At 45.5% G+C, this 58,966-nt stretch overlaps 3 protein-coding genes across 3 annotated transcripts; all 3 read right to left on the bottom strand.

Moving 5' to 3' along the window:
• Positions 1-12,868: 12,868 nt before the first annotated feature.
• On the bottom strand, positions 12,869-14,888 carry LOC105727339 (bifunctional purine biosynthesis protein ATIC-like). The gene has a single exon (XM_064380892.1). The coding sequence runs from the start codon at positions 14,791-14,793 to the stop codon at positions 13,015-13,017; it is 1,779 nt and encodes a 592-aa protein (XP_064236962.1). The 5' UTR covers positions 14,794-14,888; the 3' UTR covers positions 12,869-13,014.
• A 338-nt stretch (positions 14,889-15,226) lies between these two features.
• On the bottom strand, positions 15,227-42,259 carry LOC135276707 (zinc finger protein 888-like). The gene is made up of 4 exons (XM_064380893.1): positions 42,173-42,259; positions 25,671-25,752; positions 23,315-23,441; positions 15,227-16,658 (listed from the first exon to the last, which is right to left on the bottom strand). The coding sequence occupies exons 2-4, from the start codon at positions 25,683-25,685 to the stop codon at positions 15,235-15,237; spliced, it is 1,566 nt and encodes a 521-aa protein (XP_064236963.1). The 5' UTR covers positions 25,686-25,752; positions 42,173-42,259; the 3' UTR covers positions 15,227-15,234.
• Positions 35,140-53,221, bottom strand: LOC105734250 (zinc finger protein 347). Its single transcript, XM_012477031.3, is given in 6 exon segments — positions 35,140-36,842; positions 36,845-38,952; positions 42,173-42,301; positions 42,733-42,859; positions 47,948-48,002; positions 53,069-53,221. Coding segments are annotated over 5 exon segments (2,649 nt in total). The 5' UTR covers positions 47,963-48,002; positions 53,069-53,221; the 3' UTR covers positions 35,140-36,572.
• Between the last annotated feature and the right edge of the window lie 5,745 nt (positions 53,222-58,966).

Here is a 58,966-nt window from a genome sequence, read left to right as displayed (position 1 = left end):
CGGCCAGGAAGGCTTGAAATGCAAGGCCCTAGGTGGGCGGAACGTACGATTTCAGGCTGGCGGCCCACAGAGCAGAATAGAAATTCTCTCCCTTTCTATTTTCCGTTCACTCGGGAGGGAGTGTTCACCCTGTGCTCAGCTTCAGAGACTGTCTTAGGGTCAAGGCCTGGGATGCGGGGCGGAGTGCTCAGGCCCGGGAGGAGGTCACCACCTGCTGCTTAAACACTGCAGGGCGGGAGCCTCAGGTTCCAGCTACTCGGGAAGCAGCCGGGGGAGGATCACTGAGCCTCTGGGTCCGGCCAGTCTGGGCTCCCTTCCTCATCTCTCTCTTTTTTTTTTTAAACTTTTTTAAATAAAATTTTTAATGTTATTCTTTTCCATGTCGATATCCAGTTAGTTGTCTCAGCACATTTGTGGAAGAGATCTATTACTTTATCTTATTTACTTTTTACTTTTTTTCTCTTTCTGAGACGGAGTCTTGCTCTGTCCCCAAGGCTAGAGTAAGGTGGCGCGATCTCGGCTCACTGCAACCGCGGCCTTCCGGATTGAAGCCACTCTCCTGCCTCAGCCTCCGAATAGCTGGGATTTAGAAGAGATGTCTACAAAATATGAACACCAATAGGTTTCCAATTAGGTAGACATGGTAAATAATCCTGAAATGTGTAAATATGACACAAAAAACAATACTTATTTTAAACTTCCCAAACACGATCTTCAAAGTTTAGAAACACACAAAAAAGTAAGATTCTTTAATAAATAAAGGGCAATAGCAAGTACTTCAAATCATGTCTCTACGGAAGCCCATTTCCAGTATCATGAGAAAACACTGACAGGGCACCGGCGTGTGTGAGGCTAAAGCACAGAATATTTTTCCACTGTGACCATAAAGTGTGTAACAGTTTGCAAAAACATATCACTGTCACATCAGTGAAAAGAAAAATAAATATTCTTCCTATTGACAGCATGTTTACCGTATACAAATAAATGCTAATGGACCACACAATATACTACATTGGTAAATAATCCACAACGAGCTCATGTAAGCTCAACCAAATCAATGGACATTCTGTATTGTCACACAATCATAGCACTGAGAAGATTACAAAATGTAACTGTGTGGTGGCGCACACCTGTAATCCCAGCTACTCAGGAGGCTGAGGCAGGAGAATTGCTTCAACCCAAGAGTCAGAGGTTTCAATGAGCTGAGATTTCACCACTGCACTCCAGCCTGGGCGACAAAGTGAGATTCCGTCACAAAAAAACAAAAAAAGTTAATAAATGTTTTTTCTGAATAAAATTACCTATATCCATGCAGAAAAGGCACATTGTGATTTTTTTTAAAAATTGTATTTTTATTTTTTTGTCACTCTGTTACATCAGCCTAGAGTGCAATGGCACAACCTCCCATGCAAGCAATTCTCCTGCCTCAGCCTCCTGAGTAGCTGTGATTACAGGCATGCACCACCATGCCTGGATTATTTTTTGCATGTTTTTTTAATTTTTTTTTTTTCTGACCTCGCCTCTCCCAAGTTTTTGCATTTTTAGTAGAGATAGGGTTTCACCTTGTTGGCCAGACTTGTGTCAAATTTCGGACCTCAAGTGATTCACCTACCTTGGCCTCCCAAAATCCAAAAATTACACGTGTGACCCACAGCACCCAGTGGCACTTTGTGACATTACTGTGTAGAGTGTGTCAGTTATACTGCATACCAGATACCAAAAAGCCATATGTAAAATCATGTAAATTAATTAGCAAAATATTCTAACCCATGATAAAACCAGCAAGCAAGGCCGGGCATGGTGGCTCACGCCTGTAATCCCAGCACTTTGGGAGGCCAAGGCGGGTGGATCACAAGGTCAAGAGATGGAGACCATCCTGGTCAACAAGGTGAAACACCGTCTCTACTAAAAATACAAAAAATTAGCTGGGCATGGTGGTGCGCGCCTGTAGTCCCAGCTACTCTGGAGTTTGAGGCAGGAGAATTGCCTGAACCCAGGAGGCTGAGGTTGCGATGAGCCAAGATCACGGCATTGCGCTACAGTCTACGTAACAAGAGTGAAATTCCGTCTCAAAAAAAAAAAAAACCAGCAAGCACGTAATAAGTCCATTTATACAGCCTGCAGAATTCTAAACAATTTCCTCTTAAGAAAAAAGCCATAACTTCTACTTGCCACCAGCACACAATATAAGAAATGAAATACGTTAAGATCACTACCTTCTGATGTCTGAGGTCAAGAAAATACACAGCATTATAAGGAATAAGAATTGACTGACAGCCAAGCACAGTGGCTCAGGCCTGTAATCCCAACACTTTGGGAGGCAGAGGCGGGCAGATAACAAGGTCGGGAGTTTGAGTCCAGCCTGGCCAACACAGTGAAACCCCATCTCTACTAAAAATACAAAAAATTAACCAGGCATGGTGGCAGGCACCTGTAATCCCAGCTACTTGGGAGGCTGAGGCAGGAGAATCATTTGAACCGGGGAGGCAGAGGTTGCAGTGAGCCAAGATCATGCCATTGCACTCCAGCCTGGGTGACAGAGTGAGATTCCATCTCAAAAAAAAAAAAAAAAAAACGGGCGTGGTGGCTCACGCCTGTAATCCCAGCACTTTGGGAGGCCGAGGCGGGTGGATCACAAGGTCAAGAGATGGAGACCATCCTGGTCAACATGGTGAAACCCCGTCTCTACTAAAAATACAAAAAATTAGCTGGACATGGTGGCACGTGACTGTAATCCCAGCTACTCAGGAGGCTGAGGCAGGAGAATTGCCTGAACCCAGGAGGCGGAGGTTGCGGTGAGCCGAGATCGCGCCATTGCACTCCAGCCTGGTAACAAGAGCGAAACTCTGTCTCAGAAAAAAAAAAAAAAAAAACTGGCCTGGCGTGGTGGCTCACGCCTGTAATCCTAGCACTTTGGGAGGCTGAGGTGGGTGGATCACCTGAGGTCAGGAGTTCAAGACCAGCCTGGCCATCATGATGAAACCCCATCTTTTTTTTAAAAAAAAAAAAAACAACTCATTAACACAGTGTCAAAGGGTGTAATTATGATGTCACAACAACGGTTGTGTAATAGCCAGGCAATACAGCATTCTACACGTATGCATGGCCCTGCGTTATCTAGTTAACTATGCAGAAAATATAAATCATAGAATATGTACTGGGAAATTGTATAAACTGAGATTACGGGAATGTATTCTCTTCCCAGGTCCACAAGAGAGAGTATTTTCAAAGGCAAGAACTTCCCAGCGCCATACCTCCATCCACATCTCCATCCGGGAGCTTAGAGGTCTTAGTTTAACTTTCACGCATGGGAAGACAGACTGCCCAGAAATCAAAGGTCAATCACTCCAGCAGAAGTTTAAAGGAACTCCTTTCATAGGACAGAAAACTTGAATAGGGCGGGAGTATCTCCCAAGGTTAAAAGTCCCCTTCTCCCACATCCGGGCGAACTCCATCTCTGGATCCTCCTTCCACAACATTGTGGGAGCTGATTTTCTTTCTCCTTTTTCTCTCTTTCTCTGCCTAAATAAATCACTTTCTGCAAAACTCTTTGGGGTCTGATATTTCTTAAAACGAGCTCACCACGCCTAGTGGGGTCCCCTCTCCCATTCTTGGGTAAGTGAGGGACCGAGGGCCTGGAAGAACACATCCTATCAGAGAGCTGAGCCTCCCCCATGCCCCGCAACCCGGTCTTAAGATCAGAGAAAACACTGTATAAAACAAATTGCACTAATATAAGGACACATGCACACCGAACGTTCATTGCAGCACCGTTTACAATAGCAAAGACTTGGAACCAACCCAAATACCCACTGATGATAGCCCAGACAGGGAAAATATGGCACATATACACCATGGAATACTATGCAGCCATAAAAAACGGTGAGTTCGTGTCCTTTGTAAGGACATGGATGAACCTGGAAACCATCATTCTCAGCAAACTGACACAAGAACAGAAAATCAAACACCGCATGTTCTCACTCATAGGCAGGTGTTGAACAATGAGAACACATGGACACAGGGAGGGAAGCATCACACACTGAGGTCTGTGAGAGGGAACTAGGGGAAGGACAGCAGGGGATGGGGAGTTGGGGAGGGATAACATGGGGAGAAATGCCAGATAAAGGTGAAGGAGAGGAAGGCAGCAAACCACATTGCCGTGTATGTACCTATGCAACAATCGTGCATGTTCTTCACATGTACCCCAAAACCTAAAACACAATAAAATATTTTTTTTTAATTGCACAATAAAAACACAAGAAATATGATGCGGGCTCCCTGGTCTGAATGTTCGTATTGGCCAAAACCCACGTTCAGAGTTATTCTCCAATAGGATGTTCCTGCACATGGAGCCTTTGAGAGAATTTGGTCATGGCTGTTGACTACTCGTGAATAGGATCAGTGCTTTTATAAAAAGAGACAGTCAAGAGCTCATTGCCTGTTCCTCTTTCCACCACGTCAGGACACAGCAGGAAGGTGGCTGGGCTGAACCCCGATGGAAGCTCTCACCAGGAACCAATGTGGCTGCACCTTGCTCCTGGAGTTCCCACTTTCCAGATTCATGAGAGATATATTGCTGTGTCTTAAGCCTTCCAGCTTAAGCTATTTCTTTTTTGTTTGTTTGTTTGTTTTTGAGAGCGAGTCATGCTCTATCACCCAGGCTGCAGTGTAGTGGCATGATTTTCCTGCCTCAAGAGATTCTCCCGCCTAAGCCCAGAGTCTCAGTCTGTGGTTCAGGCTGGAGTGCAGTGGCACAATCTTGGCTCACTGAAACTTCCACCTCCCAGGTTCAAGTGATTCTCCTGTATGCCTGGGATAACCACCACCGCATCCAGCTAATTTTTGTATTTTTAGTAGATGGGGTTTCACCATGTTAGCTAACCTGGTCTTGAACTCCTGATCACAGGTTATCTGCCTGTCTCAGCCTCTCAAAGTGCTGGGATTACAGGTGTGAGCCACAGCGCCTGGCCGATTTTTTGTATTCAGTAGATTCAAGGTTTTACCACGTTGGCGAGACTGATCCTCAAACTCCTGACCGCCAAGTGATCCACCCGCCATGGCCTCCCAAAGTGCTGGGATCAGAGGCGTGAGCCACCACAGCCGGCCAGTCTAAGCTATTTCTGACAGGAGAGTGAAATGACTGAGACAGGAAAATAATCTTCTCATCATCAACATCACTGAAGGCTCACAGACCTTATGAAACAAAGGAAGTTTAGCGTCTGCACTACAAAACTTGCAATACTTGAAGCCATCTAATAGGACTAACATGTTTTAATAACTTTGAGGCAGGCCGGGGCACGGTGGCTCATCCGTGTAATCCCAACACTTTGGGAGGCTGAGGCAGGAGGATCATGAGGTCAGGAGATCAGGACCATCCTGACTAACACAGTGAAACCATATCTCTACTAAAAGAATACAAAAAATTAGCCAGGCATTGTGGCATGCCTGTAGTCCCAGCTTCTTGGGAGGCTGAGGCAGGAGAATCGCTTGAGCCCAGAAGGTGGAGGTTGCAGTGAGCTGAGATCGTGCCACTGAATTCCAGTCTGAGCGACAGACCAAGACTCTGTCTCAAAAGAAAAACAAAACGAAAGAAGGTTAAAGAGTAACTTTTACGTTGCAACAACTTGAAAAAAAAAAAAACAGGGCCAGACGTTGTGGCTCACGCCTGTAATCAAAGCACTTTGGAGGCCAAGGCGGGCGGATCACCTGAGGTCGCGAGTTCAAGACCAGCCTCACTAACATGGTGAAATCCCGTCTATAAAAAATATAAAATAAAAATTAAAAAAAGAGTAACTTCAACCCACAAATATATATAAAGTTCTTCAATAAACATAAATCAAAGGCCAGATAGGCCGGGCGCGGTAGTTCATGCCCGTAACACCAGCACTTTAGGATGCCAAGGCAGGGGGGAATCACATGAGGTTTGGTGTTCGAAACCAGCCTGACCAACAAGGAGACACCCTGTCTCTATTAAAAAAACAAAATTGGGGCCGGGCGTGGTGGCTCACGCCTGTAATCCAAGCACTTTGGAGGCCAAGGTGGGTGGATCACCTGAAGTCGGGAGTTCAAGACCAGCCTGACCAACATGGTGAAACCCCATCTTTAAAAAAAAAAAAAAAAATGCAAAACTAGCTGGGCTTGGTGGCACATGCCTGTAATCCCAGCTACTCGGGAAACTGAGGCAGGAGAATTGCTTAAACCTGGAAGACATAGGTTGCAGTGAGTCAAGATCTTACCACCGCACTCCAGCCTTGACAACAAGAGCAAACCTCTGTGAGATAAATAAATAAATAAGTAGACAGATACAGAAATTGACATGTGTACCTTTTCCTCATAATTCAATTATTTTCACATTTTTTGGAAGAAAACAACTTGAAAAGAACACTGCATATCTATGTTAATGAAAATGCAACACACACAGAAATAATTTTGACATAAATAACAAAAGCTTCTACCGGAGAAAGAGTCGTTTTTGCAGGTTATAAAGTTTTGTGTCTTTTTTCTTCTGAGACAGATTCTCGTTCTGCCACCCAGGCTGGAGTGCAAGGCTGTGATGTTGGCTCACTGCAACCTCCGCCTTCCAGGTTTAAGCGACTCTCTTGCCTCAGCCTCTTGAGTAGCTAGGATTACAGGAGCCTACCGCCACCCCTGGATGATTTTTGTATTTTTAGTAGAGACAGAGTTTTGCCATGTTAGCCGGGCTGCTTTTGAACTCCTGACCTCAGGTGATCTGCCAGCCTCGGCCTCCCAAAGTGGGTGTGAGCACCCGGCCAGGTTATGCAAATTTTACATTTTATTATTATGCTATAACTTTAAGATGTTTAACATACCAGCAACAATAACCTTCTCCCAAATATCTACACGACACACTTCAGTTCTTCATACTGAAAAGAATGGACACTAACGGGATTGTTATATTCACAATGTAATCATGCTTAAACCACTTACATGTTTACTAAAAACTAAAAGCCAAAACTATTTAAAATAATAACAATGGCTGGGCATGGCGGCTCACGCCTGTAATCCCAGCACTTTGGGAAGCTGAGGCAGGTGGATCACTTGAGATCAGGAGTTCAAGACCAGTCTGGCCAACATGGGGAAACCTCATCTCTACTAAAACCACATAAATTGTTACTGGATGGTAAGAAGCAAGTAAAAGAAAAAAAAAAAAAGAAAAAAAACCCACATAAATTAGCCGGCCGTGGCGGTGGGCACCAGCATCCCAGCTACGCGGGAAGCTGGGGCACAAATCGTTTGAGCCCAGGAGATGGAGTCTGCAGTTAGACAAGATCACACCACTGCACTGTAGCCTGGGTGACAGACTGAGACTCCATCACAAATAAATAAATAGATAGGCCGGGTGCAGTGTCTCACGCCTGTAATCCCAGCACTTTGGGAGTCCAAGGCAGGTGGATCACAAGGTCAGGAGATCGAGACCATGATGGCCAACATGGTGAAACCCCGTCTCTACTAAAATACAAGAAACTAGCCAGGTGTGGTGGTATGCACCTGTAGTCCCAGCTACTCAGAAAGCTGAGGCAGGGGAATCACTTCAACTTGGGAGGCAGAGGTTGCAGTGAGCCGAGATCGTGCCACTGCACTCTAGCCTGGTAACAGAGCAAGACTCTGTCTCAAAGATAAATAAATAAATGATTTTTAAAAATTGAATTAAATTAAAAACCAATAATTAGGTATGGGGGTTGGGGCCTGTTATCTCAGCTCCTTGAGAGACCGAGGAGGATCTCTTGAGCCCAGAGATCAAGACCAATTTCAACAACACAGCAAGACCCTTGTCTCTAAAAGAAAAAAAACTAAAAAATTAGCCCGGCCTGATGGCATGCACCTGTACCAGCTACCATCGGAAGCTGGAGTGGGACAATCACTTGAGCCCAGGAATTCAAGGTTGCAGTGAGCCATGATGACACCACTGCACTCCACTCTGGGTGACAGAAAAAGACACTGTATTTTTTAAAAATTGTTTCAATACAAAATAACACAAAAGATACCTAATGATATTCCAAGCAAATGTCATCCGAGGAAAGCAGAGCCGGCAACAGTTAAATATGTTTTAACACAAAATTATTTTATAGGAGACAAGGAAGGACCTTATATCACGATAATAGGGTCAATTCACCATTAATATACAAGAACCAGCCAGGCGTGGTGGCTCACGCCTGTAATCCCAGCACTTTGGGAGGCCGAGGCGGGTGGATCACAAGGTCAAGAGATGGAGACCATCCTGGTCAACATGGTGAAACCCTGTTTCTACTAAAAATACGAAAAATTAGCTGGGCATGGTGGTACGTGCCTGTAGTCCCAGCTACTCAGGAGGCTGAGGCAAGAGAATTGCCTGAACCCAGGCGGCAGAGGTTGCGGCGAGCCGAGATCCCGCCATTGCACTCCAGTCTGGGTAACAACAGCAAAACTTCGTCTCAAAAAACAAAAACAAAAACAACAACAAAAAAAAAAAAGAGTGTCAGAGATGGGGTCTCACTATGCTGCCCAGGCTGGTCTGGAACTCCTGCACTCCATCAATCCCCTTGCCTCAGTCTCCTATAGTGCAGGGATTACAGGCGGGAGCCACTGCGCCCACCCCTCTTTCTTCATTACTCGGCATCCCTCCCCAGTTCTGCACATCTCTCTCATTCTCCCCTTCTCTCTCTAGCTCTTGTGGTTGTTGTTGTTGTTGTTGGTTTGTTTTTTCCTGCAACCTCCACCTCCCAGGTTCAAGCAATTTTCCTGCCTCAGCCCCTGTAGTAGCTGGGATTACAGACATGAGCCACCACGCCCAGCTAATGTTGTATTTTTAGTAGAGATGAGATTTCTCCATGTTGGTCAGGCTGGGCTCGAACTCTGAACCTCAGGTGATCCACCCGCCTTGGCCTCCCAAAGTGCTGGGATGACAGGTGTGAGCCACCACGCCCAGCCTCTAGCTCTTTTCTTTTTCCCTGGGATTCTGCTCCTCACTTTGTACCCCTCTCCTCTCCTGCTGTTTATCCCCTTCTCCCCTCTATTCCTTCTCTTCCACCTTTTCTGCTCCATCCTCCCATCTTATTTAACCTCTTGTTGCTCCTTCTCCCCAGTCGTCCTCAATCTCTCTATATTTCTGCCTCTTCTCCCCTCTCTGCCCCTCCTCTGCTCTCCCTGTTAAATTCTCTCTTCCCTGCTATACCCCCGTACCCAACTCTCTGGCACCCCACGTCCCCAGGTGTCCTCCCTGCTGTGGTTCCCTCTGTTCTCCTTGCCACCAGCACCCTCTGCTCTGTCTGCCCCGGCTCCAAATCCCTCCTCGTCTCCCTCACTCTCATGAGCCTCCCTCTTTGCTGCCCCATCCCTACCTTGCTGTCCTTCATCTCTCTGTGCATCTCGCTTTTCTCTACATTTCTCCAGTTGCTTTTCTCCTCCTTTTTTTTGTTTTTCCACTTTTGCTATCTCTTGGCAAATCCCTCAACCATCCTCTACTTTGCCATCTGTTATGGGTGTTTCTCATTCCTCTTTTCTCAGACTCAGGTTTCCTATTGCTCTCTATCTCCTGATGTCTTTGGCCCACACAATCACAGGAGGGTTTGGAGCAAGACGCCTGCATACCGGAGAAGCACATTTTTACAGAGGCCGGAGCTGGGCGGGCAAGAACATCCCGTGTCCAGGCCCCGGGAACCTCCCCAGTGCGGACGCAGGAAAAGCGGTGACTGCGGAGGGGAGATCTGAGGAGCCGCAGGCCCCTCACGAGGAGGGAAGTGTGGGGCGATGGCGCCTTAGGACAAGAGTGGGGGTCTGCGGTATCCCAGGACCAGGCAGAGGACGCGGCCTCCCCGGGACTGGGACCGCGGCGCTGCACTCCAGGGACCCATGAGGGTTTAGGGCGCCCAGGGCGGGAATCCACCTCTCGGGTGAGGACTTCAAAAAGCGAGGGGCGGGAGGAGTCAGAAGAAGGTTTTGAGCAGGAAAACTATGCGACAGAACGTGTATATATTGCTCCATAGCAAAAAAACCGGGTGGGGACCAGCCTCGGGCGACTTTCAGCCCAAAAGGAAGCGACCCCCGGACTCTCAGGGAGTCTCAATTTGCTCTGCGTGAAGGAAGATGCGAGAGAATTTCCAGGTCTATGGGTCCCCACGACCCAGATACAGATCAGCTTGGGACCTGGGAAGCGCAGAGTTAATACGAAAGAGTAAAACTCACGGGCCGCGGTGGGAGCTTCACTCTACGCCATCCGTTTCCGGGTTTGCGCGAATCTGCGCAGGACCGAAGCCACGCCTGAGCGGCCCGTGGGCAGGTGGGCGGGGCCTGGGCGACGTAGGGGCGGGGCGAGAGGCGGAGAGACCTTGCCCCTCAGAACCAGCAGAGGGTGGGGCCGGGCCGGACGTGTGCATCTCTCGGCCTTGCTCCCACCGCCTCTGCTTTCTGAGTTTAGAGTTCCATCTGGGGCAGTGTTATTAGGGATGAAAGTACAACATTGAGCTTCAATCATGACGCAAACTCCACCTTTCTCTGCTAATATCATGTCTAATGCTATTGTTTTCCCAGGTGGATCCTAACTTCTCAGCTATTCCTTTAATTGCATCTCTTGTATAATTAACAAATTGTTGCTGGTTGTAATAAATATAATTCATCCAGTCTACATTTTTAGTAACACTTTCTATCCCAAATAATGACTCAAAACGTTCAGCTAATTGACTCCGAGCTTTAAATTTATGTGTTACTCCCCATGGCACCTCAATGGCATCTATATAAACACTAGGATCAAAAGACACAAGGAACACTCCTTGTGCAGCCATGCTTAGCTGTAATTTTCTTTGGTGGATGAAATGCCAGGGTGAAAGGGATAGCCAATTGAATTAGAGTGCAAGTACCATTTCGGTCATTTGGCAGTGTCTGATCAAAGTCCAACACATTAGCACCAGACATCCGATCCAGGATGGATAAGGGCAGACTGAGGGGTAAACTCTTGGAAAGACTTGATCTCACTGCATCCTGTGGACTTTCCAAGGAATGCCAAGTTCTCTTCCTGTCATGACAGACACGAGGCAAAACTGGTCTTGGAAGCTGGAAGCTGGACGGCCCTCGGGGGCTGCCCCACAGGGTGCTGAACTTCAGAAGATAGCAGAGAGAGTTTGGCACTATTCATTACTCCGGGTTGTGGAGTCTTGAAAAAGAGCTACCGTACAGTTTATGTCTGGTTGACTAGAGGACCATCCAAGTGGAAAAGGGACTATTTGGGCCTCTGGTCTACCAAGCGCACAAGCCAACAATCACTTTTGTTTAAAGTGCAAATGGAATGTTTAATCCATTCCGGCCAGGCGATTGCAACTTGGTACCGTCTCAATGGTTAAACCTTGCTTTAAATCTTTTACCTCTACTATGTCTACTTTGGTCTTGGCACTAGGTATGTGGGGGCACAGTATGAGGAGGATGGGATAGAGGTGGTGAAGGAGCAACAAAACGTATTTCAACGCCGCCCCTAGGGTCCTTTCCTGAGGTGTTGGCCCCTCTACCATAAATACAACCTAATGAGAGACAGGTATTTTGAAATGCTGCCATAGTGTTAGTAAGCTGTACAGGACTACATTGGTTGTATCAACAATTGGGAAAAGCGACCCCTTTGGTGAAATGAATAAATGGTCTTAAGGACTGGCAAAGGCTTGTGGGAACAGTTCCGCCAAGACCTTTAGTGCTCCATAGGACACTGGACCAAGTAGAACAGAGGGAATCTGTTCGGGAACGACAAGAATCCCATTCCCACCAGCTAACACAACTGCTTCTCTCGGGATTACGATCTGTGCAAGAATCCAATATATCCTTCCAATGTCAGGAGGTCCAGGAAGGGCAGAGATACTTCTCAGAAGCAGTAAGCTGTCTTTGGTTCTGTAAATTACTGCAGGGCATGACTAAACCAGCATCAAAAGTCATAATTCAGGTTGAGCTTGATCTGGTTACATTAATGATGAAATAGCTAACTACTGGCTAGGAAAAAGTAACAGAACAGTAAATACAGGAAGGTTAGATTTTTCTTAGCTTCATTTTGGTAGAATTACTTCCTGAAACGGTAGCCCATGATTCTGGAACCATGGATGCTTTCTTGACTCGGGTATGGACTGCAGTCGCAGTGGTTAGAGACACAAGGTAGGGTCCCTCCCAAGCTGGCTCAAGCTTCTTTTCTTTCCACCTTTTCATGAAAACGTGGTCTCAGCCAGGCGTGGTGGCTCACACCTGTAATCCCAGCAGGTTGGGAGGCTGAGGCAGGTGGATCATGAGGTCAGGAGTTTGATACCATCCTGGCTAACACAGTGAAACCTAGTTGCTACTAAAAATTAAACAAATTAGCCTGGCGTTGTGGCGTGCACCAGTAGTCCCAGCTACTCAGGAGGCTGAGGCAGGAGAATCACTTGAACCCAAGAGGAAGAGGTTGCAGTGAGTAGATATCCCGCCAGTACACTCTAGCCTGGGTAACAGAGTGAGACTCTGTCTCAGGGGAAAAAAGAAAAAGAAAACATGGTCTCCAGGTTGCTGCTGGTGTACTGGGAATTCCAGGGGTGGTGCCTGTGCTAGAAGACCTCTGGTTTTAGGAGAAGAAAAGATAGAGGAGAGACCAAATATGTAATTTATGAGAAACTGATCTTTATTTTTCAAATGTAGGAAGCACAGTGTCGAAATGTAAGTAGGGCAACTCGTACATTACACAAGGCGATAGGTCAATGTCATTCCAAGGGGCAGTTCTCATTTCTTAACAGTGCAATGGGAAGGTATTTAGTTTGGGGTAACCAGATTTCTAGGACTAATTTAGGTGACTTTTGAGAGTTTGGTTCATCCTCTCTACTCTTCCTGAGGAAGATGGACATCAAGGAATATGATATTCCCACTTTATGTCTAATACTTGAGTCTTGAGTCAACTTTTTTTTTTTTTTTTTAGTGATGAAGATGTACTGTTTTATTTTTTTAAAAAGTTATTCTCCAAGTTTCACGTGTGACTCTTCACCTACATATAAGCAAACCATAAAACAGGGTGTGATAAAATCAGTGGTGGAAGAGCCGAAGGTTCGTCTGAGCGAGGATGATTCCCAGTTCATCGCAGGCCTCAATCACAACTTTGTCAGCAGCAGAGCCGGAGGGAGCCGCGATGGACGCCACACCACTCCTTTTAGCTCTGTCTACATTATCTCTGAAAGGGAAGAAGACATCAGAGCTGACAGAAACTTCACTCAGTTTGTCAAACCATTCCTTCTTCTCTGCCTCAGTGAGTAATTCAGGGACTTCCTCAAACAGGGCCTTCCGCTTTATCAAATCTTCATCCTCGCCAATGGTTCCAGTCACGTATTGATCGATGGCATTGGAGATTTCTGCTCTCTTCACTCCCGTTTTAAACTTCATCGAGAGCACTCGTGGATGGTGTCTAAGCCACCAGTAGTTTGCCTTATCTCCTGCAAGGCGGGTGCAGCGTATACGAGACTGCTGTCCGGCTCCAACGCCGATAACCTGCCCGTTCTTGGCGTAACACACGGAGTTGGACTGAGTGTACTTGACAGCAATGGTGGCTACGATGAGGTCTCGGAGGGCGGACTCTGGCAGATCTTTATTCTTGGTGACAACATTGCTAAATAATGACTTGTCGACGACACCATTATTTCTCTTCTGGCTTAAATGAAGACCGAAGAGAGTTCGAACTTCATTTTCATCTGGTTTGTAAGACTGGTCCATCTGAAGAACACAGTAGTTTCCATTTTTCTTTTTGGAAAGTATTGTCAAGGCTTCTTCTTCATATCCTGGGGCAATTATACCATCAGAGACTTCTCTGGAAATAATTTTTGCAGTTGGTACATCACAAACGTCAGACAATGCCACAAAATCGCCAAATGACGACATCCTATCAGCCCCTCTTGCTCGTGCGTATGCCGTTGAAATGGGTGTAAGGGTTTTATAGAGATCAAAGACCATGCAGACTCTGGCCTCATCTTCACTGAGTGGAATTCCAACAGCAGCGCCTGCTGGGCTGACGTGTTTGAAAGAGGCAGCGGCTGGAATACCTAACGCCTCTCTGAGTTCCTTCACCAGCTGCCAGGCATTCAAAGCGTCGCACAGGTTTATAAATCCAGGGGCTCCATTTAGAACTGTGATGGGAAGCTTGGGCTTCGCTGTGTACAGCTGGGCAGGGGTCTGATGAGGGTTCATTCCATACCGCAAGGGCATCTGAGATATGCCTTTGCTGTACTGTTTCCTGAAATAATCTGAAATTGCTTCATCGTATTGTGCCGTATGACTGAATGCCTTCAAGGCTAACTGGCGTCTAGTCTCCAAGGAGGTGTCCTTGCTCTCGGAGCTCTGCATCTCTGTGGACACTGCCACATAGTCCTCAGGTTCACACACCACTGTCACTCGAGCGTGGTTTTTGGCTGCAGCTCTCAGTAAGGTTACTCCACCAATGTCAATTTGCTCCACAGCCTCCTCAACAGTTACACCTGGAGAAGCCACTGTCTTCACAAAGGGATAGAGATTGCAGGCAACAACTCTTCTAAGATTGAAATCAAGTCTGGCCATGTCAGCTTTATCTTCTGGGATATTGCGAGCCAGGATTCCAGCATGCACTGCAGGATGCAAAGTTTTCACACGTCCCCCCAACATTTCAGGAAATCCTGTCAACTCAGAGACATCTCTGACTGCCAGACCAGCATCCCTGAGAGCTTTTGCAGTCCCTCCGGAAGCGACCAGATTCAAACCGAGAGAGGTCAGGTTTCTTGCAAATTCCACAAGGCCAGTTTTGTCAGAGACACTGAACAAGGCGAGCTGGCCAGGAGCCATGACGGCAGGCGCCGGGTCTGGGACGAGCGGGAGGCAGCACCGGCGACACCACGTGTGCCTTGAGTCAACGTTTTAATCACAAGTGCAGTAAAATAGGTTCCCTTGTCTGAATCAATACTTTCTTCTTCTTTTTTGTTTTTCTTTTTTTTGAGACGGAGTTTCGCTCGTTACCCAGGCTGGAGTGCAATGGCGCGATCTCGGCTCACCGCAACCTCCGCCGCCTGGGTTCAGGCAATTCTCCTGCCTCAGCCTCCCGAGTAGCCGGGATTACAGGCACGCGCCACCGTGCCCAGCTAATTTTTTGTATTTTTAGTAGAGACGGGGTTTCACGATGTCGACCAGGATGGTCTCGATCTCTTGATCTCGTGATCCACCCGCCTCGGCCTCCCAAAGTGCTGGGATTACAGGCGTGAGCCACCGCGCCCGGCCTTCATTACACTTCTAAGGTTTCTCTCTAGTGTGAACTCTCATATGGCGTGTCAGGTGCGAATCACGCCTGAAAGCCTTGTCACAAACCTTACATTGGTATGGTTTCTCTCCAGTATGAATTCTTTTATGAATTCCAAGGTCTTGTTTCCACCTGAAAATTTTGTCACATCCTTCACATTGGTAAGGTTTCTCTCCAGTATGAACTCTATGATGACATGCAAGGGTTGATTTTTGACTAAAACACTTGCCACATTCATTACACTGGTAAGGTTTCTCTCCAGTATGAACTCTACGATGACATGCAAGGGTTGATTTTTGACTGAAAAACTTGCCACATTCATTACACCTGTAAGGTTTCTCTCCAGTGTGAGTTCTAGTATGTTGTGTCAGGTGTGAAGGAACCCTGAAAGCCTTGTCACAGACCTTACATTGGCATCGTTTCTCTCCATGAATTTCCCTATGTCTTTTAAGTTCTAATTTCCGACTGAAACCTTTGTCACATTTTTCACATGGGTAAGGTTTCTCTCCAGTATGAAATCTACGATGAAATGCAAGGATTGATGGGTATTTAAAAACCTTGCCACATTCATTACACTTGTAAGATTTCATTCCGGTATGAATTGCCTTATGAAATACAAGGGCTGAATTTTGACCAAAGGTCCTGCCACACTCATCACACTTGGAAGGTTTCTCTACAGTATGAAGTCTACGATGGCGTGCAAGGATTGACGGCCGACCGAAGTTCATGCCACACTCATTACACTTGTAAGGTTTCTCACCAGTGTGACATCTACGATGGCGTTCAAGGTATCGCTTCTGATTAAAGACTTTTCCACATGTATCACATTCATATTGTTTCTCTCCTAAATGGATTATCTGATGTTCCCTTAAGAGTGAGCTACAATGAAATGCTTTACCACTCTCACTATATTGGAAAAAATTTTCCGTCATGCGTACGTCCTGTCGATGTGTAAGTAATGAAGAATGGAGGAAATTATTTTCATAGTTAATAGAAATATGGCTTTGGGGCCTACAAGAAATCCTTTGGGATGCTGAAACTGAGGAAGCATCGTTGGTAGACTTCTCTACTTGATTACCAATTTTCCCTTCGGTCTCAAATATGCGCAGTTCAGGCAGATGTGAATGAAAGCTTAATCCAAGCTCATCTTCAATAGGCTTGTTTCCAGCATGCCTTTGATCGGATCGCTCTGAACTACTAGTCAACTTTTTCATTTTTGTCATGGGAGTTTCTCGGCTATTTCTTTCCTCTTCTTCCCTCTGAAACTCAAAGTCATGAATATCTTCCTCAATTTCCTGGAAGCAAAAGTCTCCAATGTGATGACTTGCATGCGTTTCCAATGTCCCTGTGTGGAACATTTCTGTATTGCCCTGTGCTGTTGAGAACTTCTTCTTCATCATGCATTTGGAAGAGATATCTACAAAATAGAAACACCAACAGGTTTGCAATTGAGTACAGACGGTAAATAATACTGAAATGTGTAAATATTACACAGAAAAGTTTCCCAAACATGATCTTCAAAGTTTAGGAACACAAAAGGAGTGAGATTCTTTAATAAATAAAGGTCGATGACATGTACTTCAAGTCATTTCCACAGAAGCCTATTCCAGTATCATGACCACACAGTGACAGGGCACAAACATCTGTAAGCCTCAAGGAAGGAGCATTTTTCCACTATGACCCTAAAGTGTATGACAACTGGCAAAAAACGTATCACTGTCACCTCAATAAATTGAAAAATTTATATTCTTCATATTTACAGCATATTTACTGTATACAAATAAATGCTCAAGAACCATATAGTACACTGTATTGATAAATAATCCACAACAAGCTCATGTAAGCATAACCAAAATCAATGGAAATTTTCTACTGTGAAACAAGAATAGCCCTGAGAAGCGATGAAATGATTACAAAAATTGGCCAGGCCTGGTGGCCCACACCCATAGTCACAGCTATTCGAGGGGTTGACGCAAAAGAATCACTTGAACCCGGAAGGCAGAAGTTTCAGTGAATCGAGATTGCACCACTGCACTTCATCCTGGGTGACAGAGTGAGACTCCATTTCTATTATTTATTTATTTATTTATTATGAGAAGGAGTCTCACTCTGTCGCCCAGGCTGGAGCGCAATGGTGCGATCTCGGCCACTGCAACCTCTGCCTCCCGGTTTCAAGCGATTCTCCTGCCTCAGCCTCCCGAATAGCTGGGATTACAGGCACCAGCCACCGCACCCAGGTAATTTTTGTATTTTTAGTAGAGACAAAGTTTCAGTATCTTGGCCAGGCTGGTCTCGAATGCCTGACCTCGTGATTCCCCGGCATCGGCCTCCCAAAGTGCTGGGATTACAGGCATGAGACACCACACCCAGCCGAGACTTCATCTCAAAAAAAAAAAAAGAAAAAAGAAAAAGAAAAGGAAAATATTAATATAATATTTTACTAAATAAATGTCATAAAATTACATATATCCAGAGAGAACAGGTATTTTGTGACTTTTTTTAAAGAAAACATTTATATTTTTATTTTTTTTGAGACAGTCTTGCTCTGTCCCCCAGGCTGGAGTGCAATGGCGACACCTCTGCTCACCGCAACCTCCATCTCCTGGGTTCAAACGATTCTTCTGCCTCAGCCTCCTGAATAGCTGGAATTACAGGCAGGCATCACCATGCCCGGTTAATTTTTGTATTATTAGAGGTAAGATTTCACAACGTTGGCAAGGCTGGTCTCAAACTCCTGACCTCAAGGGATCCACCTGCCTCAGCCTCCCAAAGTCTTGGGATTACAGTCATAAGCCCCTGTGCCCAGCGGCACTTTCTGACATTACCAAGTGGAGTGTGTCAGTTATATTGCAGACCACATACCAAAAAGCCGTATGTAAAATCATAAAAAGTAGTCAGTCAGGTGTGGTGGCTCACGCCTGTTATTTCAGCACTTTGGGAGGCCAAGGCAGATGGATCATGATGTCAGGAGTTCAAGATCGGCTTGGCCAACTAAGCAAAACCCCGTCTCTATTAAAAATACAAAATTTAGCTGGGTGTGGTGGCACACGCCTTCAGACCCAGCTACTCAGGAGTCTGAGCTGGGAGAACTGCTTGAACCCAGAAGACAAACGTGGCAGTGTGCCAAGACCATGCCATTGCAATCCAGTGTTAGTGACAGAGTGAGACTCTGTCTCAAAAAAAAAACAAAAACTGATTTTGGGCCAGGTGCGGTGGATCACGCCTGTAATCCCAGCACTTTGGGAGGCTGAGGTGGGTGGATCACAAGGTCAGAGTTCAAGACTAGACTGGCCAAGATGGTGAAACCCTGTCTCTACTAACAATACAAAAAGCAGCCAGTGTGGTAGGGGGCGCCTATAATCCCAGTGACTCCGGAGGCTGAGACAGAGAACTGCTTGAATCCAGGAGAAACAGGCTGCGGCGAGCTGAGATCGTGCCACTGTACTCCATCGTGGGTGACAGAGCAAGACTCTGTCTCAAAAATAATAAATAATTAATATTGTAACCAATGACGAAACCAGCAAGCAAACAGTAGTACATTTATACAGCCTACAGAATTCTAAACAAGTCCCTCTTAAGAAAAAAGCCACGACTTCTACTTACCACCAGCTCACAATATAAAAAGTGAAATAAATGGTAAGATCACTACTTTCTGAATCAACCCCAGCACACCATTCAAGAGACACATTATAAACAAACTATCGAAAATCAAAAACTCAACATTATTTTGAAATAAAAACACTCAATACACACAGAATACAAAAAACCTACCTCAACATAATAAAGACCATTTAGGAGAAGCCCACGGTTACCATCACAGTGGATGGCGAAAGCCTGAAATCTCTTCCTCTAAGATCAGGAAAGAGACTAAGAAGCCTGCTTTTGTTATCTCTAGTCAGCATGTTACTGGAATCCTGACTGAAGAAATCAGACACAAGAAAAAGAAAGAAATGCCAAGCAGTGAGAAAAAAAGTAAAATGCTCTGTGTTCACAGAAGACATCATCTGATATGAGGAAATCACCAAAGACTCCATGGAAGACTGGGCACGGTGACTCATGCCTGTAATCCCAGCATTGTGGGGGGCTGAGGTGGGCAAATCACAACGTTAGCAGTTCGAGGCCAGCCTGACCAATATGGTAAAACCCTGTCTCTACTGAAAATACAATAATTAGGAGGACATAATCCCAGCTACTCGGAAGGCTGAGGCAGGAGAATCACTTGAACCTGGGAGGCGGAGTTTGCAGTGACTCAAGGTCGCGCCACTGGACTCCATCCTGGGCGACAGAGCTACACTCCGTCTCAAAAAGAAAAAAAAAAAGAAAGATTCCATGAGAAAACCGTGGACATTATATATCTCATCGGGGATTAATATTTAGAAAATACAAGGAATGTTTACAAGTTGGCAACAAAAATCAAAAAACACAATTAGAAAATGAGTCTAGGAACTGCATACACATTTCTGGACAGACAAATCACCAATAAGCATAGAATAAATAAGCACCAAAAAAAACAAACAAACAAACAAAAAAAAACGTAGCATGTAGGAAAAAACAATAACTACAATGAAACATCATCTCAAGTGCATTAAAAGATTTAGCATCCATAGGAATAGACAAGAAGTGTTGGTAAAAATGCAGACACGGCCAGGAGCAGAGACTCACTTTGGGAGGCTGAGACGGGTGGATCATCTCAGGTCAGGAGTTCGAGACCAGCCTGACCAACATGGAGAAGCCCCATCTCTACTAAAAACACAAAATTAGCCAGACGTGGTGGCACAAGCCTGTAATCCCAGGTACCCGGGAGGCTGAGGCAGGAGAATCACTTGAATACAGGAGGCGGAGGTTGCGGTGAGCAGAGATCACACCATTGCACTCCAACCTGGGCATCAAGAGTGAAACTCTGTCTCAGAAAATAATCAATCAATTTTTTTTTAAATGCTAAGGTGAAAAAGCCTTTTGCACTGTTGCTGTGAATGTATAATGGGATAGTCCCTTTTAAAAAATCATATAACAGTTCCTCCAATCATTCATAATTGAATAACCCCATGACCCAAGAAATTGGAAACAGGATCTTCAAGAATATCTCTAGTAATATATAGATAGATAGATAGATATAGATACAGATATAGATACAGATTTTTTGTTTTGTTTTGTTTTTGAGACGGAGTCTGGAAACAAAACCAGTCTACTCCACCTGGACTGGAGCACAAGGGCCTGATCTCGGCTCACTGCAGCCTCCCCTCCCGGTTCAAGAGATTCTCCTACCTCAGCCTCCTGAGTAGCTGGGATTAAAACTGTACATCACCATGCCCAGCTAAGCTTTTTTTTTTTTTCTTTGTATTTTTAGTAAAGATGGGGTTTCACCACGTCGGCCAGGCTGCTCTCCAACTCTTGACCTCAGTTGATCTGCCCCCTGGAACTTCCAAAGTGCTGGGATTACAGGCTTCAGCCACCACGCCTGGCCTAGCAGTATTATTTATAATAGTAAAGAGAAGGAACCAACCCACATGTCCGTCGACAGATAACGATATCAACAAAATGTGGTATACACATACAATGGAATACTATTCAGCCTGAAAAGCAAACTTGCACAGGGCCAGGGGCAGTGGCTCATGCCCATAATCCCAGCACTCTGGGACTCTGAGGCAGGTAAATCACATCAGGCCAGGCATTCGAAGCCATCCTGGCCAACGTGGTGAAACAGCCATCTGGAATAGAACTACCTAAAATGAATCACGCGTGGTGACACACGTCTGTAATCCCAGCAACTCAGAAAGCTGAGGTAACGGGATCACTTGATCCCAGAAGGCAGGTGGCAGTCAGCCAGTATCACACTACTGCACTACACCCTGGGTGACAGAGTAAGAGACTGTCTCAAAAAAATAAAAATAAAGGAAATGAGAAGCCATTCCCTGACACAACAGTACTCACAATGCAGATATATATAAAAAAAAATGAAGACTATCACTGAAAATAAGGAACTGAGGATTACATAAAATAAAAATGCATTTAGAATACATAGAAACTGGCCAGGCACAGTGGCTCACGCCTGTACTCCCAACACTTCGAGAGGCCGAAGCAGGCAGATCACCTGAGGTCAGGACTTCAAGAACAGTCTGGGCCGGGCACGGTGGCTCACGCCTGTAATCCCAGCACTTTGGGAGGCCGAGGCAGGTGGATCACCTGAGGTCAGGAGTTCGAGACCAGCGTGACCAACATGAAGAAACCCCGTATCTAAAAACAAAAAAGGCCAACATGGAGAAACCATGTCTCTACTAAAAATACAAAACTAGCCAGGCATGGTGGTGGGTACCTGTGATCCCAGCTATTCGGCAGGATGAGGCAGAAGAATCACTTGAACCCGGAAGTTGGAGGATGCAGTAAGCCAAGATCACATCACTGCACTCAAGTTTGGGCAATAAAGCAAGACTCCAACTCAAAATAAACAAACAAGTTAAAAGCCACTGTGTCTTAAACAAATGACAGAACTAAAATATGGGGACCTCATTCAACCTCACAAGCCCTCCCTCAATAAGACTGATGAAAACATATCTGTTACAGGGCCGATCCTACGCCAAATTGAGCAAAAGTTTTCTTGTTAAAAATGAACGATAACACATATTGGTGTGAATACAGTGAAATGAACAAGAGTTCAATCAAAAGCCTCATACATATGAGGCCGTGAGCCACAATGATGGCCTCCTTTGGAGGAATTTCAAGAACACTGACCACTGCTTAGAGATGATTATTAGTTTATGAGATAAACATTGTCACAATGCCACTGGCAGAGGCTACTCTGATGCTCCTCAAAACCTAGAATAGGCCGGGCATGGTGGCTCAGGCCTGTAATCCCAGCACTTCGGGAGGTCAAAGTACGTGGATCACCTGAGGTCAGGGGTACGAGCCCAGCTTGGGCAACAAGGTGTATCTCTACTGAAATACAAAAACTGGCCAGGCGTGGTGGCCCACTCTTGTAATCCCAGCTACAAGGGAGGCTCAGGCAGGAGAACTGCTTGAACCCAGGAGGTGGAGGTTGCAGTGAGCTGAGATTGTGTCACTGCACTCCAGCGTGGGCGACAGAGGGAGACTGCTGTCTCAAAAAGCAAAACGAAAACCAAAACGAAAAAAAAAAACACAAGCACTACGGTGATAACACCTCACAGTCAATGTCATGCTCTCTACCTCGTATCCTGGTAGAATATGAGCATTGAATACGACCATTACGGTGATAACACCTCACAGTCAGCGTCATGCTCTCTACCTCGTATCCTGCTAGAATACGGGCATTACGGTGATAACACCTCACGGTCAGCGTCATGCTCTCTACCTCGTATCCTGGTAGAATGCGAGCATTACGGTGATAACACCTCACGGTCAGCGTCATCCTCTCTACCTCGTATCCTGGTAGAATACGAGCATTACGGTGATAACACTTCACAGTCAGTGTCATGCTTTCTACCTCGTATCCTGGGCTATGCTGACAGTTGTGCTCAGGGATTCCAGGGGTGTCTCTGCCTAGAGCAGGATGGTTCAATTATATTAGTGAAAGCGTTCTTCATGAATTTCCTGTTTTTATGTAAACCCACTTCACAGGAGAGTCCCTAACAAGTTATCCATGACCGATAGGAGGGTCATCACTGCAGAAAATAACGACATATACACGTAAAGCATATACAGAGGCCAGGCGCGGTGGATCTCACTTGTAATCCCACCACTTTGGGAGACCAAGTCAGGTGGATCTCTTGAGGTCAGGAGTTCGAGACCAGCCTGACCAACATGGAAAAACCTCGTCTCTACTGAAAATACAAAATTAGTTGGGCATGGCGGCACAGGCTTGTAATCCCAGCTACTTGGGAGGCTGAGGCAGGAGAACAGCTTGAACCTGGGAGGCAAAGGTTGTGGTGAGGCGAGATCCCACCACTGCACTCCAGCCTGGACAAGAGTGACACTCTGTCTCAAAAACAAACAAACAAAAAAGCATAATGTACGGGGCAAAATCACAAAAAGAAATAGAAAAGCAGGAAGAGCCAAGATAGACAAGGGCAGATTCCTCGTGTCTGGAATTTTCCTCACCCACAAACTGCAGGTTCCTGTAGTTCTCCGACATCACTTCCCTGTATAAAGCCCTCTGCGCAGGGGTCAGGCATTTCCACTCCTCCAATGAGAATTCTACAGCCACATCCTTGAAAGTCAAGTGTCCCTAAAATGGAAAACACATTTCAACAAAACATGGAGGAGTGAGTTGCCACCTTCACATGAAATGAGAAAAGAGAAATTAAGCATCCACTTCATCACAGACTGTTCTGACAAACCCACCTTAAGGTATTTTTGAACATTTCTTCTCTATTGCTGCATTTTATTGTACTTTCCCACGAAAGATTTTAAGATCCCCAAAGTCAGTGTAGAAGTCCTGGTTTTATGGACAATATAAAAAATACACAAACAAAAAGGAAACACAAGGCCAGGCGGGGTGGCTCGCGCCTATAATCCCAACTCTTTGGGAGGCCAAGGCGGGCAGATCACTTGAGGTCAAGAGTCTGAGACCAGCCTGGCACAGTGGCTCCTGCCTGTAATCCCAGCACTTTGGGAGGCTAAGCCCGGAAGATCACAAGGTCAGAAGACCGAGACCAGCCTTGCCAACATGGTGAAAGCCTGACTGTACTAAAAATACAAAAATTAGTGGGGCGTGGTGGCAAGTGCCTATAATCCCTGCTACTCAGAAGGATGAAGCAGAATTGCTTGAACCCAGGAGGTGGAGACTGCAGTGAGCTGACATCGCACCACTGCACTGCAGACTGGGTGACAGAGCAACACTGTTTTAAAAAATCAATAAATAAAAGATTAATTAGCTGCTGCGTGTGCTGACACGTGCCTCATCATTCTAGCTCTTTGGGAGGGTAAAGTGTGGATGACTTGAGCCCAGGAGTTCAAGGCTGCTGTAAGCCAGCATTGTGCCATTGTACTCCAGTCCTGGGCCACAGAATGACACATTTTCTCCTTTGTCTTTTTTTTGTTTTTTTGAGATGGAGTCTAGCACTGTTGCCCAGTCTGTATTGCAATGGTACGATCTGGGCTCCCTGCCACATCTGCCTCCCAGGCTCAAGCGATTCTCCTGTCTCAGCCTCCCGAGTACCTGGGACTATAGGCAGGTGCCACCATGCCCAGCTAATTTTTTTTATTTTTAGAAGAGATAGGGTTTCACCACGTTAGCCAGGATGGTTTCAAACACCTGACATCGTGATCTACCAGCGTCAACCTCCCAAAGCGCTGGGAATACAGGTGTGAGCCACCATTGTGCTCGCTTTTTGTTTTCTCAGACAGAGTCTCTGTCTATCACCCAGGCTGGAGTGCAGCACAGTCTTGGCTTGTTGCAACCTCCACTTTCTGGGCTCAAGTGATTCTCCTGCCTCAGCCTCCTGAGTAGCAGAGATTACAGGCATGCACCATGACACCCAGCTAATTTTTGAATTTTTAGTAGAGACGAGGTTTCAGCATGTTGGCAAGGCTGCTTTCGAACTCCTGACCTTTAGTGATCCATCTGCCTCGGCCTCCCAAAGTGCTGGGACTATAGGCATGAGCTGCTGCACCCAGACCAACAACATGTCTCTTAAGAAAAAAAAAACTTTGGAGTCAGAGATGTGTTGATCTACTAGTGTGGCTTCCACTGCATTACCAAATCAGTTACAAAATATCTCCCCTGCCGGGCCCAGTGGCTCACGCCTGTAATCCCAGCACTTTGGGAGGCCAAGGCAGGCGAATCACAACGTCAAGAGATCGAGACCATTCTGGCCAACATGGTGAAACCCCGTCTCTACTAAAAATACAAAAAAATTAGCTGGGCGTGGTGGTGCACGCCTGTAGTCCCAGCTACTCGGGAGGCTGAGGCAGGAGAATTGCTTGAGCCCGGGAGGTGGAGGTTGCAATGAGCCGAGATCGCGCCACTGCACTCCCGCCTGACGCCTGGTCATGGAGTAAGACTCTATCTAAACAAACAAACAAACAAACAAAATATCTCCCCTTACTGGTCTCCTTTTCCAGAATTCACCAGACATTTGTGCACATTAACCTATGTGTTTCATATGTAGTTTCTCTGATCTGGTCACAAAGGTCTTACATCCAGATGTGGCCCAGAATAATCCAGGCTGCCCAGCAGCACTGACACCACAAGGCCCACACCCCGTGTCCATCCAGGTCTGAGTGTCAGCCCTTCCCATCACCATGCCCAGTGGAGCCTCTTCCCAGGTTCATGTCACTGGGTCACAGGAGATGGAATCTCAGAGCAGATGACAGGAACTGAGGGAAGGCATGGGTGAGTGCGAGCCAACGTGTCAGGCAGGACGCTTCAGACCCAGAACAGACTGGCTACTACAATACCTGGCATTTCAGAGAGGAAAGAGACAGATGAATCCACCAAGGAGTATCACTTTACCTGAGGAAGAGCCATGCCTGGCTCCTTTTCTTTGCTCTTCTGAGCTGCTTCCTCACTTAATCTGAGCCTTTAGAAATCAACCCTGTATGTGAAAAAAATTTAAGACTTAACGTTGGAAAAACCTGACTCCCTTCCTATGAAAACACACACAAAGCGGGGAGACCTCACCCTGTAGAAAGGCGGGCCTCTGCTGCCCACCGCACCAGAGATCATGCAGAGAGAAGAAAGTCCCTGGCCACATGTGGTGGCTCACACCTGTAATCCCAGCATTTTGGGAGGTGGAGGTGGGTGGATCACAAGGTCAGGATCTTTGGTAGAGATGAGGTCCCACTATGTTGCCCAGGCTGGGCTGAAACCCCTGGACTCAAGCATCCCCTTGCCTCAGTTTCCTAAAAACTGCTGGATTACAGGCGGGAGCCCCTGCGCCCAGCTCCTCTTTCTCTATTACTTTTCATCACGTTGATTGCTTCCCTCCCTAATTCTGCACATCTCTCTCATTCTCCCCTTCTCTCTCTCTAGCTCTTCCTTTCTTTTCTTTTTCCCTGGGATTCTGCTCCTCACTTTGTACCCCTCTCCTCTCCTGCTGTTTATCCCCTTCTTCCCTCTATTCCTTCTCTTCCGCCTCTTCTGCTTCATCCTCACAACTTACTTAACCTCTTGTTGCTCGTTCTCCCCAATCTTTCGATCATCCTCAATCTCCATATATTTTGAACTCTTATTCCATCTCAGCCCCTCCTCTGCTCTCCCTGTTAAATTCTCTCTTCTCTGCTATACTCCCGTCCCCACTATCTGGCACCCCACGTCCCCAGGTGTCCTCCCTGCTGTGGTTCCCTCTGTTCTCTTTGCCACCAGCAGCACTCTGCTCTGTCTGCCCCGTTTCCAAATCCCTCCTCGTCTCTCTCACTCTCATGAGCCTCCCTGTTTGCTGCCCCATCCCTACCTTGCTGTCCTTCATCTCTCTCTACATCTCGCTTTTCTCTACATTTCTGCAGTTGCTTTTTCCCTCCTGCTTTTTTTTTTTTTTTTTTTTTTACTTTTGCTGTCTCTTGGCAAATCCCTCACCCATCCTCGACTTTGCCATCTGTTATGGGTCTTTCTCACTCTTCTTTTCTGTCTCAGGTTTTCTCCTGCTCGGAGCGAATTTTCCAGATGCTGGAGCTGGACAGGCAAGACCACCCCGTGGCACACGACAGGTCCCGGGCACCTCCCCAATGCGGGCTCAGCGGAATCGGTAACTGAGGAGGGGAGACCTGGGGAGCGGCAGGGCCCCTCACAAGGAGGGAGGCGTGGGGGCGACGGCGCCTTAGCACAACGGTGGGGTCTGCAGGATCCGACGACCAGGCAGAGGACGCGTCTTCCCAGGGACTGAGGCGGCGGCGCTGCACTCAGTGGGCCGGCGAGAGTGAGGGTGGGAGGCGCCCGGGGCGGGAATCCCCCTGTCCGGTGAGGACTTTAAAAAGCGAGGGGCGGGGCCGGGAGTGGTGGCTCACACCGGGAATCCAAGCACTTTGGAAGCCAAAGCGGGCGGATCACCTGAGGTCGGGAGTTCAAGACCAGCCTGACTAACATGGTGAAACCCCGTCTTTTTTAAAAAAAGAAAAAAAAATAAAAGGGAGGAGCGGGAGGAGTTAGAAAAAGGTCTTGAGCAGGAAAAGGAAGTGTATACAGTGCCCTATAGCAGAAAAACCAGGGACGGGACAAACCTGAGAGCGACTTTACACCCAAAAGGGAGCGACCCTCGGACTCTCACGGGGACGTCTCAATTTGCTCTGGGTGAAGAAAAACGGGTGAGAATTTCCAGTTCTGTGGGCCCACGTCCCAGATACAGAAGCGCTGGGGACATGGGAAGCAGACACTGAATTCAGCACAGCGAAACTCGCGCGTCACAAACGAACCTTCGCTCGACGCGAGCCGCTTCCCGCTTTGCGCGAGTGCGCGTGCGCGGGACGGAAGGCCGTCCTGGGCGGGGCCTGCAGGGAGGTGGGCGGGGCCTGGCAAGGTAGGGGCGGGGCGCAAGGCGGAGAGACCTGGCCCTTCAGAACCCGCAGAGGCGTCGGGGGCAGCACGTGTGTGGCTCTCAGCCTCGATCCCAGCGCCTCTGTTTCTCGGGTTTTGGAGGTGAGACCGGCCAGGAAGGTTGAGGCCTGATTCAAAACCCTGGAATTGTCTGGAACGGGGATGCAAACCAGAATGTGAAATGCAAAGCTCTGTCTTGGCGGAACGTACGATTTCATGCTGACGGCCCACACAGCAGAATAGAAATCCTCTCCCTTTCCATTCTCCATTCACTCGGGAAGGAGAGTCCAGCCTGTGCTCAGCTTCAGAGACATTCCTAACGCCACTGCCTGGGAGGCGGAACGGAGTGCTCAGGCCGGGAAGGAGTGAGGTCACCACCTGCTGCTTACACACAGCCGGGATGCGGGCGCAGGGGCGGGAGCCTTAGGTCCCAGCTACTCTGGAAGCAGCGGCGGGAGGACTGATACACTTAAAGGAAGATTACTTTATCATCCACAACAAGGGACAATAGGCCAGGGGCGATCGCTCACGCCTGTAATCCCAGCACTTTAAGAGGTTGAGGTGGGTGGATCACCTGAGGTTAGGCTTTCGAGACCAGCCTGACCAACAAGGTGAAACCCCATCTCTACGAAAAATACAAAAATTAGCTGGGTGTGGTGGCAGGCACCTGCAGTCCCAGCTACTCAGAAGGCTGAGACAGGAAAATTGCTTGAACCCGGGAGGCGAAGGCTACACAGAACCGAGATTGTGCCCCTGCACTCCAGCCTGGGCGAGGGAGTGAGCCTCCGTCTCATAAAACAACCGAAGGGACAATGCTCGCAAAAGCTCTTATCCCTGGGGCTGCTTATCTTACTAATTATTAACGGAAAAACTGTTTTTGTTTGCTTGCTTGCTTGTTTGTTTTGAGACGGATTCTTTCTCAGTTATATCAGCTCACTGCAACCTCCAACTCTGGGGTTCAAGCAGTTCTCCTACCTTAGCCTCCCAAGCATCTGGGATTACAGGCACACGCTACCATGCCCGCCTAATTGTTTTCTATTTGCAGTTGAGACGGGGTTTCACCATGTTGGCCAAGCTGGTTTCAAATTCCTGACCTCAAGTGATCCACCCACCTCGGCCTCCCACCGTGCTATGATTACAGGTGTGAGCCACCCCTCTGGGTCCTGACTTTATTTTCATGATGTATGAAATTGTTCTTCACCTCCTGCGTGTAGTAGACAGTTTTGCATGTCACCTTTCAGTTTCCATTATCCACTCAGAAAAACCCAGGACCACAATCAGAACCCAGAGGATCCAGTCCTGCAGGGCAAGACAAAGACAGCAGGCGACATCTGGGGTCCAGCAGAGGAGCAAGCCCGGACTCGCCCCCTCCAGGCTCGCCCTTTAAAAAAAAAAAATCGGGCCGGGCGAGGTGGCTCACGCCTGTAATCCCAGCACTTTGGGAGGCCGAGGCGGGCGGATCACGAGGTCAAGTGATTGAGACCATCCTGGTCAACATGGTGAAAACCCGTCTCTACTAAAAATACAAAAAATTAGCTGGGCACGGTGGTGCGTGCCTGTAATTCCAGCTACTCAGGAGGCTGAGGCAGGAGAATTGCCTGAACCCGGGAGGCGGAGGTTGCGGTGAGCCGAGATCGCGCCATTGCACTCCAGCCTGGGTAATAAGAGTGAAACTCCGTCTCAAAAAAAAAAAAAAAAAAGAAAGAAAGAAAAAAAGAATCAAGAGCTTGTTCAAAAATTCGTAGCCATGGCATCAAAAGCATGATTCATTAAAGAAAAATAATAATAATAATAAATTAAACAAACAAAATAAATAAAAGAAAAAATCAATCAACTGGTATTTACCAAATTAAAAACTTTTGGTCTGTGAAAGACCTTAAGACAATGAAAGAAAAGGTATTTGCTACCGTTTGGCTCAGCGTCCTCACCAAATCTCTTCTTGAGTATAATCCTCTAGTGTCGAGGGAGGGACCCGGTGGGAGGTGATTGGACCATGGGGTGGTTTTTTTCCGTGCCATTCTCATGACAGTGAGTTCTCAGGACATCTGATGGTTTAAACATCTGTGATGGTTCCTCCTTCGATCGCTCTCTCTCCTGCTGCATGCAAGACGTGCCTGCTTCCCCTTTGCCTTCCTCCATGCTTGTAAGTTTCCTCCCTAGCCGTGTGGAACTGTGAGTCAATTAAACCTCTTTTGTTTATAAATTACCCAGTCTCGGGTAATATCTTTATGGCAGTGTGAAAATGGGCTAATACTGTACTGAATAATAGAAAATATTTGCCTACCATAATATCTGACATAAAACTGTTATGTGGAGTGTATAAAGAATTCTAGAATGACTTAAAAAACAAAAAAGCAAATAAAATTTAAAAAAGCAAAATACTCAAATTAGAAAATGGATAGAACTATGAGGAGACATTTCACTGAAGCAGATATACTGAGATAAATAGGCATATAAAAAGATTTCCAACATCACCACCCATCAAATGTCAGACCTCAGCATATTCTGCTTTCTCCATGTGAACCCCTGGATGCCATCAAAGAGTACGGGAAACACAAGAGCTTCTACTCAAGAGTCCAGAATGTTTGGTGTTGTGTTTTAGCAACCTGTAATTGTTTTTGGAAACTAATAATGGGAACACAGATATAAAAATATTCTCAGCTCAACAAATACGCACTGTCATTGTCACTATTAGTGAATTTTTTTTCTTTTTTGAGACAGAGTCTTGTTCTGTCACCCAGGCTGGAGTGCAGTGGCATAATCTTGGCTCACTGAAACCTCTGCCTCCCAGGCTCAAGAGGTTCTCCTGCCTCAACCTCCCGAGTAGCTGGGACCACAGGTGCATGCCACCACGCCCAGCTATTTTTTGTATTTTTAGTGGAGACAGGGTTTCACCATGTTGGCCAGGCTGGTCTCCAATTCCTGACCTCAGGTGATCCACCCGCCTCCGTCTCCCAAAGTGCTGGGATTATAGGGGCGAGCCATCGCACCTGGCCACTATTAGTGGATTCTTAAACTCATACCTTAGGTACTGGTTACCTCCCTCGAAAGGTAAATGTTTCTTTCTTTCTTTTCTTTCCTTTCTCTTTCTTTCTCTCCTTCCTTCCTTCTTTCATTCCTTCCTTCCCTCCTCTTCCCAAGTTCAAGTGATTCTCCTGCCTCAGTCTTCTGAGTAGCTGGGATTACAGGTGCGGGCCACCACACCAGACTAATTTTTGTATTTTTAGTAGAGACAGAGTTTCGCCGTGTTGGTCAGGCTTGTCTCGAACTCCTGACCTCATGATTCGCCCACCTAGGCCTCCCAAAGTGCTGGGATTACAGGTATGAGCAACCTTGCCCGGCCTAGATAATCTTTCTCACAGGATTTTGTGGTAATGAGTGTCTCTGTCATTCATTTAGGTAAGATTCATAGGCAATAGTAATCTGTAAAAATATAGACTTAATTGATCTATAAAAATACAGATTTAATACAAAGTTACCACAATCACAAAGATATATGAAGATAAACCATTTAAAAATTACAAGAGATACTAACAAAACAGGTATAGACAGCGAGTAAAGGACAAAAATAACTAGCATTGTTACTGTAGCATCATCGTTAAAAGCTTTGTCCTTGCAACCAGACAACATGGATTCAAATCTTGATTCAGCCTCTTACTGAAATGTGACTAGATGAGTCTTTTAAAGCAGAATATGCTGAGGTCTGACATTTGATGGATGGTAATGCTGGAATAAATAGGCCCTTTTTATGGGCCTATTTATCTCAGTATATCTGCTTCAGTGAAATGCCTCTTCATAGTTCTATCAATTTTCTGAAAAAAAAAAAAAATACACACACACACACACATATAGAGAGAGAGAGAGAGGGAGAGAGAAAGAGAGAGAGATGGAGTCCACGGGCTGCAGTGCAATGGCACATCTCAGCTCACTGCAACATCCATTTCTGAGGTTCAAGCGATTCTCCTGCCTCAGCCTCCCAAATAGCTGGAATTATAAGCGCTCGCCACCACACCCAGCTGATTTTTATATTTTTAGTAGAGATGGGGTTTCACCATGTTGGTCAGGCTGGTCTTGAACTCCTGACCTCAGGTGATCCATCTGCCTCAGCTTCTCAAAGTATTGGGATTACAGGTGTGAGCCACTGTGTCCAGCCTAATTTGATTATTTTCCCTATCTGTTCTAGGCTGCCTCACCTCTGAAATGAAAATATCATCAATATTTATTTCAGGCAGCTGACAATTTAGTTGTTACACATAAAGCATTAACAACTGTGATTCTTACTCTAAATGTGATTGATACAAAAGAAAATAGATATGCAAAGGTAAATCACTTATGAAAGAATATGTATCGGTTTTTTAAAATGGAAACAAATCTAAGAGGAGTATATTAAATGGCAGGTGTCATGGCAAAAGTTGCACAAATGTCATGTTTTGCTGTAAGATCCTCTGGCTCAGAACAGAAATACCAGCCACAGTGGGAAGTTGGACTGCCTCCAGGGATTCACCAAAAGAAATGAGCTCCTTTGCATAAATTATAACTAGTATCTTGTGGACGCTCTTATTAATTGTATTTTCATTTAGTTCTCCAGGTGCTGGTTAACCTCCACACTCTTGATTTTCAAGCAGCTGATCTTTGATAACTTCCATATTAAGAGACTTCATTTCACCATTTTGTATCCCAGTACTTTAATTGAACTAGAGACTTACAAGGACATTCCGTTTTCCTATTTACTGAGAACCTAGTCAGTACCTGCCATCATCTTACACACATTTCATGTCACAAAATTTTATTTCCAAACACCACCCTCCTTTATGTATTCTCTAAGTTTTCCACCAGAGTAACACAGAGAATAAATGCAGTAAACATATAATTTGGATTAAAATGTATGGAAGGAAAAAATCTTTACAGTAAAAATCACATACAAAAACAAAAAGCCATTTTACTACTATTGAAAATAAGCTATGGGTGGGCACGGTGGCTCATGGCTGTAATCCCAGCACTTTGGGAGGCTGAGGCCAGAGGATTGCTTGAGGCCAAGAGTTCAAGACCAACCTGTCCAACACAGCAAGACCCCACCTCTAAAACGAAAAAAAATCTATGAAATATATTACACAATACCATAAACTGAAGATGACATTAACATGACACAGCCTTTGAAAAATAACCTTTAGCTAAAATTGCTTGATCATATTATGTAATAAACTTTTCCACAAATTCATTTTCATTGAACTACCATAAAAATATTTTAGGCAGTCTAAATAGCATTTGACAAACATTTTCAAGAACGATGTTGTATAATGGGACCTATGGGTTCAGCAGGAAAGGAAAACTAATTACTATTATAAAGAAAACAGGCCGGGCGCGGTGGCTCAAGCCTGTAATCCCAGCACTTTGGGAGGCCGAGGTGGGTGGATCACGAGGTCAAGAGATCGAGACCATCCTGGTCAACATGGTGAAACCCCGTCTCTACTAATACAAAAAATTAGCTGGGCATGGTGGCGTGTGCCTGTAATCCCAGCTATTCAGGAGGCTGAGGCAGGAGAATTGCCTGAACCCAGGAGGTGGAGGTTGTGGTGAGCCGAGATTGCGCCATTGCACTCCAGCCTGGGTAACAAGAGCGAAACTCCGTCTCAAAAAAAAAAAAAGAAAACAGAGGCCTTTCCTAACAAATAACTTAGAAGTTTCTTTTCTTTTGAGATGGAGCCTCACTCTATTGCCCAGGCTGGAGTGCAGTGGTGAGATCTCAGCTCACTACAACCTCTGCCTCCCAGGTTCAAGCGATTCTCCTGCCTCAGCCTCCTGAGTAGCTGGGACTACAGCTACGCACCACCACACCCGGCTAATTTTTGTATTTTTAGTAGAGATGGGGTTTCACCATGTTAGCCAGGCTGGTCTCGAGCTCCTGACCTAAGGTGATCCACCTGCCTCGGCCTCCCAAAGTGCTGGGATTACAGGCCGTGAGCCGCCATGCCGGGCTGGAAATCAGAAGTTTCAAGAGTAAATATTCAGTGTTGTAGTAGTCAGTTTCCATTTTGTGATTTTTGTCGTGTAACACCATTTACACCTTTGCACTCCCTCTTCTTATTCTGCCTGGCCAAGCTGATAACGCCCGTGTTCCCTCCTTGGGCACTAGATGGAAGTTCAAACCATGTGTGGGACCTTCACTCCAACCACCCCCTTTTATTAAAGGTTATTACCATAATACCCAAAACAAGTTACTTATCCCTGCTCTCTCAAGCCAATTTGGACCAGTTTGGGAAGTCAACCTTGCTTCTTACAGAAATCCTCATTATGCAATACGCATTTTCCTAAAACTTCAGTCTGACATCATAATTTTCCATCTCTAATCCAAACTGTAGGTTGAGTTCAACACACTTCCAGTGGAGGGGGGGCAAATTAACATGACCAAAACTGGGGTAAGGCTGTATTTATGAGACTTCTAGTTTACCTACCAAAATGAAATTTCCATTTTGTATGTTCATTAAGAGGAAACTCATGAATGTTAGTCTTGTCAAATTATGTCAATGAGCATAGCATTCTAAGAATAGTGTACCTTGTGTTATTCTGCACTATTTATAATTTCATAATATTTTTCATACACTTTTTTTTTTTTGAGACAGGGTCTCGCTGCTCTGTCACCCAGGCTGGAGTGCAGTGGTGCAATCTTGGCTCATTGCAACCTCTGCCTCTTGGGCTCAAGTGATCCACTTGCCTCAGTCCCCTGAGGAGCTGGGACTACAGGTGTGAGCCATCCTGCCTGGCTAATTTTTCTATTTTTTTGTAGAGATGGGGTTTTGCCATGTTGCCCAGGCGGTTCGAACTCCTGGACTCAAGTGACCTACCTGCCTCTCAAAGTGCTAGGATTACAGTCATGAGCCACCACGCCCAGCCCATACACCTTCTATATTTGTATTTTCACTTCATGTAAATAAAGATGTATGCCATGATTATTTGGCACAAAAGCATGTAAAAATATAATACGGTATATATTCACCAACACTGTGGCAGCTTTCAGAGTGTAAGAGTGTAAAAATGGCACTTATAAAAATGGTTTGTTTTTTTGAGACGGAGTCTTGCTCTGTTGCCAAGCTGGAGTGCAGTGGCGCGATCTCGGCTCACTGCAACCTCCAACTCCCAGGTTCAAACGATTCTCCTGCCTCCGCCTCGCAAAGGCGACTGCCACTGTGCCAAGCTAATTTTTATATTTTTAGTAAAGACAGGGTTTCACCATGTTGGCCGGGATGGTCTCTATCTCCTGACCTCGTGATCCACCTGCCTTGACCTCCCAAAGTGCTGGGATTACAAGTGTGAGCCACTGCACCCAGCCGAAAGTTGCACTTTCATTTTTTTTTTTTGAGACGGAGTTTCGCTCTTGTTACCCAGGCTGGAGTGCAATGGCACGATCTCGGCTCACCGCAACCTCTGCCTCCTGGGTTCAGGCAATTCTCCTGCCTCAGTCTCCTGAGTAGCTGGGATTACAGGCACGTGCCACCATGCCCAGCTAATTTTTTGTATTTTTAGTAGAGACAGGGTTTCACCATGTTGACCAGGATAGTCTCGATCTCTTGACCTCGTGATCCACCCACCTCGGCCTCCCAAAGTGCTGGGATTACAGGCATGAGTCACCGCACCCAGCCCGAATGTTGCACTTTCTATGGGATTTTCACTATATCCATATAAATATGCTAAGACAGAGTGTACGGAGAATAATTCAGGTGCAGAGTATGATTACAGTTTCCTAAAATTGTATGTTGTTTGATTCCACCAAGAAAAAAAAAATTGTTCTCGATCCTCCACCCTAAAAGACTGAGTGTATTGTTATTATCTGTCATGAAGCCTCCTACCGAGGTAGGATAAAACAGTGTTGGTACAAAACATGTGATTCATTCGGTTATAAGAAAACATCCAATTTTTTTGTCAAAACATTGTGACACATTCTCAATAAAACAGCAGCAAAATGTAATTCTAGCAGTTAGTGTGAATTCCACTAAAAAAACATGGGATTCTGGTTTTGTCCAAGCTCCCACTCTAGTAACTGTTATCTCTTCAATTTCAAAAATAAGCCTATTTTTCATCCATCTCTGCTATAAAACAGCTATTGCCATTCAACAGAGAAGGTGGCAATCGTTTCCCCTGCACTATTCCTATTACATAATCAGTCATTCATAACCTATTACTCTCCTCCCATAAAAATTTCAGTGTCCTGAGGTCTTGGCCTGCTCGATGCATGGCTGGTAGAGCCTTTCTTCCCTAAAACCCATAGTGTCTTTCTCGCAGAAGAAGGGTACCCTGAATACAATCAGTATGATGACAGATATCACAGTTTTACCTTATTTTCTGCCCCTAAACCATGGTCTCTCAATTGAAAGAAATAATGTAGAGTCCTCCTTCTTCAATAAACTTGGATGAACATGACCCTCATGTAACGAAGTAGCCCCTTCCATACTATGATTCTTGCCCAGATGGGCGCCATGAAAGGTGTTCAGGTTGAAAGTCACAAACGGTAGCCTTTTTGAGAAACCTCAAACAATGGAATGAAATATTTTATAATCTGAAGATAAGTAGCCATTTCCAAATGTCCTTCAACCTTTGAAATATATGTCATAAGTTTTACCATACTGGGACGTGTAATTGTTGTGCAGTTTATCACATTAAAAGTGAATCAAAGAACTAGAGACTGAGTCACTCTTCATAGGAATCCTCACCTACAGTTACAGTCTTAGAGTAAGAGCTTCAGGATGCACATTACATTAGTGTGGTTCCATAAAGTATGTAGATTTTAATGTCTAGAAAACTGTGAGGACTGAATAAAGCCTCTGCCGCATACAGTACATTTATATGATTTCTCATTATTATGGACCCTTGGATGTCTATTAATACTTGAACTCATGAGCAGTTTGCCACAGTCATTGTATTTTCAAGGATTCTCTCAGGAATAAATTCTCTGATGTTGTCAAAGGAATGAATTCTAACTGCAAAAATTGCCACCTTCATTTGTAAAGTTTCTCTCCACTCTGAATTCTGTGATGACTTGCAAGGTTTGAACTCTGACTTTAGAACTTTCCACAAGTGACATTTATAAGGTTTTCCTCCAGTGTGGATTGCCTGATGGGTAGTTAGGCTTGAACGGACACTAAAGGCTTTCCCACATAATTACACTCATATGGTTTCTCTCTGGTATGAACTCTCTGATGCCTTGCAAGTTTTGAAGTTTGCCTAAAGGCTCTGCCACATTCATTACACTTGTAAGGTTTATCTCCAGTATGAATTCCTCGATGTCTCGCAAGGTGTGAATTCTGTGTGAAGACCTTGCCACACTCATTGCATTTGTAAGGTTTTTCTCCAGTATGGATGGCCTGATGGGTAGTTAGGCCTGAACGGACACTAAAAGCTTTGCCACACTGATTACACACATATGGTTTCTCGCCAGTATGAACTCTCTGATGCCTTGCAAGTTTTGAAGTTTGACGAAAGGCTTTGCCACATTCATTACACTTGTAAAGTTTATCTCCAGTATGAATTCTCCGATGTCTTGCAAGGTGTGAATTCTGACTGAAGACCTTGCCACATTCATTACATTTGTAAGGTTTTTCTCCAGTATGGATGGCCTGATGGGTAGTTAGGTTTGAATGTTCACTAAAAGCTTTGCCACACTCATTATACTTGTAAGTTTTCTGTCCAGTATGAATTCGCCGATGCCTTGCAAGGTATGAGTTATGCCTAAAGACCTTGCCACATTCATTACATTTGTAAGGTTTCTCTCCAGTATGAATTCCCCGATGTCTTGCAAGGTGTGAATTCTGTGTGAAGACCTTGCCACACTCATTACATTTGTAAGGTTTTTCTCCAGTATGGATTGCCTGATGGGTAGTTAGGCTTGAATGCACACTGAAGGCTTTGCCACACTCATTACACATATAAGGTTTCACTCCAGTATGAATTCTTCGATGATTTGCAAGGTGTGAATTCTGAGTGAAGAGCTTGCCACATTCATTACATTTGTAAGGTTTTTCCCCAGTATGGATGACCTGATGAGTAGTTAGGTTTGAATGTGCTCTAAAGGCTTTGCCACACTCATTACACTTGTAAGGTTTCTCTCCAGTATGAATTAGCTGATGCCTTGCAAGGTGTGAATTACGCCTAAAGACCTGGCTACATTCATGACATTTGTAAGGCTTTTCTCCAGTGTGAATTACCAGGTGAATAGCTAGGCTTGAACGAACACCAAAGGCTTTGCCACACTCATTACACTTGTAAGGTTTCTCTCCAGTGTGAATTCTCCAGTGATTTATAAGGTGTGAATTTTGAGTGAAGACCTTGCCACATTCATTACATTTGTAAGGTTTTTCTCCACTGTGGGTTGCCTGATGGATACTCAGGCTTGAACGAGCTCTAAAGGCTTTCCCACACTCATTACACTTGTAAGGTTTCTCTCCAGTATGAATTCCTCGATGTCTTGCAAGGTGTGAATTCTGAGTGAAAACCTTGCCACATTCGTTACATTTATAAGGTTTCTCTCCAGTGTGAATTTTCTGATGTTGTGAGAGTTGTGAATTTCGGCTGAAGACCTTACCACACTCACTACATTTGTAACGTTTTTCTCCAGTATGGATTACCTGATGGGTAGTTAGGTTTGAACGTGTTCTAAAGGCTTTGCCACACTCATAACATTTGTAACGTTTCTCTTTAGTATGACTTCTCTGGTGACTAGCAAGGTGTGAATTTTGAGGGAAGACCACGCCACATACATTAGATTTGTAAGGCTTTTCCCAATTATTTGCTTTTTGTCCCTGTGTAAGTAATAAAGAGATAAAGTCTTTGAAGTATTTCTTAGAAATGTAGGTTTTGACATTATAAGGCATTTGTTGAGGTGGTGAAACTGAGGAACTATTACTGAAAGACTTCTCTACCTGATTATATTCATAAATTTTCCCTTCATATTGAAAAAGCTGCAGTTCAGGCAAATGTGACTGAAAGCCTAATCCAAGCTGATTTTTAATAAGCTTGTTTCTTGCATCTCTTTCATCATGTTTATCTCTTCCATGAGTGAGATTATCTTTCTGTGTCATAAGCACTCCTTTGTAATTTCCTTCAGCATCTCTGCATTGATACTCAAGGTCATGAATATTTTTCTGGACTTCCCTGAAGAAACAGCCTTCAATGTCATGGCTTTCGTGTTTTTCCAACATCACTGTTTGGAATACTTCTCCTGTACTGCTCTTCCCTTTGTGTGGTAAATCTTTCATTACAAATTCAGAAGACAGAGCTACAACATATAAAGATCCATAGGTTTCCAATTAATTGTAGTATGTAAACAAGTATTTTACACTGAAAAACAATATTATACCAAAAGGAATTCTTACATTGAACAGATTTGTGAAACTTCAATACAATAATATTCAATTTTTAGGAACACAAAAGGAAGAGGATTGTTTAATAAAGAAAAGTTGATTCCATGTAATTCAAATTAATAATATGGAAGCCTAGTTCTCAACCAACAATACTGTAGCCAGCAAAGCAATCCTCAGTAATAAAGGAGAGAATGTCTTTCCCAGACAAACAAAGCTAAGGGAATTTACCACGATCAGACCTCTTTTACAAGAAATGATAAAGGGAATTTTTCAAATCCAAAGAAAATGACACAATGTAACTGTTATACTAATATTAACATCATAATCATGGTGTGCAAACCATTGATATATTTACTAAGGGGGTTAAAAGATAAAACTATTAAAAATAAGTACAACAATTTTTTTTTCACCGCCGCCCCTAAGCCCAACAATTTTAAGAGATAGGCAGTACACAATATCAATTGTGACATAAAAAATTCAAAATGCAGAATGAGAAGGAAATGAATATGTACAGAGGTTTTTGTTTTGTTTTGTTTTTTGTAATCAAAGATAAGTTGATATTGGTTTGAGATAAATTGTTAACAGCTATAGGATGCTTTTTGTAAGTCTTATTTTATGGTCACCATAAAGTAAAAGCCTGTAATAGACATACTAATAATAAAAAGCAATGAATTAAAACATACTGCCATTTTGTTACTTCTTTTCTAATTGTTTTGTAACTCCTCTCTTGCTTGCTTTCTTTCTGTTTTCTTTTGTGTTTAAGTGATTTTCTCCAGTAGTATAAGTCCTTACCTATCAATAATAACATTAAATATAAATAGACTAAATTCTCCAGTTACAACAAACTCACTTCACCTATAAGGATAAATGTAGACAAAAAGTGAGGGGATGGAAAAAGATATTCCATGGAGCTAGAAACCAAAAAAGAGCAGTAGTAGGTATACTTAGATAAAATAGACTTTACATCAATAAGTGTTAGAAGAGACAAAGAAGGTCAGTATATAACGATAAAGGAATCAACTTAGCAAAAGGATATAATAAATAGGATGCACACAAATATGTAAAGCAAATGTTAATAAATCTAAAGGGAGAGACAAACAGCAATACAATAATATCAGGGGTCTTCAAAACACAATTTTGGTAATCAACAGATCAGGCAGAAAACCAATAAAAAAAATCAGAGTTAAAGTGTACAACAGACTAAATTGACCTAAAAAATACTTTTTTTTTAAAAAAAGAGATGGGGTCTCCCTGTGTTACCCAGGCTGTTGTGCAGTGCCCAGTCACAGGTGAGTTCACAGTGCACTGCAGCCTTGAACTTCTGGTTTTAAGCATTCTTCTTGCCTCAGTCTCCCAAATAGCTAAAATTACAGGCATGTTCCATTGCATCTGCCCTAACAGACACTTACAGACCATTTTATCCAACTGTTGCACAATACGCATTCTTCCCATCAGCACATAGATCATGCTTCAGGATAGATTATAAGTTAAGACACCAAACAAGTCTCAATAAATTCAAAAAAGTCAAAATAGTATCTAGTATATTCTTGGACCACAATAAAATAACACTAGAAATCAACAACAAGAAGAGTCTTGGAAGATACACAAACATGGTTGGGCATGTTGGCTCACGCCTGTAATCCCAGCACTTTGGGAGGCCAAAGGAGGTGGATCACCAGAGGTCAGGACTTTGAGGCTAGCCTGGCCAACATAGTGAAACCCCATCTCTACTAAAAATACAAAAATCAGCCAGGTGTGGTGGCATGTAACTGTAATTCTAGCTACTTGGGAGGCTGAGGCAAGAGAATCACTTGAACCTAGGAGGCACAGGTTGCAGTGAACCAAGATCATGCCACTGCATTCCAGCCTGGACAAGACAGTGAGACTCCGTTGCAAAAAAAACAAAAAAACAGAATTAGCTGGGCATTGTAGTGTGTGCCTGTAACCCCAGGTACTGGAGGTGAGAGGGTCAGCTGAGCCCAGGAGTTTGAGTTTGCAGTGAGCTATGATTGTGCCACTGCACTCCAGTCCGGGTGAGAGAGAGAGAGACTGTCTCAAAAAAAAAAAAAGAAAAGGAAAAAGAAAGAACTAATACTAATTCTACTCAGACTATTTAAAAAATTGAAGGGAGCACATATTTCCAAACTCATTTTATGAGGCCAGCATTACCCTGATGCTAGTATCTCTGATGAATATATATGCAAAAATCCTCAGCAAAACACAAGCGGCAAATACAATTCAACAGCACATTCAAAAGGCATTCACCACGATCAGGTGGGATTCGTTCCAGGAACGCAAGGAGAGTCTAATACACATGAATCAATGAATGTGATTCATCACATCAACAGAATTCAAGGACAAAAACTGTATTATCATTTCAATAGATGCTGGAAAATGACTCAATAAAATCAGTATCTCTTCATGATAAAATGTCTAAACAACTTGGGCACAGAAAAAACATACCTAAACATGATAAAAGCCATATATGACAAATCCACAGGGAATATACTAAACAAAGAAAAATTGAAAGCCTTTCTGCTAAGATCTGGAAGACAAGCATGTCCACTTTCACTCCTTCTATTCAGCATAGCATTGATGTTCTAGCCAAAGCAATTAGGCAAGAGAAATAAATAAATAAATAAAATACAAATGGAAAAGGAAGAAGTCAAAATATACTTCTTTGCAGATGACATGATTTTATATTTAGAAAAACCTAATGGCTCCACTAAAACACTCTTACGGTTTAGCAAACTATACAGAATTCAGATCTATGTGACTGAGAACTGGGCGTCAGATAGAATCAAGTACAGAAGGAAACACCAAAGGACAGAACAACCCTTTTGTAACAGCCTTCCCTGTTCCACATGGAATCAAGGAAGCAGCGTTCTCAGAAGCTAGATAACAGTGTTGTCCACTATGATACAGCCTTTGCCTTTGTCTGTTTGAGCTGCAGCACAATTAGAGGGTGAAAGGATAAACCAGTACAAGTCTAAAGGATAGATAAAAGGGGTAAAGATTTCTGTCCAGAGGTCACAGGATTCAAACTTCTGCTTTCCCACAGCATTCTCTATTTGTATAGAGTTTCCCAAACACTACTTAATAGGCAGCATTCTCTCCACCCATCTGAACTCTTACCTGTGATCAGGGCTTTGATCCATTCCCATCCATCTGGGTTTCCTGCTATCTGTACTTGGCTCTCCAGAGTGAAAGGCTCCTTCCATTGCTCCAACATAGAGATAATACTGAGGTCAAAACAAGAGATTCCTGCTTATGAAAAGAAAGGAAAACAATGGGCTGTAGATTTTCCAGAGTCCCAGTCCTACGTTTACATCAGGAGGGAGAACTTCACAGACATATCTAGAAAAAGACTTCAAAAACTCATCTACTAAATGCTTCCTGATGAATTGTTAGGAAACACTATAATATGCAAATATACAGCTCTCATCCCAAAACCACTGAATCAGAGCATGGGGACGAAAAACGGGGAATTGGGTATTTTAAAAGCTCTGAAACCCTCCAGTGATATCAGGAAGAGGACAATCGAAATCCAGTTTCCACATTATGGAAATTTTCATTTTTGAGTCAACACAGCTTCAGTTTCAGCCAAGCAATGCAGGGGTTCCCAAGAGACCCACAAGGAAAATGAAAAGATACACAGGGGAAGATTCTAACTTCTGGAAGAAAGTCATCCTCACCCAGGGAGGCCAGGTTCCTGTAGTTCTCCAACATCACGTCCCTGTACAAACTCCTCTGAGCAGGGTCCAGGCATGTCCACTCCTCCTGAGAGAATTCCACAGCCACATCCCTGAATGTCACTTGTCCCTAAAATGAAAAACACATCCACCAAGGGGATAACAGGAAAGTTCTAATCTTCACATAAAATGAGAAGAGAGAATAAACTGAAGTGAGTGGGCTGACATCCAAGTTGTGATACAATAAAATATACATGGTCTTCATCCCCTTTCCTGACATACATCTCACTTGGACTCTCTGGAGTGATAAGTATCTTTGCAAGCTAATGAGATGACTGGTGGCTGGAGGCCCCAAGACAGTTTCAGAATAGGGGCTGGTCACCAGAAAGACCAAGGCTGGATTAGAGAGTTGGGACTTCAAGCCCCATTCCCCAACTTCCCCTGAGGCGATGGGGGCTGAAGGTTCAGTTGATCACCAATAGCCAAAGATGTAAGCAATCATGCCCACATAATGAAGCCCCCACGATAACCCAAAAGGACAGGGCCCGAACAAGCTTCAGTATAGGGAAATACATGAAAGGCCTCCTGAGTAGCTGGGATTACAAGCGTGCACCACCTCACCATGCCCCTTCTCCCATACCTTACCGAATAGACTGCTTACATCTGTGTGTTCATCTGTATACTCTGTAATATCCTATATAATAAATGGGTCAATATAAGCAAAGTGTTTCCCTGATTTCTGTGAGCCACTCTAGCAAATTAATCAAACCTGAGGAGGGGGTCATGGGAATTCATGATGCATAGCCGGTCAGTGAGAAGCAAAGGCCATCTGTGTTTACAACTGGCACTGAAGTGGGTACACTCTTGTGGGACTGAGCCCTCAACTTGTGGGATCTGATGCTATGTCCAGGTAGATAGTGTCACAATTCAACAGAATAGGAGGTCACCCAGCTGGTGTCTAGTGCAGAACTGCTTGCTTAGTGTGTGTGGGAAAACCCAGGACATTTGGGATCACAGATGTGTTCTCTGTTGTGAACAGTAGGAGAAACTGGATCTGTTTTCACTGCATTCTCACACACACACATTATTTTTGAGCAGGAGGTTTCCTTAACTGCCTTCTTATACTTTTGTATAAGAGGTTATGATAGCCTCTAAATCAGTATTGATTTCTCAGTTTTGTAGACAATATAAAAAATATACAAATATACAAACAAAAAACCAACACTGGGTTATCTTTATTGAAGTTTATATATTATGTTTGACACACCAAGTGACATTCAGTATCTAGATGATCTAGAGCATGAGTAATGTCTTATGAGATGAAAAGATATACAGTGACTTCAAAGAAAGGTCAGAATCTTAGAACTGTGATAATCATCACAATAACAATGACAGATGTTTCTGAGCACTTTCCCAGTGCAAGGCATTTTCCTATTTATTTATTTACTTACTTATATTTTTGAGACGGAGTCGCTCTGTCGCCCAGGCTGAGGTGCAATGGCGCGATCTTGGCTCACTGAAACCTCCGCCTCCTGGGCTCAAGCAAGTCTCCTGCTTCAGCCTCCCAAGTAGCTGGAATTACAGGCATCCACCACCAGGCCCAGCTAATTTTTGTATTTTTAATAGAGACAGAGTTTCACCGTGTTGGCCAGGCTGGTCTCAAACTCCTGACCTCAGGTGATCCACTTGACTTGGCTTCCCAAAGTGCTGGGATTACAGGCGTGAGCCACTGTGCCCGGTCTGACATTATTCTAAATAAATGTCATGCATGTAGTAATTTGTATATGAATATGACAGCTCATGAGAGAAAGATCTGTTCCCATCTTACTAGGAGATAAATGTATGACAGATACTCTAAGAAACTTGTGTCAAGTCAAAGACCTAAAATGTCAGAGCAAGCTTCTGAGTCCAGGTGTTCGGGAATAAGAATTAAACCTAAAGAATCAAACAGTTAAGAGTATGAAAAGTGCCTACATGAGCAAAGTTGAAACAAGTTCGTGAATGCCAACATGGAACTACATATAAACACATTTATTTATACCCGTAATATCTTACTATTCTTACTTTTTTTTTTTTTTTTTGAGATGGAGTTTCACTCTTGTTCCCCGGGCTGGAGTACATGGCACAAACCTGGCTCACCACAAACTCTGCCTCCCGGGTTCAAGCGATTCTCCTGCATCAGCCTCCCGAGTAGCTGGGATTACAGGCATGTGCCACCATACCTAACTAATTTTGTATTTTTAGTAGAGATGGGGTTTCTCCATGTTGGTAAGGCTGGTCTCAAACTCCTGACCTCAGGTGATCTGCCTGCCCCACTCTCCCAAAGTGCTGAGATTACAGGCATGAGCCACTGTGTCTGGCTACTATTCTTACTATTAAGTTATTAATGTGATAGTTGAGAACAAATATAAGACAGAAAACATTTATGACATAATTTGAACCGCTATGAAAATCATGATGTGTCCTTAATAAAAAACCATGCACTCACATCACATATACTCAGTTTAATAATGGGGAAAAGTTAAAATATCACCTGTCCTCATTCAGAGAAAGGTCTGATTAAGGATGTAGAATGAGCTATCCATGTTTCCTAACATGAAAACATGCAAATTTTCAAGATTTGCATGCTAAAGTGTCACAACAAAACTTTCACTGAAGGGCGGGCATCGTAGCTCATGCCCGTAATCCCAGCACTTTGGGAGGCCAAGATGGGCTGATCACTTGAGGTCAGAAGTTTGAGACCAGCCTGGCCAACATGGTGAAGCCTTGTCGCTATTATAAATATAAAAACTAGGCTGGGTGCAGTGGTTCACGCCTGTAATCCCAATACTTGGGAGGCCTGGGCGGGCAGATCACCTGAGGTCAGGAGTTTGAGACAAGCCTGGCCAACAGGGGGGAAACTCTGTCTCTACTAAAAATACAAAGATTAGCCAGGCTCGGTGGTGCATGCCTGTAATCTCAGCTTCTTGGGAGGCTGGGGTAGGAGAATCACTTGAACTTAGGAGGTGGAGGTTGCGGTGAGCCAAGATTGTGCATTGTACTCCAGCCTGGGCATCAAGAACAAAACACCGTCTTGAAAAAAAAAACAGCCGGGCGCAGTGGCTCGCGCCTGTAATCCCAGCACTTTGAGAGGCCGAGGCGGGTGGATCACGAGGTTAAGAGATCGAGACCATCCTGGTCAACATGGTGAAACCCCGTCTCTACTAAAAATACAAAAAATTAGCTGAGCATGGTGGCGCGTGCCTGTAATCCCCACTACTCAGGAGGCTGAGGCAGGAGAATTGCCTGAACCCAGGAGGCGGAGGTTGCGGTGAGCCGAGATCGTGTCATTGCACTCCAGCCTGGGCAATGAGAACAAAACGCTGTCTCGAAAAAAAAAAATAATACACACACACACAAATAAACTAGTTGGGTACGGTGGCATGCAACTGTAGTCCCAGCTACTTTGGAGGCTGAGGTGAAAGACTGCTTGAATCCGGGAGGCAGAGATTGCACTGAGCCGAGATTGTGCCACTCCAACCCTGAGCAACAGAGTGAGACTCTGTCTCAAAACAAAACAAAACAAAAAAAATTCACTGACAAATTTTATTCTTAATGTCATAACAAGCTATAAACACACTTCTATAGGACTTGAGCTGTCTTCTGACACGAAACTGACAACACTGCTTCCCCACTGAGATGAGATGGAGGACGGAAGACGCAACAGGAAGGGGATGCTTTACGGTGTAGGGTGTGAACTGCAAGTTTGTTTGGAGTTATACTATAAAACAGAGAAATACAACATGTCAAGTTTAAAATGAAAGAAACAGCCGGGTGTGGGGGCTCACATCTGTAATCCCAGCACTTTGGGAGGCCGAGGTGGGTGAGTCGCTAGAGCTCAGGGGTTCAAGACCAGCCTGGGCAACATGGTAAAACACTGTCTCTACAAAACACAAAAATCAGACAGGCATAGTGGGGTGTGCCTGTAGTTCAGCTACTTGGGAGTCTGAGGCAGGAGGATCAATTGAGCCCAGGAGGTTGAGACTGCAGTGAGCTGAGATCATGTCACTGCACTCCAGCCTGGGCAACAGGGTGAGACTCTGTCTCAAAGTAAGTAAATAAATACAATAAATAGAATATTTAATAATTGGTAAAACAAGAATATGGTTCTATCCTCTCTAATGGCAATGAAGTTCTGCTCCGATAACCAAGCAAAATGACAACCATTCTCATCTAGCACAAGGGTCCCTGCAGAAACACCACAGTCTCCACTGTATGGGTTTTCTGAGAAGAGGTGAATGATTCTCCTGCTTTTTCCTTTTAGGTTGATTTCAAGTATTAAAATACACGATGAGATGAAAGAATCTGGCCGGGCGCGGTGGCTCAAGCCTGTAATCCCAGCACTTTGGGAGGCCGAGGCGGGTGGATCACGAGGTCAAGAGATCGAGACCATCCTGGTCAACATGGTGAAACCCCGTCTCTACTAATACAAAAAATTAGCTGGGCACGGTGGCGCGTGCCTGTAATCCTAGCTACTCAGGAGGCTGAGGCAGGAGAATTGCCTGAACCCAGGAGGCGGAGATTGCGGTGAGCCGAGATCGCGCCATTGCGCTCCAGCCTGGGTATCAAGAGCGAAACTCCGTCTCAAAAAAAAAAAAAAAAAAAAAAAAAAAAAAAGAGATGAAAGAATCCTCTGCCACTGATGCCTGTCAGCCTCAAGTTCCCATTCAATTCCCAGTCATTAGTAAAACTTTGGAGCTGCAAACAGTGACTCACTCAGTCAGCTTTGAATGTAATATAAATGAGCCAGAAAATATTTCCCTTTATTAGCCTTATTTTACAGAATTTAGCAGGTATTTGTGCATATTAATATGTGAGGTCCACGTGCAGTTTCTCTACTCCTGGTCTACAGAGAGCTGACGGCGCATCCCGATGTGGCCCCTGAACACTCCCTGCTGCCCAGCAGCCCTGACACCACGGGGCCCACACCCCGTCTCCATCCACGTCTGGGGTGAGCCCTTCCCAGGACCATGCCCAGTGCAGCCTCTTCCCAAGCTCATGTCACTGGGTCACCAGAGATGGAATCTAAGCGAGATGAGAGGGACTGAGGGAAGGCATGGGTGAGCGCCAGCAAACCTGTCAGGCAGGACGCTTCAGACTCAGCAGATTTGCTACTTCAAAGAATGACATTTCAGGAAGGGATAAGAGGCAGAACAATCCGCTGAGAATGTGACTTTACCTGAGTGAGAGCCATGCCTGACTTCTTTCCTCTTCCTCCTCTTCGAGGGTTCTTCCTTAGGGAACAGGAAAGCACCTTTAGAAGTCAAGACTGAATATCCAAAATGTGTTGTCTATTGCTCAGAATCAACACTCCCCTTCCTCTGCCACAATCACGCACACACAGGGAAGACCCTCACCCTGTGGAAAGATGGTCCTCTGCGGCCCACTGCACCAGGGGCGATGCAGGGACAAGAAACTACTACGGGAAGAATAGTAAGTGAGTTTCTGGCCCCTTTCTTCAGAACCCGCTCCCCTCCTGGAGAAGCCCATACACATGCTGCAGCAGTGGGGGGCTGGGCTGGACTGAGCTCCCCTTCAGGGCACAGACCCAGCCCTGACGAAATCCCATGCAGAGAACAGCCTCCCTCACCTCTCTCTCTGTGGATTGCAGGCCAATCTCAGGCCTCAGAAACAAAAGGCAGAGGCTGGATGTGGTGGCTCACACCTATAATTCTAGCACTTTGGGAGGCAGGAAGATCAACTGAGGCCAGGGCCGGGCACGGTGGCTTATGCCTGTAATCCCAGAACTTTGGAAGGCCGAGTCGGGTGGATCACCTGAGGTTGGGTGTTCAAGACCAAGCCTGGCCAACATGGAGTAACCCCATCTCTACTAAAAATACAAAAATTAGCTGGGTGTGGTGGCGGGCACCTGTAACCCCAGCTACTCGGGAGGCTGAGGCAGGAGAATCAATCGCTTGAACCTTGGAGGTGGAAATTGCAGTAAGCCGGAATCATGCCACTGTACTCCAGCCTGAGCCACAGAGCGAGACTCTGTCTCAAAAAAATAAATAAATAAAATAGATGTGTAAAGCTTAATGGGATGTCCTAAAAGCCAGGAAAACAGAAGAGAAAGGGATCAAGTGTGCCACATGCTGCTGATAGTAATGGAAAGATGACAGGAAATTAAACACTGAATTTCAAATGGAGCTGTCAGTGGTAACTAAAAAAGAAAGTATCACTGGAATGCTGGGTGGGAGAGCTTGATTCAAGCAAGAGTTCAAGCAAGAATTGGAGGCAAGAATTGAACACACACGGCCGGGCGCGGTGGCTCACGCCTATAATCCCAGCACTTTGGAAGGCCGAGGTGGGTGGATCACGAGGTCAAGAGATCGAGACCATCCTGGTCAACAAGGTGAAACCCCGTCTCTACTAAAAATACAAAAATTAGCTGGGCATGGTGGCGTGTGCCTGTAGTCCCAGCTACTCAGAAGGCTGAGGCAGGAGAATTGCCTGAACCCAGGAGGCGGAGGTTGCGGTGAGCAGAGATTGCGCCATTGCACTCCAGTCTGGGTAACAACAGCAAAAACTCCGTCTCGAAAAAAAAAAATAATAATTGAACACACACAAAAAATTGTAGTGTACTGTGCTCTTAAATGGAGCATAGAAGAGAGGCACTTACTATATAGAGTGAAATGTAGTTTAGAGGTTTTTTTTTTTTTTTTTTAAGATGGGAGTCTTGCTCTTATCACCCAGGCTGAAGTGTAATGGCACGATCTTGGCTCACTGCATCCTCCGCCTCCCGAGTTCAAGTGAGTCTCCTGCCTCAGCCACCCAAGTAGCTGGGATTACAGGCGCATGCCACCATGCTCAGCTAATTTTTATATTTTTAGTAGAGACAGGGTTTCACCATGTTGACCAGGCTGGTCTCGAACCCCTGATCTCAGGTGATCCGTCGGCCTCGACCTCCCAAAGTGCTGGGATTACAGGTGTGAGCCACCACACCTGGCCAATTTAGAGTATTTTTTGTTTTAGAGATATAATGTAGAAGAAAAAACAGCTTTATTCTGTGTGTGTCTTTTTTTTGAGACAGGGTCTTGTTCTGTTGCCCAGGCTAGAGTGCAATGGCATGAACGCAGCTCATTACAGCCTCAAGTTCTTGTGCTCAGTCGATTCTCTCACCTCCGTCTCGCAAGTAGCTGGGACCACAGGTACAAGCCACCAAGTCCAGTTTATTTTTTTTTCTAATTTTCATAGAGATGGGGTCTTGCTATGTTGCTCAGGCTGGTCCCAAACTCCTGGGCTCAAGCGATCCTACCACCTTGGCCTCTGAAAGTGTTGGGATTGCATGTGTGAGCCACTCCGCCCAGCCCTGAGTGCGTGTCTTAATGGACAACACCACCCGCTGCGTACAGGGATGAATTTTCTTGAAGTTAAAATTTTGAAAGCTTTATGGATTGGGAAGAAAATAAAAGAAGTTAAAATCAATCACATGCATATTGTCCTGAGACTGAGAGTAGGGCTGGCACATGGTGCACAATTGCAGGGGAGCAGCAGCCAGAAGCAGAGACAGGCCATTCCCAGTCACTACCGAGTAGCAATCACAGGCCCTGACAGGTGGGTGCACCACTTACTCTTCCTTTGCTCTTTGAGATAGGAAAAAACCAAACTCTACATACTGCTCTCACACTAAACACAGAATCCTTCACCTCAAGTCATTGAAGTGTGTGTGTGGCTTTTCCCACAATCACCAGTTCTCCAGGGGACTCCCAGCTGGGGGGAGGTCCCACAATTTCACTTAACTCTGACATTATCTACAAAAAGACAGCATGGACCAGGCGGGGTGGCTCATTACTATAATCTTAGCATTTTGGGAGGCCAAGACAGGCAGATGACTTGAGGCCAACAGTTCGAGACCAGTGTGGCCAACGTGGTGAAACCTCGTCCCTATTAAAAATATAAAAGTTAGCTGGGTGTGGTGGCGTGCACCTGTAATACCAGCTACTCAAGAGGCGGAGGCAGGAGAATCGCTTGAACTCAGGAGTTAGAGGCTACTGTGAGTGAAGATCATGCCACTGCACTCTAGCCTGGGTGACAGAGCGAGACTCTGTTTTTTTTTGTTGTTTTTTTGTTTTTGTTTTTTAAAGGACAGAATGAGGTGCTACAGGTTCAGAGCTCAGTTTAAAACTGCCCCTCACTTCAGATGAAGTATGCGAGTGGTGTCTGTCACTTAAACTTTTGAGTGACCTGACAAATACTGTGGTTCTCTTAACCCCTCCTCTGCTTTAACTTTCTAGGACAGCTCTTCCTTCTGACTGTTCATCTGTATCCTCTGTGATATCCTTTATAAATGTGTAAACTAAGTAAAGTGTTTCCCTGAGTTCTGTGAGCTGCACTCGAAAATTAACAGAACCCGAGGTGTTGGAGGGGATGTCAAGGGAATCCCCACTCTACAGCGGGTCGCTCAGAAGTTCAGGTCCCAACGTGAGACTTGCAACTGGCACCTGATGTGGGGGCAGTTTCGTGGAACTGAGCCTCAACCAGTGGGATCTGATGCTAACTCCAGGTACAAAGTTTCAGAATTGAGTTAAACTATAGGACAATCAGTTAGTGTCTGATAGAGAATGGGTTGCTGGTGGGAGAAATCCGCACATTTTGGTGAGTGGAGGTGAGATACTGTATAGAATGTGCACTGTGGTATTGAATGTGACAGGAAGAAAAACCAAAGGAAAAATATTTTTGTTTTTCCTCTTAGTTCCTACATTCTCCCCAACCCTACCCCATTCCAGGAAAAGGAAAGTGGTGACTCAAAACTCAGTGAGTGAAGTCACGACCCTCTGGTTTCAATAGCGATTGTAAATGAAGCTATACCTTAATACTAAGAATTGTCAAACGCACATGTCTTTGGCATTTTACATAAAGGAGTTTCTTCAATTCTCATTCACATCTACATAATCTAAATAAACGTATTTTAAATGTGTTGCATTATTATAAATCCAGAAACCAATGTCACGAAGTAATCATCACATGTAATCAATGCACCACTCACCTGGACCCAGGGTCCCTCTCTCGCTTCCATACTGTGTCTTTCCCTCCCTCTTTCTCTGCATCTCTCTCATTCTCACATTCGCTTATTTTTTATTTTCCGTTTTGTGCTTCCTGCTATTTCTCCCCTTCTTCTTCCTCTTCCTCTCCCCTTCTTCCTCCTTCTTCCTCTTCCTCTCCCCTTCTTCTCCCCGTCTTCCTTCTTCCTCTTCTCCCTCTTCCTCCTTCTTCTCCCTTTCTTCCTCCTCCTTCTTTTCTCCTCTTCTTCTTCCTTCCTCCTCTTCCACCTGTTCTGTCCCGTTCTGGGGCCTTGTTTCAATTCTGACTGATCTTTCTCCCCAATCTTTTCATTGTCCCTAGTCTCTATATACATCTCTGCTCCCCCTGTAAATCCTCTCTTCCCTGTTACACTCCTTGTCCCCACTCTCTGGCACCCACAGGCCCTAGGCCTCCCCCTGCTGTGGTTTCCCCTCTGCTTTCCTTGTCACCCACTGCCCCCTCTTGCTGTCCCAGCACCACACTGCTCTGTCTGCCCTAGCTCCAAATCTCTCCTCCTCTCCCCGACTCTCTGTCTGAAGAGCCTCCCCCATCTGCCCCTCTCCCTGCCATGCTGTCCCTTCATCTCTCGGGACATCGCGCTTTTCTCTACATTTCTCCAGTTGTTTTTCTCCTTCTGCTTTCTCAGCTCCTTCTTTCACTCTTACTACGGCTGCAAATCCTCACCCATCCTCTGCTCTGCCAGCTGTTTATGGGTTTCCTTCATTCTTTCCCCTGTCTCAGTTTTTCTGCTTCTCTCTCTGTCCCTCTCTGTCTCCCAATCGCACGCACTCACAGGAGGGTTTGGGGTAAGACGCCTGCATCCCTCCCGGAGGAGCCGATTTTCCAGGGGGTGGAGCTGGTCAGATGTCACAGGACAGGCCCCGGGCCCCTCCCAATGTGGACTCCGGGAAGCGGTGACTGCGGAGGGGAGACCTGGGGAGCGGCAGGGCCCCAGCAAGAGGAGGGAGGTGTGGGGACGGCGCCTTAGGACAGGGGTGGGGTCTGCAGGATCCCAGGACCAGGCAGAGGACGCGGCCTCCCCGGGACCCAGACTGCGGTGCTGCGCTCCAGGGGCCCACGAGGGCGAGGCTGGGAGGCGCCCAGGGCGGGAATCCACCTCGCAGGTGAGGACTTGAAAAAGCGCGGGGCGGGAGGAGGGAACGGGAAAGGGTTTTAAGCGGGAGGAAGACGCGAAAGGTCGGGGACAGGGAGCAGTCTCCGAGCGACTTCAACCTGAAGGGAAGCGACTTGGGACCCACACCGCGAGGCCTGTATTCACCTGGGGTGGAGGGCGCGGTGCGGGGGTCTTAAGGTCTGTAGCGAGCCCGGGAACTGGGTGTGGAAACGGGGTATGGCGATTCGCAAGTTTAAGCCATACTGAGGGACACTCACGCTTGGCGGCGTCACCTCCACCCAACGCGATCCGCTTCCGGAACTGCAGGAAACTGCGCATGCGCGGAGACACGGACCGTCTGGGGGCGTGGCCTAGGAGAGAGGCGGGGTCTGCGGACGCAATGCCGCGGCGGAGCTGGGGCGGAGTCTGCGCTTCCCTAAGCCTAGCTGGTAGCTAGTCTATTTCCCGGTTAGGAAACGCTGGAGTGTTTACCGTGACCCGGGGAGCACGGTTCATGTTTGAGCAGTTGTAAGGTGAAAGAATAGACTTACGTGGACCACTTACGTTAGAAACCAAAATGTTTTCCTCTTACCAAGTTGAAAACGGTTTGTGTTAAAACTGTTGGCCGGTGTGGGTAACCCCCCATATAGGCACTGAGGAAAGAGACCTAAGCAGAACCCTGGCACAGTTAGGGCTTGAAGAATATCTCACTTTATAGTGTTACTACTCAGCTATTTCCTTTTATATAATCCTATATTAGTTTATAGAATTAGGGCTTGAAGAATCCCTTTATATAGTTCTCTATATATAATCATATAATAGTTGATAGTATGAGTGCCTAAAAAATATTTCCCTACATATATATATATAATTATATCTTAGTTCATAATCTGAGGAATTCCTGGAGTGGACACAGTACAGAGCAAGAATTAAGGAATAAGCAGCTTATAATCAGAGGAATGCCTAGAGCAGACACAGTGCAGAGCATGATTGAAGGGAAAACAGTTATACCAGGACAAGAACCCATGGCCCAGGCGGCAGCGTTCAGTATCGTAAAGATACCCGCTGTATGGCAGGCTTGGGGCAAGAGCCACTCCTCCTGACGAAGGAGTTGTAGGACCTTGCTCCAGTTCTTGTGGAAGGCTGCCCTCAGACCGGTAATCCACCTTGGTGACTGTGAACTTTATCAGCTCTTGCTACTGTGCTGCTCGAAAAGCATCTTCCCATAGAACACATTGGAAGCTGACAGCGGGTAGCGGTAACCCTGACAGCTCTGTCACTGCTGTGTGACTTAAAGCATCCCCCCATAAATCTTCTTAGAAGTAGTTTGCCCATAGATAGAAGTATTGCACAGTGTACCCTCTTCACTGCGCATGGCCCACCTTCAAGCCTCGGTGACCTAATGGGGGTGGACCCCTTACTGCACACGGCCCTTGCCTTCGTGGGAAAGGGCCCCTTGCTGTGCACTGTCCACCTCCCAGCCTAGGTGACCTAATGGAGGTGAACCCCTTGTCTTATTGCTCATGACCCTATCACTATCCTTAAAGATTATTTCACTCACTGCCCTGCCCCCAACCTATACACAATAAATACTCATGCTTCTGGACGTTTGGGGCCTCGCCTGATACCGCTTATAGGTGGCGTGGCCCCCCGAGCCCAGCTGCGTTTTCCTTGTACTTCTATGTCCTGTCTCTTTATTTCTCGGATCCTGTGCCTCACCACAGCCTAAGGCTCACCCCACGACCCTGTGGGGCCCTCAGCCCTACAGACCCCTTACTGCACATGGCCCTTGTCTTGATGGGAATGGACTCCTTGCTGCGCACTGTCCACCTCCCAGCCTAGGTGACCTAATGGGGGTGAACCCCTTGTTTTATTGCTCATGACCCTATCACTATCCTTAAAGATTTCACTCACTGCCCTGCCCCCTAACCTATACAAAATAAATACCGATGCTTCTGGACATTCGGGGTCTCGCCTGACTCCACTTACAGGTGGCGTGGCCCCTCGAGCCTAGCTCCGTTTTCCTTGTACTTCTGTGTCCTCTTTATTTCTCAGATCCCGTGCCTCAGCACAGCATAAGGCACACCCCACGACCCTATGGGCCATCAGCCCTACAATTTGGAATGGAGGGAGCCGTGTGGGGACTTTAAGGGCTATAGGAACCCCCGGACATGGGGAACAGAAGCGCAGGTGAGTTTCCCTCTACCTAGATTAAACGTGCTCCAAAATGCACATTTAAGCTAGGTAGAGGGAAACTTACGCGGCCCTTCACTCCACCAGATCTGCTTCCATGTTTGCAGGAATCTGCACGCGCAGGAAAGGGAGACGGCGGCCTGGGGGCGGGGCCTGGGCGGCAAAGGGGCGGGTCGCGGGGGGTGGGGAAGCCAGGCATTGGGAGGGACGGAGAGAATGGAGGCGGGAACTTGGCAGGGAGGGGCGGACCGCGGCAAAGGGGCGGGTAGTGGAGGGGTAAGGCCAGGCGTTGGTGGGGCAGAGTGGATGGGGAGGTGGGGCCTTGGCAGGGAGGGGCTGACCGGACCTCGGCAAAGGGGCGGGTCGCGGAGAAAAAGACAGGTGTTTTAAAAATAAAACTTATTTCAAGTGATGATGTGTCTTTGAATAAAAACCATGGGCTTCGCCGGGCGCGGTGGCTCACGCCTGTAATCCTAGCACTTTGGGAACCCGAGGTGGGTGGATCACCTGAGGTCACTAGTTCAAGACCAGCCTGGCCATCATGGTGAAACCCCATCTTTAAAAAACAGAAACAAAAACAAAACCGTGGGCTTCTGCATGCATACCCTAATGAACATACATCACATGTACACACAGTTAAATAAGAAGGGTTGTGTCTCAATGACTAACTTTTTTCAATGATTTTTAAAATTACCACTTTTGCTTATGTGCATTTCAGCAAGTTTCGGACAAACTTGCTTGTAGTTACCTGAGAAGCTTTGCCAATTTTTCTTCAGGCGCCCCCCTGTTGACAGTCTGCAATTCCGCAGTAGCTGTGTTTTCATGGTAAACTGTGGTCTGGTTCGCCTCCTAGTGTCCGCCTGCGTTACTGCAGACTCTGGTTTATGTTGGTTGTATTTATTCTCAGTGGTTTCCCTGACCTGGTACCTTCTCACTTTCAGCGTTTATATTCAACCAAGACAGAAACTTGTCCCTCAGGCAGTGCCCTGAAACGTCAGGATATTATATGGACCTTTCCATACTTTCCCTCCCCTTGGAGAAATCAAGAGTTGGTGGTTTCACCGCCGTGACACCACATGATGCCAGAGTAGGACCTCTGCCAGTAAGTGTCTCAAATTTTCCTACTGGGCATTTATTAAGAGTTCCAACCACTTACGTGGCGTTTAGATTTCTTTTATTTCTTTCTTTCTTTTTTTTTTTTTTTAATTAAGACAGGGTTACACCATGTTGGCCAGGCTGGTCTTGAACTCCTGACCTCAGGTGATCCGTCCACCTTGGCCTCCCAAAGTGCTGAGATTACAGGCGTGAACCACGCGCCCGGCCTAGATTTCTTACAAAGGCAATCGGTACATGTGCTGTTACTAGATGTGTGTCTTCATGACGGACGTAGTGTTTGGGACTTCCTATGCCTTTGTCTTGTTGACATCACCAATTCAGAAGTTTTGTGTTATTTACATAGGCTGGAAATGTACTTTAATTAGGTGCCATGGTATATTTCCTATTGGAAAAAGCAAAATCCCAGAGATGACACATTCCCAGAAAAGGCTTGAGAGGTCTCCAGAGTATCTAGTCAGGATGAATAAAGAGTGTCCTCCCTGAAGGAAGCCAGAAGTTAAAAAGTAGGAGGAATGGCTGATTAGTGAAATGCTGAGGTCCCAAGATAACAAGAGATTCAAAGAGAAAAGGAAACATGATCCACACAAAGCAACAAATGAAACCACCACAAACTGACACTAAGGAAATGAAGATGTGTGAATTATCAGATGTGAGTCACCATGCCCAGCTTAACAACCAATTTTCTATATACATGTACACAAAGTAACAGACTTACTCAGACTCCCAAGCAATCAGAAAATGAAACACCATAAAGTAGTCCTTTTTCCCAGATAATCAAAATATAAAAAGAGAAGTAAGTTTTGCTTAAAGGAGTAGAAAATCTTGCATGGTGTTGGTGGGAGAGGGCGCCTTTGTAACTGTGAGTAGAGGTAAAAACGTAGCCAGATCTAGCAACATAGGAAATCCACCATCCTTGAAGAAGCAACATTTTCTTTTTTTTGAGATGGAGTTTCCCTCGTTACCCAGGCTGGAGTGCAACGGCACGATCTCGGCTCACCGCAACCTCCGCCTCCTGGGTTCAAGAAATTCTCCTGCCTCAGCCTCCTGAGTAGCTGGGACTACAGGCGTGCGCCACCATGCCCAGATAATTTTTGTATTTTTAGTAGAGATGGGGTTTCACTATGTTGACCATGATGGTCTCGATCTCTTGACCTCGTGATCCACCCACCTCGGCCTCCCAAAGTGCTGGGATTACAGCCGTGAGCCACCGCGCCCGGCCAGAAGCAACATTTTCAACTGCCTGACCTGAAGAAACCCTTAGAGTTCTTTTTTTTTTTTTTTTGACAGCATCTCACTCTGTTGCCAGGCTGGAGTGCAATGGTGCAATCTTGGCTAACTACAACCTCCGCCTCTGGGGTTCAAGTGATTCTCCTGCCTCAGCCTCCCAAGTAGCTGAGACTACAGGTGCCTGCCACTATGCCCAGCTAATTTTCTATTTTAGTAGAGATGGGGTTTCACCATGTTGGCCAGGATGGTCTCAATCTCTTGACTTCATGATCCCACCTGCCTTGGCCTCCCAAGGTGCTGGGATTACAGGCATTAGCCACTGTGCCCAGCTACCCTTAGAGTTCTTTAGTGAAGTTGGTGCGCCCACAGGAAGCATCTGTGGCACTGTTAAAGAGTGAAAAACTAAAGAGTAAGTTATCCTTTATTTCTTTTTCTTTCTTTTTTTTTTCTTTTTTTTTTTTTTTAAGACGGGCTTTCACCATGTTGGTCAGGCTGCTCTTGAACTCCCAACCTCAGGTGATCCCCCCACCTTGGCCTCCAAAGTGCTTGGATTACAAGCGTGAGCCACCAAGCCCAGCCTATCCTTTATTTCTTAACAGGAAACCATTTAACTTTTCCAGACTTGCAGGATACGCTACAGCAACAGAACATGCACTGAAGAAGTTTTTCTAAAATCTCACAAGAATGTCTAAATACACTTCCACAGGACGTGCGCCATCTCTTGCCAGAGAACTGACAACCGTGGCGCCCACTAAGACATGAAGGAGGGGTAAGGCTGAACAGGAAAGGGGATGCTCTATGTCTTGGCACTTAAGTGCAACTTACTTTCGAGTTTTTCTATAGAACAAATATATACATCATATGACGTTTTATTATTTATTTATTTTTTGAGATGGAATTTCGCTCTTGTTGTCCGGGCTGCAGTGCAATGGCATGATCTCGGCTCACCGCAACCTCCACCTCCAGGGTTCCAGTAGCTGGGACTACAGGCATGCGCCACCACGCCTGGCTAATTTTGTATTTTTAGTAAAGATGGGGTCTCTCCATGTTGGTCCAGCTGGTCTCGAACTCCTGACTTCTGGAGATCCACCTGCCTTGGCTTCCCAAAGTGCTGGGATTACAGGCCTGAGCCAACGCACCTGGCCCATAGGATCTTGTAAAAAAGAAATACAATATTTAATAACAAAAGGTGGAATGGGAATATGATCATCCTCTCTGACGTCCAGGAAGTTGAGCTATAATATCTGAGCAGAGTGACAACGATTTTAACCTAAAACACCTGCAGCACACAAGTCCCTGCAGGACCACCATTGTCTCCATCGGATACAAGTGCTGAGAATGGTTTAAAAAATCCCCTGCATTTAGATACCTCTGTTAATTTCATATTTTAAAAATAAATGATGGAGTCTGAGCATGCTGGCTCACATCTGTAATCCCAGCACTTTGGGAGGCCGAGGCAGGCAGATCACTTAAGTCAGGAGTTTGAGACCAGCTTGGCTAACATGATGAAACCCTATCTCATCACAA

The sequence above is a fragment of the Aotus nancymaae genome, unplaced genomic scaffold (genome assembly GCF_030222135.1).
Source record: "Aotus nancymaae isolate 86718 unplaced genomic scaffold, 86718_ANA_hifiasm-v0.15.2.pri h1tg000028l, whole genome shotgun sequence".
Taxonomy (NCBI): Eukaryota; Metazoa; Chordata; class Mammalia; order Primates; family Aotidae; genus Aotus; species Aotus nancymaae.
The sequence above is the reverse complement of the archived record's forward strand: the minus strand, read 5'-3'. Positions and strand labels throughout refer to the sequence as shown.

Excerpts from the sequence above, each read along its gene's own strand:
- LOC105727339 (XM_064380892.1), bottom strand. The coding sequence starts at position 14,793 with ATGGCTCCTGGCCAGCTCGCCTTGTTCAGTGTCTCTGACAAAACTGGC.
- LOC135276707 (XM_064380893.1), bottom strand. Across the intron at positions 16,659-23,314 it reads CAGGAACCTGCAGTTTGTGG|ATATCTCTTCCAAATGCATG; the intron begins GTGAGGAAAATT and ends TCTATTTTGTAG.